The sequence below is a fragment of the Pristiophorus japonicus genome, unplaced genomic scaffold (genome assembly GCF_044704955.1).
Source record: "Pristiophorus japonicus isolate sPriJap1 unplaced genomic scaffold, sPriJap1.hap1 HAP1_SCAFFOLD_1203, whole genome shotgun sequence".
Taxonomy (NCBI): Eukaryota; Metazoa; Chordata; class Chondrichthyes; family Pristiophoridae; genus Pristiophorus; species Pristiophorus japonicus.
In genome coordinates, this window is record NW_027250867.1 from 220 (window position 1) to 70758 (window position 70539).

At 55.1% G+C, this 70539-nt stretch overlaps 2 protein-coding genes across 2 annotated transcripts; one reads left to right on the forward strand and one right to left on the reverse strand.

The window, feature by feature from the left end:
• Nucleotides 1-468: 468 nt before the first annotated feature.
• LOC139242078 (histone-lysine N-methyltransferase SETDB1-like) lies at nucleotides 469-17394 on the forward strand (the record flags this gene model as incomplete). The annotated part of the gene is made up of 5 exons (XM_070870226.1): nucleotides 469-604; nucleotides 2593-2785; nucleotides 7449-7654; nucleotides 13481-13569; nucleotides 15095-17394. Coding segments are annotated over 5 exons (742 nt in total), but the record flags the coding sequence as incomplete, so codon positions are not given.
• Nucleotides 17395-27770: 10376 nt separating this feature from the next.
• Nucleotides 27771-60020, reverse strand: LOC139242076 (ceramide synthase 2-like). The gene is made up of 10 exons (XM_070870225.1): nucleotides 59848-60020; nucleotides 55048-55165; nucleotides 52858-52976; nucleotides 46164-46221; nucleotides 42181-42231; nucleotides 40623-40715; nucleotides 36556-36684; nucleotides 35111-35217; nucleotides 32664-32817; nucleotides 27771-28124 (listed from the first exon to the last, which is right to left on the reverse strand). Exons 1-10 carry the CDS (start codon nucleotides 60018-60020, stop codon nucleotides 27996-27998), a joined length of 1131 nt encoding a protein of 376 aa, XP_070726326.1. The 3' UTR covers nucleotides 27771-27995.
• Between the last annotated feature and the right edge of the window lie 10519 nt (nucleotides 60021-70539).

A 70539-nucleotide genomic window follows, 5' to 3' on the forward strand; every position in this document is an offset into this window, starting at 1 on the left:
AGAGAGCGCGGAGGGGGGGAAGAGAGAGAGAGAGAGCGCGGAGGGGGGGAGGAGAGAGAGAGAGCGGAGGGGGGAGGAGAGAGAGAGAGAGAGAGAGCGCGGGGGATGGGGGAGAGAGAGAGAGAGAGAGAGTGGTGGTGGGGGTGGGTGAAGAGAGAGCAAGGCTTCGTCCCTCCTGGTGCGAGCTGGATAGGAACTCTGAACCCACCGGTGGAACCTCTTCCCGCCTCCCCCCTGCCCCCCACTCCTAAGCCTCAGACAGAGCGGGGAAACCCCAGCCGTTTCCGGGACCGCTGTCCAGCTCTCCTCTGCGCGTGCGCACGCGCCGGGCGGGGTACCTGGCTCGGGAGTGGCGCTGCGCCGTTTTACCCCGGGGTGCGTGGGAGGAGCGCGTACACGGGCTGACAGCGGGCGGGCGCGCTGGGCTCGGGCGCGTCCTCTGATCCCTCGACCCTTTGTGTTCCTCAGGCCCTTCGACAACTCTTCCCGCAACTTTGGCTACAACCCACGGCCGGCGAGGAGCGAGGGGATTCGAAGGCCTGTCAGCAAAACCACGCTCCTTCAGGCGAGACGGAATTCTGCACCGGCGCCCGTGTCTAAAGACGTAAGTGCGCCCCGTAACGGGGGTGTCTTGTGAGGAAAGGTTGAGCAGGTTGGGCCTCTACTCATTGCAGTTTCGAAGAATGAGAGGTGATCGTATTGAAGCCTATAAGATTCTGAGGGGGGCTGGACAGGGTAGATGCAGAGAGGATGTTTCCCCCCCGCGGGGGAATCTAGAACTAGGGGGCACATAGTTTCAGAATAAGGGGCCGCCCATTTAAGATGTGCCTGCGTTGCGATTTTCCCCCTCCAGACTACAAAGTATAAGCATCATGTATCGGGGCACGGTAGTGTAGAGGTTATGTTACTGGACAAGTAATCGTGAGAACGTACATTTAAATCTAATGCCGGTTGGTTGGGCATTTGAATTTTTAAAAACCTGCAAACAAAAGGCTGGTATCAGCTTTTTAAAGCCACCAGGGAGCTGTGGTTATGTTGTAACGGGTTCACTAATGTCTGTTAAGCAACAAAATCGCCGTCCTTACCCGGACTGGACCAGGACTGGAGAATTTTAGCGATGAGGAAAGATTGGATAGGCTGGGGTTGTTTTCTTTGGAACAGAGGAGGCTGAGGGGAGACCTGATTGAGGTGTATAAAATGATGAGGGGCCTGGATTGAGTGGATAGGACGGACCTGTTTCCCTTAGCAGAGGGGTCAACAACCAGGGGACAGAGATTGAAAGTAATTGGGGGGAGGTTTAGAGAGGATTTGAGGGGAAATGTCTTCACCCAGAGGGTGGTGGGGGTCTGGGGTGGAACTCGCGGCCTGAAAGGGTGGTAGAGGCAGAAACCCTCACCCCATTTAAAAAGTACCTGGATGTAACGCTTGAAGTGCCGTAACCCACAGGGCTACGGACCGAGAGCGGGAAAGTGGGATTAGGCCGGGTGGCTCTTTGTCGGCCGGCGCAGGACACGATGGGCCGAATGGCCTCCTTCCGCGCTGTAAATTTCTACGACTCGACATGTGACTCCAGCCCCACGCCAAGGTGCTTGGCAAGCAACTCAGTCCTGTCAAACCATGCGGCGGTTTAGGAAGGGTGGCCAGCGCCTTCTCGGGAGGGGGCTGCTCAATAAACGCCGGCCTTGCCAGCGATGCCCACATCTCGACGATGAATAAGAATGAAAAGAACCCTCTCTCGTCTCTGCTCATCCCCTTCATACTTCGCAAGGAGAAAGAATGCAACGTGCTGCAGTACAGCGGGACCTGGGGGTACTTGTGCATGAAACACAAAAGGATAGTATGCAGGTACAGCAAGTGATCAGGAAGGCAAATGGAATCTTGGCCTTTATTGCAAAGGGGATGGAGTATAAAAGCAGGGAAGTCTTGCTACAGCTATACAGGGTATTGGTGAGGCCACACCTGGAGTACTGCGTGCAGTTTTGGTTGCCATATTTACGAAAGGATATACTTGCTTTGGAGGCAGTTCAGAGAAGGTTCACTCGGTCGATTCCGGGGATGAGGGGGTTGACTTATGAGGAAAGGTTGAGCAGGTTGGGCCTCTACTCATTGGAATTCAGAAGAATGAGAGGTGATCTTATTGAAACGTATAAGATTATGAGGGTGTTCGACAAGGTGGATGCAGAGAGGATGTTTCCACTGATGGGGGAGACTAGAACTAGGGGGCATGGTCTTAGAATAAGGGGCCGCCCATTTGAGACGAAGATGAGGAGAAATTTCTTCTCTCAGAGGGTTGTAAATCTGTGGAATTCGCTGCCTCAGAGAGCTGTGGAAGCCGGGACATTGAATAAATTTAAGACAGAGATAGACAGTTTGTTAACCGATAAGGGGATAAGGGGACGGGCAGGGAAGTGGAGCCGAGTCCATGATCGGATCAGCCATGATCGTATTAAATGGCGGAGCAGGCTCGAGGGGCCGAATGGCCGACTCCTGCTCCTATTTCTTATGTTGCTGGACAGGGTGGGGGGGTGGGGGTTGCGACGGACTGGTCCAGCCGAGCTCCTACTCTCCTGTCCTAATGTCCCGTTTACACAGGACGTCATGACCCTCTCGAGCAGCTCCGACAGCGAGATGGACACCGGCACCCAGACCAGCGGGAGTCGCAAACCGGCCCAGGGCCAGGCCCCCGCAGCGGGCAACGACAGCGACGACGTTCAGACCATCTCCTCCGGCTCCGACGAGGCGTACAGCGGGGGCAAGAAAGACGAGACCGATCCAAAGAATGCAGGTAGGTCACCTCGCCCCTCAGCTCCCCACCCCCGCCCCAAAGGCGACTCAGTGCCAACTTGCATTTGTATAGCGCCTTTAACATAGTAAAAGGTCCCCAGGCGTTTCACAGGAGCGCAAATCAGACACCGTTTCCCCCCCCCCATAAGGAAATATTAGGACAGGTGACCAAAAGCTTGGCGAAAACATAAGAGGTGAGTTTTAAGGAGCGTCTTAAAGGGGAAAGAGATGGAGAGGTTTAGGGAGGGAATTCCAGAGCTTAAGAGCCCCAGGCAGCACAAGGCACGGCCACGAATCAGAGAAATTTACAGCACAGAAGGAGGCCATTCGGCCCATCGTGTCCATGCCGGCCGACCAAGAGCCACCCAGCTTAATCCCAGTTTCCCGCTCTCGGTCCGTAGCCCTGTAGGTTACGGCACTTCAAGTGTACATCCAGGTACTTTTTAAATGTGGTGAGGGTTTCTGTCTCTACCACCCTTTCAGGCAGTGAGTTCCACCCCAGACCCCCACCACCCTCTGGGTGAAGATATTTGCCCTCAACTCCCCTCTAAACCTCCCCCCAATTACTTTAAATCTATGCCCCCTGGTTGTTGACCCCTCTGCCAAGGGAAATGGGTCCTTCCTTTCCACTCTATCTAGACCCCTCATAATGTTATGCACCTCAATAAGGTCTCCCCTCAGCCTCCTGTTCTAAAGAAAACCACCCCAATCTATCCAGTCCTTCCTCATCGCTAAAATTCTCCAGTCCTGGCAACATCCTGGTCAATCTTCTCTGCACCCTGTCCAGTGCAATCACATCTCTCCTGTAATGCGGTGACCAGAACTGCACGCAGTACTCCAGCTGTGGCCTAACCAGTGTTTTATACAGTTCAAGCATAACCCTCCCTGCTCTTGTATTGCATGCCTTCTTAACCACCTTATCCACCTGCCCTGCTACCTTCAGGGATCTGTGGACCTGCACTCCCAGGTCCTGTTGTGGAGTGGAACCATCGGGTGGGGTGGGGCCGGCGGGGTGCGGTTGGGGCGGCGGTGCTAGAGAGACCTCGGAGGGTTGGAGGAGGTTACAGACATAGGGGAGGGGTGTAGGGGCTGGAGGAGGTTAGTGATAGGGAAGGGTGCAGGGGCTGGAGGAGGTTAGTGATAGGGAAGGGTGTAGGGGCTGGAGGAGGTTAGTGATAGGGAAGGGTGTCGGGACTGGAGGAGGTTACAGAGATCGGGAGGGGTGTCGGGACTGGAGGGGGTTACAGAGATAGGGAGGGTGTCGGGGCTGGAGTGGGTTACAGAGATGGGGAGGGTGTAGGGACTGGAGGAGGTTACAGAGATGGGAGGGTGTCGGGGCTGGAGGGGGTTACAGAGATGGGGAGGGTGTCGGGGCTGGAGGGGTTACAGAGATGGGGAGGGTGTAGGGACTGGAGGAGGTTACAGAGATGGGAGGGTGTCGGGGCTGGAGGGGGTTACAGAGATGGGGAGGGTGTCGGGACTGGAGTGGGTTACAGAGATGGGGAGGGTGTCGGGGCTGGAGGGGGTTACAGAGATAGGGAGGGTGTAGGGACTGGAGGAGGTTACAGAGATGGGAGGGTGTCGGGGCTGGAGGGGGTTACAGAGATGGGGAGGGTGTAGGGACTGGAGGAGGTTACAGAGATGGGAGGGTGTCGGGGCTGGAGGGGGTTACAGAGATGGGAGGGTGTCGGGGCTGGAGGGGGTTACAGAGATGGGGAGGGTGTCGGGGCTGGAGGGGGTTACAGAGATAGGGAGGGTGTCGGGGCTGGAGGGGGTTACAGAGATAGGGAGGGGTGTCGGGGCTGGAGGAGGTTACAGAGATGGGGAGGGTTGCAGGGGCTGGAGGAAGTTACAGAGATAGGGAGGGTGTCGGGGCTGGAGGGGGTTACAGAGATAGGGAGGGGTGTCGGGGCTGGAGGGGGTTACAGAGATAGGGAGGGGTGTAGGGGCTGGAGGAGGTTACAGAGATAGGGAGGGGTGTAGGGGCTGGAGGTGGTTACAGAGATAGGGAGGGTGTAGGGGCTGGAGGGGGTTACAGAGATAGGGAGGGTGTAGGGGCTGGAGGAGGTTACAGAGATAGGGAGGGTGTCGGGACTGGAGTGGGTTACAGAGATAGGGAGGGTGTCGGGACTGGAGGAGGTTACAGAGATCGGGATGGGTGTCGGGACTGGAGTGGGTTACAGAGATAGGGAGGGTGTCGGGGCTGGAGGGGGTTACAGAGATAGGGAGGGTGTAGGGTCTGGAGGAGGTTACAGAGATAGGGAGGGGTGTAGGGGCTGGAGGAGGTTACAGAGATAGGGAGGGTGTCGGGGCTGGAGGGGGTTACAGAGATATAGAGGGGTGTCGGGGCTGTCGGGGGTTACAGAGATGGGGAGGGTGTCGGGGCTGGAGGGGGTTACAGAGATGGGGAGGGGTGTAGGGACTAGAGGGGGTTACAGAGATGGGGAGGGTGTCAGGTCTGGAGGGGGTTACAGAGATGGGGAGGGTGTCGGGGTTACAGAGATGGGGAGGGTGTCGGGGCTGGAGTGGGTTACAGAGATAGGGAGGGTGTAGGGACTGGAGGGGGTTACAGAGATAGGGAGGGTGTCGGGGCTGGAGGGGGTTACAGAGATGGGGAGGGGGTTTGGGGCTGGAGGGGGTTACAGAGATAGGGAGGGGTGTCGGGGCTGGAGGGGGTTACAGAGATGGGGAGGGTGTAGGGACTGGAGGGGGTTACAGAGATGGGGAGGGTGTCGGGGTTACAGAGATGGGGAGGGTGTCGGGGCTGGAGGGGGTTACAGAGATGGGGAGGGTGTCGGGACTGGAGTGGGTTACAGAGATGGGGAGGGTGTAGGGACTGGAGGAGGTTACAGAGATGGGGAGGGTGTCGGGGCTGGAAGGGGTTACAGAGATAGGGAGGGTGTCGGGGCTGGAGGGGGTTACAGAGATGGGGAGGGGTGTCGGGACTGGAGGGGGTTACAGAGATGGGGAGGGTGTAGGGACTGGAGGGGGTTACAGAGATGGGGAGGGTGTCGGGGTTACAGAGATGGGGAGGGGGTTTGGGGCTGGAGGAGGTTACAGAGATGGGGAGGGTGTCGGGGTTACAGAGATGGGGAGGGGGTTTGGGGCTGGAGGAGGTTACAGAGATGGGGAGGGTGTAGGGACTGGAGGGGGTTACAGAGATGGGGAGGGTGTCGGGGTTACAGAGATGGGGAGGGGGTTTGGGGCTGGAGGAGGTTACAGAGATGGGGAGGGTGTAGGGACTGGAGTGGGTTACAGAGATGGGGAGGGTGTCGGGGCTGGAGGGGGTTACAGAGATAGGGAGGGTGTCGGGACTGGAGGAGGCTACAGAGATAGGGAGGGTGTCGGGGCTGGAGGGGGTTACAGAGATGGGGAGGGTGTAGGGACTGGAGGGGGTTACAGAGATGGGGAGGGGTGTAGGGGCTGGAGGGGGTTACAGAGATGGGGAGGGGTGTAGGGACTGGAGGGTGTTACAGAGATAGGGAGGGTGTCGGGGCTGGAGGGGGTTACAGAGATAGGGAGGGGTGTAGGGGCTGGAGGATGTTACAGAGATGGGGAGGGTGTAGGGACTGGAGGGGGTTACAGAGATGGGGAGGGTGTAGGACTGGAGGGGGTTACAGAGATAGGGAGGGGTGTAGGGGCTGGAGTGGGTTACAGAGATAGGGAGGGGTGTCGGGGCTGGAGGGGGTTACAGAGATAGGGAGGGGTGTCGGGGCTGGAGGGGGTTACAGAGATAGGGAGGGGTGTCGGGGCTGGAGGGGGTTACAGAGATAGGGAGGGTGTCGGGGCTGGAGGGGGTTACAGAGATAGGGAGGGGTGTCGGGGCTGGAGGGGGTTACAGAGATAGGGAGGGGTGTCGGGGCTGGAGGGGGTTACAGAGATAGGGAGGGTGTCGGGGCTGGAGCGGGTTACAGAGATAGGGAGGGTGTCGGGGCTGGAGGGGGTTACAGAGATAGGGAGGGTGTAGAGGCTGGAGGGGGTTACAGAGATGGGAGGGTGTCGGGACTGGAGGGGGTTATAGAGATAGGGAGGGTGTCGGGGCTGGAGGGGGTTACAGAGATAGGGAGGGGTGTAGGGGCTGGAGGGGGTTACAGAGATAGGGAGGGTGTCGGGGCTGGAGGGGGTTACAGAGATGGGGAGGGTGTCGGGACTGGAGGGGGTTATAGAGATAGGGAGGGTGTCGGGGCTGGAGGGGGTTACAGAGATAGGGAGGGGTGTAGGGGCTGGAGGGGGTTACAGAGATAGGGAGGGTGTCGGGGCTGGAGGGGGTTACAGAGATGGGGAGGGTGTCGGGACTGGAGGGGGTTATAGAGATAGGGAGGGTGTCGGGGCTGGAGGGGGTTACAGAGATGGGGAGGGTGTCGGGGCTGGAGGGGGTTACAGAGATGGGGAGGGCGTGAGATCGTGCAAGGCCTGGGGCTCGATGCAGATTTTAAATTGGAGGTGTTGCTGGACCAGGAGATGATGTTGGTCGGCGATGGGGCGAGTTAGGATATGGCGCAGCAGAGTGAAAGAGCAAGGTGACTTTACTTCTGCCACCTGTAGTTCCCGGCAGTCTCGAAGCAGTCGCTCGCACCGCCCCGGACGGCTAAACGCCCAGAGCAGGCAGGCGCGCTCGACCTTTTGCCGGCGCCCCCGAGTAACTGTCGTTTCGGTGCTTGCAGATTGCCCCAACAAAAGGCAGGTGGCAGTGAAATCGACCCGGGGCTTTGCGGTGAAGTCGACCCACGGGATTGCGGTGAAGGCCAGCAACATGGAGAAAGGCGAAGGCGCCAGCAGCCGCAAGAGCACCCGGCAATTTTACGACGGCGAGGAGTCGTGCTACATCATTGACGCAAAGCTAGAGGGGAACCTGGGGCGCTACCTCAACGTAAGTGTACCCGGCGGCGAAGGGGCGGGGCGCAGGGGGAGATAGGGCCAGGCCTCTGGCCTTTTTGATATGTTCCTGGAATGTGTGCATCGCTGGCAAGGCCGGCATTTATTGCCCATCCCCTAATTGCCCCTTGAGGAGGTGGTGGTGAGCCGCCTTCTTGAACCGCTGCAGTCCGTGTGGTGAAGGTGCTCCCACAGTGCTGTTAGGGAGGGAGTTCCAGGATTGTGACCCAGCCACGATGAAGGAACGGCCGATATATTTCCAAGTCGGGATGGTGTGTGACTGGGAGGGGAACGTGGAGGTGGTGGTGTTCCCATGCACCTGCTGCCCTCGTCCTTCTAGGCGGTAGAGGTCGCGGGTCTGGGAGGTGCTGCCGAAGAAGCCTTGGCGAGTTGCCGCAGTGCATCTTGTAGACGGTGCTCATTGCAGCCACGGTGCGCCGGTGGTGGAGGGAGTGAGTGTTGAAGGTGGTGGGTAGCGTGCTGATCGAGCGGGACTGCTTTGTCCTGGATGGTGTCGAGCTTCTCGAGTGTTGTTGGAGCTGCAACTCATCCAGGCAAGTGGAGAGTGTTCCATCACACTCCTGACTTGTGCCGTGTAGATGGTGGGAGAGGCTTTGGGGAGTCAGGAGGTGAGACACTCGTCGCAGAATACCCAGCCTCTGACCCGCTCTTGTGGCCGCAGTATTTATGTGGCTGGTCCAGTTACGTTTCTGGTCGATGGTGACCCCCGGGATGTTGATGGTGGGGGATTCGGCGACCTGTGAGAGCTTGGCTATGGCAGTGGGGTGCGGGGGTGGAGGTAATACTGGACCAGGTGTAAATGTATTTGCTTCATGGGTTCTTTGCTTAAGAATTCCTAGCAACACATTGCTATTAAGAACTAGTTTGTTTATTAACAAAGGTTTAACAATCACACGACACATTACCAGTTCATCCACCAGGCTCACAACTGCATACCTCATCGTGGATAAGAACATAAGAAATAGGAGCAGGAGTCGGCCATTCGGCCCCTTGAGCCTGCTCCGCCACTTAATAAGATCCTGGCTGATCCGATCATGGACTCAGCTCCACTTCCCTGCCCGCCCCCTTATTCCCTTATCTTTTCAGAAACTCTCTATTTCTGTCTTAAATTTGTTCAATGTCCCGGCTTCCACAGCTCTCTGAGGCAGCGAATTGCACAGATTTACAACCCTCTGAGAGAAGAAATTCCTCCTCATCTCAGTTTTAAATGGGCGGCTCTTTATTCTAAGATCATGCCCCCTAGTTCTAGTCTCCCCCATCAGTGGAAACATCCTCTCTGCATCCACCTTGTCAAGCCCCCTCATAATCTTACACGTTTCGAGAAGATCACCTCTCATTCTTCTGAATTCCAATGAGTAGAGGCCCAACCTACTCAACCTTTCCTCATAAGACAACCCCCTCATCCCCGGAATCAACCGAGTGAACCTTCTCTGAACTGCCTCCAAAGCAAGTATATCCTTTTGTAAATATGGAAACCAAAACTGCACGCAGTACTCCAGGTGTGGCCTCACCAATACCCTGTACAGCTGTAGCAGGACTTCCCTGCTTTTATACTCCATCCCCTTTGCAATAAAGGCCAAGATACCATTGGCCTTCCTGATCACTTGCTGTACCTGCATACTATCCTTTTGTGTTTCATGCACAAGTACCCCCAGGTCCCGCTGTACTGTGGCACTTTGCAATCTTTCTCCATTTAAATAATAACTTGCTCTTTGATTTTTTTTCTGCCAAAGTGCATGACCTTTGACCTAGACCCAACTGGCTGGTGGTTTTATTGAGTCTTGTGAACTGCATGTGACTGGCTAAGCCATTCACAACGCCACAGCTCCACAACCCTGTGGGCATGCTCACAGCTGCATACCTTACGCCAGGGGTCATGAGGTCCAATGCCACCCACGCCAACTGCGAAGTTGAATTCGGCACGTTTGGTCATTTGTGGGCCGGTGCTGGAATATATGGTGTGAAGGTCACGGAGAGGGTGCAGCAGAGATTCACCGAGATAACAGGGTAGATGCAGAGAGAGTGTTTCCCCTCGTGGGGGAATCTAGAACTAGAGGTCATAGTTTCAGAATAAGGGGTGACCCATTTAAAACCGAGATGAGGAAGAATTTCTTCTCTGAGGGTTGTAAATCTGTGGAATTCTCTGCCCCAGAGAGCTGTGGAAGCTGGGACATTGAATAAATTTAAGGCGGAGATAGACAGATTTTTGAACGATAAGGGAGTGAAGGGTTATGGGGAGTGGGCGGGGAAGTGGAGCTGAGTCCATGATCGGATCAGCCATGATCTTATTGAATGGCGGAGCAGGCTCGAGGGGTCGAATGGCCGACTCCTGCTCCTCTTATATTCTTATGATCTCAGGGTTGAGAAGCTTTAGAACAAGGAGAGATTACTTGAGAAAAGTGGGATGGTTAAGAGGAGATCTAATGGTAGCTGAGGGTGGTCATAAACCGGGACAATTGATTTCCACTGGTTGGTGTCTCTGTAACGAGAGTGAATACATTTAAGATCGCGCGCAACTGAATGGAGAGGACAGGTGGCCATTTTTAATACACAAGGGGTTGTTGGGGTGTGGAATGTCCGATCAGAAACATTGAGGGAAGCAGTATGTATAATCGCTCCTAAAAGGGAGGTGGGTAAGTATTTGAAATAGAACCATATTCATTGGACTGATTCCTGGGATGAGAGGGTTGTCCTGTGTGGAGAGATTGAGTAGATCGGGCCTTTACTCTCTGGAATTTTGAAGAATGAGAGGCGATCTCATTGAAATGTATAAGATTCTGAGGGGGCTCGACAGGGTAGATGCAGGGAGGATGTTTCCCCCGGGCTGGGGAGTCTAGAACCAGGGGGTCACACAGTCTTAGGATAAGGGGTCGGCCATTTAGGACTGAGATGAGGAGGAATTTCTTCTCTGAGGGTGGTGAATCTTTGGGATTCTCTGCCCCAGAGGGCTGTGGAGGCTCAGTCGTTGAGTATATTCAAGGCTGAGATCGGTAGATTTTTGGACTCTCGGGGAATCGAGGGATCGGGCGGGAAAGTGGAGTTGAGGTCGAAGATCAGCCGCGATCTTATTGAATGGCGGAGCAGGCTTGAGGGGCCGAATGGCCAACTCCTGCTCCTAATTCTTATGTTCTTATGTACAAGGCCCATGGGGAATGGGACTGAGAGATAGTACGGGGGGTGATGGGCCCATGGGGAATGGAGACCGAGAGAGAGCACGGGGGGTGATGGGCCCATGGGGAATGGGGTCCGAGAGAGAGAGCACACGGGGGGTGATGGGCCAATTGGGGAACGGGGACTGAAAAAGAGAGCACGGGGGGGTGATGGGCCCATGGGGAATGGGACTGAGAGAGAGAGCACGGGGGGGAGATGGGCCCATGGGGATTGGGACTGAGAGAGAGCACGGGGGGGAGATGGGCCGATTGGGGAACGGGGACTGAGAGAGAGAGAGAGCACGGGGCGTGATGGGCCCATGGGGAACGGGGACTGAGAGAGAGAGCACGGGGGTGATGGGCCCATGGGGACTGAGAGAGAGAGCACGGGGGGTGATGGGCCCATGGGGAATGGGACAGAGAGAGAGAGCATGGGGCGTGATGGGCCGATTGGGGAACGGGGACTGAGAGAGAGCACGGGGGGAGATGGGCCCATGGGGAATGGGACTGAGAGAGAGAGAGCACGATGGGAGATGGGCCCATGGGGAATGGGACTGAGAGAGAGAGAGCACGGGGGGTGATGGGCCCATGGGAATGGGACTGAGAGAGATAGCACGGGGGGAGATGGGCCCGTGGGGAATGGGACTGAGAGAGATAGCACGGGGGGAGATGGGCCCGTGGGGAATGGGACTGAGAGAGAGAGCACGGGGGGTGATGGGCCCGTGGGGAAAGGGACTGAGAGAGAGAGCACGGGGGGTGATGGGCCCATGGGGAATGGGGACTGAGAGAGAGAGAGAGAGAGAGCACGGGGGATGATGGACCGATTGGGGAATGGGACTGAGAGAGAGCACGGGGGGAGATGGGCCCGTGGGGAATGGGACTGAGAGAGAGAGCACCGGGGGTGATGGGCCCATGGGGAATGGGACTGAGAGAGATAGCACGGGGGGTGATGGGCCCATGGGGAATGGGACTGAGAGAGAGAGCACGGGGGGTGATGGGCCCATGGGGAATGGGGACTGAGAGAGAGAGCACGGGGAGTGATGGGCCCATGGGGAATGGGGACTGAGAGAGATAGCATGGGGGTGATGGGCCCATGGGGAATGGGGACTGAGAGAGAGCACGGGGAGTGATGGGCCCATGGGGAATGGGGACTGAGAGAGAGCACGGGGAGTGATGGGCCCATGGGGAATGGGGACTGAGAGATAGCACGGGGGGAGATGGGCCCATGGGGAATGGGACTGAGAGAGATAGCACGGGGGTGATGGGCCCATGGGGAATGGGGACTGAGAGATAGCACGGGGGGTGATGGACCGATTGGGGAATGGGACTGAGAGAGAGCACGGGGGGAGATGGGCCCGTGGGGAATGGGACTGAGAGAGAGAGCACCGGGGGTGATGGGCCCATGGGGAATGGGACTGAGAGAGATAGCACGGGGGGGTGATGGGCCCATGGGGAATGGGACTGAGAGAGATAGCACGGGGGGAGATGGGCCCGTGGGGAATGGGGACTGAGAGAGAGAGCACGGGGGGTGATGGGCCCGTGGGGAATGGGACTGAGAGAGAGAGCACGGGGGGTGATGGACCGATTGGGGAATGGGACTGAGAGAGAGCACGGGGGGAGATGGGCCCGTGGGGAATGGGACTGAGAGAGAGCGCACCGGGGGTGATGGGCCCATGGGGAATGGGACTGAGAGAGAGAGCACGGGGGGTGATGGGCCCATGGGGAATGGGGACTGAGAGAGAGAGCACGGGGAGTGATGGGCCCATGGGGAATGGGGACTGAGAGAGATAGCACCGGGGGGTGATGGGCCCATGGAGAATGGGGATTGAGAGAGAGAGAGCACGGGGGGTGATGGGCCCATGGGGAATGGGGACTGAGAGAGAGCACGGGGAGTGATGGGCCCATGGGGAATGGGGACTGAGAGATAGCACGGGGGGAGATGGGCCCATGGGGAATGGGACTGAGAGAGAGAGAGAGAGAGCACGGGGGATGATGGACCGATTGGGGAATGGGACTGAGAGAGAGCACGGGGGGAGATGGGCCCGTGGGGAATGGGACTGAGAGAGATAGCACGGGGGTGATGGGCCCATGGGGAATGGGGACTGAGAGATAGCACGGGGGTGATGGGCCCATGGGGAATGGGGACTGAGAGAGAGCACGGGGGGGAGATGGGCCCAAGGGGAATGGGGACTGAGAGAGAGAGCACGGGGGTGATGGGCCCATGGGGAATGGGACTGAGAGATAGCACGGGGGGAGATGGGCCCATGGGGAATGGGGACTGAGAGAGAGCACGGGGGAGATGGGCCCATGGGGAATGGGGACTGAGAGAGAGCACGGGGGAGATGGGCCCATGGGGAATGGGGACTGAGAGAGAGCACGGGGGTGATGGGCCCATGGGGAATGGGGACTGAGAGAGAGCACGGGGGTGATGGGCCCATGGGGAATGGGGACTGAGAGAGAGCACGGGGGTGATGGGCCCATGGGGAATGGGGACTGAGAGAGAGCACGGGGGTGATGGGCCCATGGGGAATGGGGACTGAGAGAGAGCACGGGGTGGTGATGGGCCAAACGGCTGCCTCCTGCGTGGTAACGTCCTGCTTGTATTGCGTGTGAAGCTGATGTAACCGCCAAGTGCTTCTTTCTCCTTACAGCACAGCTGCAGCCCCAACCTCTTTGTGCAGAATGTTTTCGTGGATACACACGACCTCCGCTTCCCATGGGTAGCATTCTTCGCAAGCAAGTAAGTACCCGTGTGCCGAGATCTCTTCTCTCGCCCGCCCGTGCTCCCGGTCCCAGGGCAGGTCACCCCAGGCGGTGCGCGTCGCCCAAAAAACTAGGGTTTGTCGAGGAGCAAAGAGCTTTGGTGTCCCACGCACGCAAATCATTAAACGTCAGCAGACACGTACTAAAAAGCAAGGCTGATGGAGCGAGGGGGCTGGAATCCAGAGGAGGAAGGGATGTCTCAGTTGTACAGAGCTCTGGTCAGATCCCGTGGGGAGTAACTGCGACCAGTTCTGGGGCCCCACCCCTCAGGGAGGATATATTGGCCTCGGAGGGGGGAGCGGGGCAGATTCCCCAGAATGATCCCCGGGGGGCTGAAAGGGTTAAATCCCGAGGGCAGGCTGCACAGACCGGGCTTGTGTTCCCTCGAGTGTCGAAGATTGAGGGGCGATCTGAGCGAGGTGTTTTACGATTAGAAATGGATTTTGAAAGGGTAGGTACAGAGAAACTACTTCCTCTGGTGGGGGTAGCTGATCTTAAAATTAGAGGCAGAGGGTGATGGCAGGAAGCATTTCTTCACACAAAGGGCCGTGGGAGTCTGGAACTCCCTCCCCCACAGAGGCTGCACATGCTGGAGGCCAGTTGGCGCTTTCGTGACGGGGCTGGATAGATTGTTGTTGGGTAAGGGGATCAAGGGGGGTCGATGGAGTTAAGATACAGATCAGACGTAATGTGATTGAATGGCGGGTCAAGCTCGAGGGGCTGAATGGTCCAATGTTACTGTGTTGGCAAGTAAGTTTGTCTCAGCACGTTGTTTTTCCCGTTAGTATGTACCTCTCGGCTGGGTAAATCTAGGGAAGTGTGGGGGTGTGTGTGGGGGGGTGTGTGTGTGGGAGTGGAGGAAGTGTGTGTGGGGGGTGTGTGTGTGTGGGGGGGTGTGTGTGTGGGAGTGGAGGAAGTGTGTGTGGGGGGTGTGCGTGTGGGAGTGGGGGGGTGTAGGAGTGGGGGGTGTGTGTGTATGGGGGAGTGGGGGAAGTGTGTGTGGGGGGTGTGTGCGAGTGGGGGGTGTGTGGGAGTGGGGGGGTGTGGGAATGGGGGAAGTGTGTGTGTGGGAATGGGGGAAGTGTGTGTGTGGGGGAGTGGGGGAAGTGCGTGTGGGGGGGTGTGTGGGAGTGGGGGGGTGTGTGGGAGTGGGGGGGTGTGGGAATGGGGGAAGTGTGTGTGTGGGAGTGGGGTGTGTGGGAGTGGGGTGTGTGGGAGTGGGGTGGGGTGTGTGCGAGTGGGGGGTGTGCGTGTGCGAGTGGGGGGTGTGCGTGTGGGGGGCGGGAGTGGGGGTGTGTGTGGGGTGGGAGTGGGGGTGTGTGTGGGATGGGGTGGGGGGGTGGGAGTGGGGGGTATGCGTGTGTGGGAGTGGGGGGTGCGTGTGTGGAGTGGGGGGGTGTGGGATGGGGTGTGTGTTTGTGAGTGTGTGCGTACCCACAAGACCCGAGGAGCGGTGTGAACGTACGTGTGTCTCACTTGCTTCCCCCTTTGTACTTCGCCAGGAGAATCCGTGCTGGGACCGAGCTGACCTGGGACTACAACTATGAAGTAGGGAGCGTGGAGGGCAAACAGTTACTGTGCTGCTGCGGTTCCACGGAATGTAGGGGGCGACTGCTCTAGACTCCCCCCCCTCCCCCCCCCACCGCCATGGACCTCCGATCTCTCCCAGCAATCGTGAAGCCCCCCACCCACCTGCCATCGCCCACTGCTCGACTCACAAACGAACCGCTCCCCACCCTCGTCCGCCATTTCAAGCTCGGGTGGGGGTGAACGGGAGGCTGGTGTGAGTGTGAGTGTGTGAGTGTGTGAGTGTGTGAGTGTGTGAGAGTGTGAGAGTGTGAGAGTGTGAGAGTGTGAGAGTGTGAGAGTGTGAGAGTGTGAGAGTGTGAGAGTGTGAGAGTGTGAGAGTGTGAGAGTGTGAGAGTGTGAGAGTGTGAGAGTGTGAGAGTGGAAGGCCCGGGGAGCAGTCGTGTGGACTCTTGGCACGCACATCCACGTGAGCCGGGAGCGAGGGCTGGAACTCATCGGCTGGTGGGCTCTGGAGCGGAATTCCCCCGCCGCAACAACGCGAGTCGGATTTGAAGACTGAACACACACACACACACACGACGCCGCCTCAAAATGATCTCGAAGCTGCCGCCAATCGATCGTCCAGCTCGTGCCGCGGGTCCTGGAGGGAGCGAGCGAGGCGTTGAGCGCGCGGGGCGGTGTACGAGTGTACAGAAGCACCCGATCTGCACGCGTGGAATATTACCTCCGTTCTGTTTCTCCACCCTTCCCTCAGGCTCCCCACTCGCCCCCACCCCCCCCCCCCCCCCCAATGAAAAACACTACACTATAATGAATAGCCAGCGAGAGTCGGCCGAGCGCTAAGTGTTTGCCTTGCCGTGAGGTTTGGTTGGCTTCAGCACCCTGTTGCGCTCGGGCTTCTCTGGGCTATAAGTCTCTTTGGGGGCGGTGGGGGGGAAGGAGGGAGGGGTGGCGGAGAGAGAGAGCAGGCGAATCTGACCCTCGCCAGCCCACCCAGACCGAGCTGGTTGATTGTGGGTTTGCCGGCATTGTTGTCCGTACGCCCCAGTGTCGGAGCAGCTATAAGCAGTCACCCCATTCCCGTTTTTTTCCCCTCCACCGCGATCGCCGGGACGGTAAATGCACCCGCGAGCTGCATTCATCACCCTAAAATTGAGGGCGGTGTGGAACTGATCCGTTTGAGCAGGGCCATCGCAGTCTCCTCCTCCTCCTCTCCCGCCCGCCCCCCAGCACAGCCTTCCGCCACAAGTTTAGGAAATCAGAATTTGGTTCTGTCTTTTTGCTCACCTGCCCGCCATTTTATCTCGCCCCTCTCGCATGTCGACCCCCCCCCCCGCCGGGCTGGTGTGTGGCGGCGGCTGCTCTTGCTCTCCCGCTCCCCGTCTTCCCCCCCCCCCACCTCGTGAGCCTGGACGACCGCGTCGGCTGTTTGGCTACAGGGGGCATCGCAGCCCGACCCAACCCTCTCCCAGTTTTGTCCTCTCCCGGGGTTTAGGCGGGGGAGGGGGCGCACATCCACTGGGCAGTAATCAAGACAGACAACCGTGACCCTTCTTTTTTGTAACCCGCTCCCTTAACCCAGGAGGCACTGAGGCCAATTGTGTAGCACTGCCCCCCCCCCCCCCCCCCCAATCCCCTGTCCCATTGGCACAGTCCAGGGCTTGGGGCCCCTGCACCAGCCACAGCTCGCAGACCGGGCCTTTTATTGGTGATCTAGTCATCACGATGCTTACAGTCGAAGCTGTGCTCCACTGGGCTCAGGAACCGATCCCTTGACGTGTTTTACAAAAAGCCCACCCAGTGTTGCTGCCAATGCTTCCTGTATAGTGAAGTGGTAGGTGCGTGTGTGTGTGCGTGCGTGTGTACGTGTGTGTGTGTACGTGTGTGTGTGTACGTGTGTGTGTGTGTGTACGTGTGTGTGTGTACGTGTGTGTGTGTGTGTGTGCATGTGTGAGTGTGAAGATTGCATTGAGCTGTACTGTGTCAGACTGTGTCTTAACAGCCCAAGTCCTTCCAAATCCCGGGCTGTGTTTGGATAACGTCAGTGCGATGCTGCGGGGCGGGGGCCAGCACCGCTCGAGTCGGTGCGCGCAGGGCTGCAGTGAAACGCTGGCGACCTGCACGCCAAGCGGCGGAGTTTCTGCACAGCCACGCCTCACCACGGGACGCCATCCCTTGCACAGCTCGCTCACCCCCCCCCCCCCCCCCCCAGCCCGTTTGTGTTTCGTTCCTCCTCTTAAATAAAACGGTATCATCATTTTTTTTTTTTAAATTCAAAGTGTACGCGTCTTCATTCCTGGGCTGAGCGCGCAAGGCCTCGTGTGCAACTGTACCGCAAGTTCGTTCTCCGTCGGTAACGCTCTCGCCGCTGCGCGTTTGAGGCTCAGTCGTTGAATACATTGAAGGTTGAGATCGACAGCGGTTTGGATCGTCACAGGCGGTCCTGCGAAGCGAGGATGACGTGCTTCCATGCCAAAAAGGGATGAGTTCACAGGTGTTCGGGATCTGGAACACCAACTAATATTCCAGGTCCTGAAGGGTGGAAGGTGCCTGTGTGTGGATTTTTTTAACGTGGGGTGACCGTTGCACACCAGCCACCACACGGGGCTTGACAGAGCGAGGTCTCGGTCCAGGGGCAAGGGTTAACCAGGACGACTGGAGACCAGCTCTGCTGCACGGACCTAGTGCGCGCACATATCGCACAGTGTGGGCTGGGCCCGTGCTGCCCCTGGGCCCTTGGCCCTGAACAAAGATGTTTGGATATACCTGCATTGGAGGCAGTTCAGAGAAGGTTCACTCGGTTGATTCCTGAAATGAGGGGGTTGTCTTGTGAGGAAAGGTTTAGCAGGTTGGGCCTCTACTCAGTGGAGTTTAGAAGAATGAGAGGTGATCTTATTGAAACGTATAAGATTCTGAGGGGGCTGGACAGGGTGGATGCAGAGAGGATGTTTCCCCTCGCGGGGGAATCTAGAACTACGGGGCACATAGTTTCAGAATAAGGGGTCGCCCATTTAAAACTGAGATGGGGAATTTCTTCTCTGAGGGTTGTAAATCTGTGGAATTCTCTGCCCCAGAGAGCTGCGGAGGCTGGGTCATTGAATATATTTAAGGCGGAGATAGACAGATTTTTGAACAACAGGGGAGTCGAGGGTTATGGGGAGCGGGCGGGGAAGTGGAGCTGAGTCCATGATCAGATCAGCCATGATCGTATTAAATGGCGGAGCAGGCTCGAGGGGCCGAATGGCCGACTCCTGCTCTTATGTTCTTACGTAGAAGGTCGTGAGCTCGTTGAGTAGAATGGGCCTATGTTCTCTGGAGTTTAGAAGAATGAGAGGTGATCTCATTGAATCATGCAAACTTCTGAGGGGGATTGACAGGGTAGATGTTGAGAGGTTAACCCCGGGCTGGGGAGTCGAGAACCAGGGGTCACACAGTCTCAGGATAAGGGCTCGGCCATTTCGGACTGAGATGAGGAGGAATTTCTTCACTCAGAGGGGGATGAATCTTTGGGATTCTCTGCCCCAGAGGGCTGTGGAGGCTCAGTCGTTGAGTATATTCAAGGCAGGGAGCGATAGATTTTTGGACTCTTGGGGGAATCGAGGTATATGGGGATCGGGCGGGAAAGTGGAGTTGTGGTCAAAGATCAGCCATCACCCATTAAAGGCAGCCCCTCGGAATCGAGGAAGACTTGCTTCCACTCTTAACATGAGTCCTTAGGTGGCTGAACAGTCCAATACGAGAGCCACAGTCCCTGTCACAGGTGGGACAGACAGTGGTTGAGGGAAGGGGAGGGTAGGACAGGTTTGCCGCTCGCTCCTTCCGCTGCCTGCGTTTGGTTTCTGCACGCTCTCGGCGACGAGACTCGAGGTGCTCAGCGCCCTCCCGGATGCACTTCCTCCACGTAGGGCGGACTGGTCTTTGACCAGGGACTCATCGAATAGCAGAGCAGGCTCGAATGGCTGAATAGTGCTCCTAATTTTTATGTTTAAGCCCCACTCCAAAATAGAGGCCCTCTATCAGTCACTGATAAACCCAATGGGGAATTCAGGAGAAACGTCTTTACCCAGAGAGCGGTGAGAATGTGGAACTTGCTGCCACAGGGAGGGGGTTGAGGCAAATAGTATCGATGCATTTAAGGGGAGGCTGGATGAACACATGAGGGAGTGAAAGAAAGAACTTGCATTTCTATAGCACCTTTCTCAACCTCGGCACCTCCCAACGTGCCAGTGTCGGGAGAAAGATATAGACGGTCATGTATGCAGATACGGTGAGGAGGCTGGCCTGGAGCATAAACCCCGGCACGGAGCAGTGGGGCCCCATGGCCTGTTTGTTGATGTTGCTTGAGGGATGCCCTGGACGAGGGGAGGAACCAATCTTAAATGGTGCAGTGAGAGAAGAAGCTCAATTGGATTCACTGCTGATCAAAATTGCAGTTCTTTCTTCTGCCAACAGGTGGTAATGTTGCACTTGGTCAGATCCCACCGGCAAGGTTACACCATTGGGCAAGCTCTCAATTCTTCAAAGCACCCCTGCGCTTGCTGCCTGACATGCTCCCAGTCCACGGACTCCTTCATTTTATCATTCCCATCCTCGCGTTCAAATCCCCTCCTTTCTCTGTAATCTCCTCCAGCCCCTACACCCCTCCCTATCTCTGTAACCTTCTCCAGCCCCAACACCCCTCCCTATCTCTGTAACCTCCTCCAGCCCCTACACCCCTCCCTATCTCTGTAACCTTCTCCAGCCCCAACACCTCTCCCTATCTCTGTAACCTCCTGCAGCCCCAACACCCCTCCCTATCTCTAACCGCCTGCAGCCCCTACACCCCTCCCGATCTCTGTAACCTCCTCCAGCCCCAACACCTCTCCCTATCTCTGTAACCTCCTGCAGCCCCTACACCCCTCCCTATCTCTGTAACCTTCTCCAGCCCCCACAAACCTCCGAGATCTCTGCGCTCCTTCAATTCTGCCCTTACGCATCTCCCTGATTCCCATTGCTCCACCATTGGCAGCCGTGCCTTCAGCCACCTCGGACCCAAGCTCTGGCATTCCCTCCCTAAACCTCTCCTCCTTAAAGAAGCTCCTCCAAACAGATCTCTTTGACCAAGCCTTTCCTCATTAATGTGGCTTGGAGTCAAATTGTGTGTGATAATTGCTTGCGCAGGCAAAAGTCGCAGGCCGACATTGGTCCTAGGACGAGGTCCAATACTTGCCCCTGCCCTGTAATAATCAAAGTGTCTCAGCCATAGACACTCGCCACGTCACAGGCCAGGAGGCTGTAATTCACAATTCTGCTCGACCCTCAATGAGCTGGTGGGTTGTGACAATGGGCCCTCACCCTCCCTGGGCACAGGAAGTAAAGCTGCACTCCCAGTGCAGTACTGAAGGAGCGCCGCACTGTCGGAGGGGCAGTACTGAGGGAGCGCCGCACTGTCGGAGGGGCGATACTGAGGGAGCGCCGCACTGTCGGAGGGGCAGTACTGAGGGAGCGCCGCACTGTCGGAGGGGCAGTACTGAGGGAGCGCCGCACTGTCAGAGGGGCAGTACTGAGGGAGCGCCGCACTGTCGGAGGGGCGATACTGAGGGAGCGCCGCACTGTCGGAGGGGCAGTACTGAGGGAGTGCCGCACTGTCGGAGGGGCAGTACTGAGATAGCGCCGCACTGTCGGAGGGGCGGTACTGAGGGAGCGCCGCACTGTTGGAGGGGCAGTACTGAGGGAATGCCGCACTGTCGGAGGGGCGATACTGAGGGAGCGCCGCACTGTCGGACGTGTTGTGTTTTGGATGAACATTTAAAGCGAGGCCCTGTCTGCCCTCTGGGATCGTCAGCCTGGATTACAGGCACTTGTCTCTGGAGCAGGGACTGGAAGCCATGACCCGACCCCGAGGAGAGAGAATGCTACCTACCCCGTGACACCTTGGCCTCCGCCCTGGATTGTTTCCTAATCCACTGTTAGCGGCAGGGCGGTCTGATCGGAACCAAATGGGCCCGATTCAATCGCTCTGGATTTGACTGATCAAGCCAGGGTAGCTCCTGGAACATCTTGCTGCTAATCGCTGCTAAAAGACATTCAAGATCTACTGCATTCAGATAGCACCTTTAACATAGAAAATAGGAGCAGGAGTAGGCCGTTCGGCCCTTCAATCCCACAATCCCTTGGACGCACCTGTACTTAAGGAGGCCTCACAGGCTGGAGAGGCACTCTGAAGACCTGCAATAAAGGACAACGGTCACACATTACTTTGAGCTGATAGTATCTGCTCAGACTCTATTGAATACATAACACCTTTTGTGTCTGGAAATCTATCTCCCTCTTCAATATATTCAGTGACTTGGCCTTCTGTGGTCGAGAGTTCCACAGGTTCACCTCCCTCTGAGTGAGAACATTTCTCCTCATCTCGCTCCTAAGATTTCCTACCCCGTATCCTGAGACTATGACCCCTTGGTTCTAGACTTCCCAGCCCCGGGGAAACATCCTCCCCGCATCCAGTCTGTCCAACCCCGTCAGAACAGAGTTAATAAACGACCCAGCAGTGGTTAAATAGTCAGCAAACCGCCTCCTACTGTTTACATGGCCAACCCAAAAGGTTGGAAGCAGGTTGTGTTTGAGATTCGTTCCAAACCAGATGCTATTCTGAGAGGCATCCAATGAGATCCAAGCTTTAACCGGCTGTCCCTCACTCTCACTGCAACACCTCAGGGGATCAACCTAGCTTTTTTTTTTTGGAGGGTGGGTGTGAAAATCCCCCCTTACTCTGTCTTAATCTCCGAACAAGGTCAATTGTGCCCGCTCCCAGGCCAGCAGAGGGATATTACTCACTCACATTACTCACTCGATTACTCAGCCGCTTATCAGAGCTTATATAGCTTGTCTGTTCAAGTATTGACACAGCAAATGAAAATACCACAGTAATACAATCCAGGCTGGTGCCTCCTTTTAAAAAATGTATTTACAGTTTCTAAACCTGCATTATGTACACAACATAATCGCACTGCGTGCAGTTCGGGTCACCCCATTACAGGAAAGATATGATTGCACTAGAGAGGGTACAGAGGAGATTTACCAGGATGTTGCACTAGAGAGGGTACAGAGGAGATTTACCAGGATGTTGCACTGGAGAGGGTACAGAGGAGATTTACCAGGATGTTGCACTAGAGAGGGTACAGAGGAGATTTACCAGGATGTTGCACTGGAGAGGGTGCAGAGGAGATTTACCAGGATGTTGCACTGGAGAGGGTACAGAGGAGATTTACCAGGATGTTGCACTGGAGAGGGTACAGAGGAGATTTACCAGGATGTTGCACTGGAGAGGGTACAGAGGAGATTTACCAGGATGTTGCACTAGAGAGGGTACAGAGGAGATTTACCAGGATGTTGCACTGGAGAGGGTACAGAGGAGATTTACCAGGATGTTGCACTGGAGAGGGTACAGAGGAGATTTACCAGGATGTTGCACTAGAGAGGGTACAGAGGAGATTTACCAGGATGTTGCACTGGAGAGGGTACAGAGGAGATTTACCAGGATGTTGCACTAGAGAGGGTACAGAGGAGATTTACCAGGATGTTGCACTGGAGAGGGTACAGAGGAGATTTACCAGGATGTTGCCTGGACTGGAGAATTTTAGCGATGAGGAAAGATTGGATAGGCTGGGGTTGTTTTCTTTGGAACAGAGGAGGCTGAGGGGAGACCTGATTGAGGTGTATAAAATGATGAGGGGCCTGGATAGAGTGGATAGGACGGACATTTCCCTTGGCAGAGGGGCCAACAACCAGGGGGCATAGATTTAAAGTAATTGGGGGGAGGTTTAGAGGGGATTTGAGGGGAAATGTCTTCACCCAGAGGGTGGTGGGGGTCTGGGGTGGAACTCACTGCCTGAAAGGGTGGTAGAGGCAGAAACCCTCACCACATTTAAAAAGTACCTGGATGTAACACTTGAAGTGCTGTAACCTACAGGGCTACGGACCGAGAGCGGGAAAGTGGGATTAGGCCGGGTGGCTCTTTGTCAGCCGGGGCGGGACACGATGGGCCGAATGGCCTCCTCTGTGCTGTAAATTTCTCTGATTCGATAAAACGGCTTCAACCACAGGAATGCACGGAGCCTCTGACACGGCCCCGGGCTCCAGTAGCCCAGGGAGTGGGTCGCCACCGGGCCGAGCTGGAGGACAGAGTGCAGAGACCGCCAGACGAGGGGTCTCGAGGGACAGCCCTCCACATCGTCATCAGTGACTTAAAAACTCTTTCCATTCACATTAACGCAGTAATTCTGCACTTGCAAAAAGGTGCCCCCTCAGTACTGCCCCTCCGACAGTGCGACGCTCCCTCAGTACTGCCCCTCCGACAGTGCGACGCTCCCTCAGTACTGCCCCTCCGACAGTGCGACGCTCCCTCAGTACAGCCCCTCCGACAGTGCGGCGCTCCCTCAGTACCGCCCCTCCGACAGTGCGGCGCTCCCTCAGTACCGCCCCTCCGACAGTGCGGCGTTCCCTCAGTACCGCCCCTCCGACAGTGCGGCGCTCCCTCAGTTCCGCCCCTCCGACAGTGCGGCGCTCCCTCAGTACCGCCCCTCCGACAGTGCGGCGCTCCCTCAGTACCGCCCCTCCGACAGTGCGGCGCTCCCTCAGTACCGCCCCTCCGACAGTGCGGCGCTCCCTCAGTACCGCCCCTCCAACAGTGCGGCGCTCCCTCAGTTCCGCCCCTCCAACAGTGCGGCGCTCCCTCAGTACCGCCCCTCCGACAGTGCGGCGCTCCCTCAGTACCGCCCCTCCGACAGTGCGGCGCTCCCTCAGTACTGCCCCTCCAACAGTGCGGCGCTCCCTCAGTTCCGCCCCTCCAACAGTGCGGCGCTCCCTCAGTACTGCCCCTCCGACAGTGCGGCGCTCCCTCAGTCATCACCATCATAGGGAGTCCTGCGGAATCGAGGAAAACTTGCTTCCACTCTCAAACTGAGTTCTCAGGTGGCTGAACAATCCAATACGAGAGCCACAGTCCCTGTCACAGGTGGGACAGACAGTGGTTGAGGGAAGGGGAGGGCGGGACTGGTTTGCCGCACGCTCCTTCCGCTGCCTGCGCTTGGTTTCTGCACGCTCTCGGCGACGAGACTCGAGGTGCTCAGCGCCCTCCCGGATGCACTTCCTCCACTTAGGGCGGACTGGTCTTTGGCCCAGGGACTCCCAGGTGTCAGTGGGGATGTTGCACTTTATCAGAGAGGCTTTGAGGGTGTCCCTGTAACGTTTCCTCTGCCCACCTTTGGCTCGTTTGCCGTGAAGGAGTTCCGAGTAGAGCGCTTGCTTTGGGAGTCTTGTGTCTGGGGGACATGCGGACAATGTGGCCCTGCCCAGCGGAGCTGGTCGAGTGTGTGGTCAGTGCTTCGATGCTGGGGATGTTGGCCCGGTCGAGGACGCTAACGTTGGTGCGTCTGTCCTCCCGAGGGATTTGCAGGATCTTGCGGAGACATCGTTGGTGGTATTTCTCCAGCGACTTGAGGCGTCTACTGTCCACGGTCCACGTCTCTGAGCCATACAGGAGGGCGGGTATCACTACAGCCCTGTAGACCATGAGCTTGGTGGTAGGTTTGAGGGCCCGGTCTTCGAACACTCTTTTCCTCAGGCGACCGAAGGCTGCACTGGCGCACTGGAGGCGGTGTTGGACCTCGTCGTTGATAGTCTGCCCTTGCTGATAGCAGGCTCCCGAGGTATGGGAAATGGTCCACGTTGTCCAGGGCCGCGCCGTGGATCTTGATGACTGGGGGGGGGGGGGGGGGGCGGGTGGAGGGCGGGGGCAGGTTGCTGGAGGACCTTTGTCTTACGGATGTTTAGTGTAAGGCTTATGCTTTCGCACGCCCCGGTGAAGGTGGTGACGATGGTGGCCTCTGTACGTGCACAGACGCGTCGACTGCGTACTGAAGCTCGGCCGCGAGGATGGACGCACTTGGACCTGGCCTGGAGCCGACGAAGGTGGAACAGGTTCCCACTGGTTCTGGCGTTTCGTTCCACTCCAGCGGGGAGCTTGTTGCGAGTGAGATGGGGCATGGCAGCGAGGAAGATCCGAGAAGAGCGTTGGTCAAAGAGCGGCTGTGATCTTACCGAATGGCGGAGCAGGCTCGAGGGGCCGAATGGCCGACTCCTGCTCCTATTTCTTATGTCCTTTAAAAGAGCTGCACTGGCTTGAAGGCCCAAAAGTACTGAATACGAATACAGGCAGCACACACACACACACACACACACACACACACACACATTCAGTCTTTTTAAAACTTATTTTTAATCAAAAAAATTAATCTTGAAATGAAGTAGGCATCCCAACATCTCATTTAATTCTCATATTTACAACAATTTTCTTGAATTATAATTCTCATAATTGTAACATTATTGTTAACCCCCCCCCCCTCCACCCCCGGCCCATCCCACTTTTCCCACTCAATTTACAGATGCTTTAAGTTATTTCCCCAACCCGACCCATTCTCTTCCCTTGGGAGGTCGGCCTAAATTAAGCGATCGTCATTATGAGCCCTACTCCAAGGCGAGGACTGAACCAAGGCAACCCGCACTCTCTTCCCCCCCCCCTCCCCGACCCCCCCTTCGATAAAGCCTTTCAGTGACCCAACCTTTCGCAAAACCACTTCCCCCGGAGTTAAAAATGGACTGAAGGGGGCGTGTGCAGTGGGTCTGAAAGGAGAAGCGGAATGGAACATTTGACCACCGATCCAAAACTCTACATCAATGGCTTCACTTTCGATTCTGCTCCTCGCAAGTCAAGGCGTCGGTCGACCCCATATAGAAGGGGAAATGAGAGAGGATTGCTTGGTTAACGGAGCCACTATATAATCCCTCCCCCCCTGCCAGGCCCACGATCGCTCCGTCGGCTAAGTGCATTTGTTTGCTGCGGACTTCAAAAAGGTGGTGGGAATGTCACCCCCGTTTGTACCCCAATCTCGAGGCGAGTTACTGGGTTGCAGCCCAGGGAGGGCATTGGACGGACAGCGTGGGGCTACCCCCGCTGGCCCATCCGAGCCCCATCACCACCCCTCCCGGGTCACTGCCCACTCAACCTCCACCCCTCTCCTCCGCTAATCACTGCCCGCTAACTCCACACCCTCCTCCCCACACTGGTCACTGCCCTCTGACCCCACCCTTCGTTAGTCATTGCCTGCCCTCTGACCCCAGGCTGGTCACTGCCCTCTAACCCCACCCCCCCTCTTCGTTAGTCATTGCCTGCCCTCTGACCCCAGGCTGGTCACTGCCCTCTAAACCCCTCCCCCACCCCCACCCCCCCTTCTTTAGTCATTGCCTGCCCTCTGACCCCAGGCTGGTCACTGCCCTCTGACCCCCAGGCTGCCCTCTGACCCCATCCTTCGTTAGTCATTGCCTGCCCTCTGACCCCAGGCTAGTCACTGCCCTCTAACCCCAACCCCCCCTTCGTTAGTCATTGCCTGCCCTCTGACCCCAGGCTGGTCACTGCCCTCTAAACCCCTCCCCCACCCCCCCCCTTCGTTAGTCATTGCCTGCCCTCTGACCCCAGGCTGCTCACTGCCCTCTGACCCCTCCCCAGCCCCACTTCGTTAGTCACACAGCCTGACAACTCCCCACCCATCCCCCCCAGGCTCGTCTCTGCCCGCCTTACCCGCCCCCCCCCCCCACTACCCTCGCTAGTCACTGCCCGCCAACTCTTCCCTCCCCCCACCCCAGGCTGATCCCTGCCCTCTGACCCCAGGCTGATCCCTGCCCTCTGACCCCTCACTAATCACCGCCCTGCCAACTCCCAATCTCCCCCCCTCCCCCCCCCACCCCACAGGCTGCTCACTGACTGCCTACGCTCGCCCCTCAATGCCCACCAACCCACCCACCCATCCATGGGTAGATGGCGATTGGCTGCAGTGCCCTTCCTCCGACACTCCTCCTCTCCCTCCTTCCTTCCTTCCCCCGCCCCCCCCACTTGGTTGAACAGCCGACGGACTGACACGTGAAGAAACAGTTGAGCGAGGGACAGAATTCGTGGCGGCAGAGCGGAGGGCGGGGTTAGAACATTGCCACTAACAGACGACCCAATCCAATATATTTAACCCCTCATGTTGCACTGCTCCAGAATCATGGTGGTGTGGGGTGTGGGAGGGGCAGTGGTGGCAGGGGGGTGGGGAAGGGAGATGAGAGAAACGAGCATGGTGGAAACATTTTAATATATTAAATTATGACATATTTTGCTGCCTTTCTTAGTGAGAGAGTCAGGGCCACCATCTTTAATTAATGAAAAAAAACACCCCTTTTGCTGGTGGAGTTTTTAGGGTGGGAGAAGCATCTGGGGGGGGGTTTGTTCAGGAACTCGAAGCAAAGCTTAAATGAAAAAGCAAGTCGCAGGTTACAAGGTGCAATCCCACCGGGGCGTCTGCAGGGGGCTAATGGTTAGTTCCTGGCTGGTGGCAGGGGTGGAAAAAAAAAATACTGATTCGAAGAAAAGCACGCGGGAACAGCAACTCAAAGCTCCAGAGGGTACCCCTAAGGCCCCCCCCCCCAAAGAAAAAAAACAGAAGGGAAATTGGCCATCTTTATTTTGTTCCCCGCCCTACCCGCTCTCCATTTTCTATCTTGATGGCGACCGCACCAGGTCAGGTTGTTGGTTTTTTTTTTCTTCGAAAGCCGTAATGATTTCCTTCCCCCCCCCCCCAACCCCCCCCAAAAAAAGAAGAAGACACACACAAAAAAAAACAGACGCCTCTAACTGCTGGCTAATTTTGCTGTGCGGTGGGACAAGGTGCTTTCCGTAGGGTTAAGGGGGGGGTTGCTGGGCGAGAGGCAGGGTTGGCCAAGACACCAATATGCCCCCTCTCTGCCCCCACCCCCCCCCCCCCCCCCCGCCTTCCCAGAGGTGGGGGTACGAGGGCATTAGTCGGTCTTGCTGTGGTTGTTGTTGAGCACGGGGTGGCCGTTGGAGACGGGGCCGTTCTTGACGGGTTCCTCCTCGTCGTTGGAATTGTCGGTCTCGTCGCGATCGCTGCGCTCGTCCTCCACGGTCTGCGTTGCGGGAAAGAAGGAGGCCGAATTAACCGCCGGCAATCGGCCACGTGTCTTTCCCCCACCGCCCCCACCCCCCCACACAAGCAGTCAGCTCCTCCGTTCGTACGCCTCCGCCTCCCTACTTTCTCACAGGAGGGCGAGCCTTGGCACTCGAGTGCCGCACTGCGCTGTCGGAGGGGCGGTGCTGAGGGAGCGCCGTACTGCGCTGTCGGAGGGGCGGTGCTGAGGGAGCGCCGTACTGCGCTGTCGGAGGGGCGGTGCTGAGGGAGCGCCGCACTGCGCTGTCGGAGGGGCGGTGCTGAGGGAGCGCCGTACTGCGCTGTCGGAGGGGCGGTGCTGAGGGAGCGCCGTACTGCGCTGTCGGAGGGGCGGTGCTGAGGGAGCGCCGTACTGCGCTGTCGGAGGGGCGGTGCTGAGGGAGCGCCGCACTGCGCTGTCGGAGGGGCAGTACTGAGGGAGCGCCGTACTGCGCTGTCGGAGGGGCGGTGCTGAGGGAGCGCCGCACTGTCGGAGGGGCAGTACTGAGGGAGCGCCGCACTGTCGGAGGGGCGGTGCTGAGGGAGCGCCGCACTGTCGGAGGGGCGGTGCTGAGGGAGTGCCGCACTGTCGGAGGGGCGGTACTGAGGGAGTGCCGCACTGTCGGAGGGGCGGTACTGAGGGAGCACCGCACTGTCGGAGGGGCGGTACTGAGGGAGCGCCGCACTGTCGGAGGGGCGGTACTGAGGGAGCGCCGCACTGTCGGAGGGGCGGTACTGAGGGATCACCGCACTGTCGGAGGGGCGGTACTGAGGGAGCGCCGCACTGTCGGAGGGGGCAGTACTGAGGGAGCGCCGCACTGTCGGAGGGGCAGTACTGAGGGAGCGCCGCACTGTCGGAGGGGCAGTACTGAGGGAGCGCCGCACTGTCGGAGGTGCCGTCTTTCGGATGAGACGTTAAACCGAGGCCCCGTCTGCCCCCTCGGGTGGATGTAAAAGATCCCGGGGCCACTATTGGAAGAAGAGCAGGGGGAGTTCTTCCCGGTGTCCTGGGGCCAATATTTATCCCTCACTAAAAATAAAATTATCTGGCCGTTATCATCTTGCTGATTTGTGGGAGCTTGCTGTGCGCAAATTGAGCTGCCGCGTTTCCCATGTTACAACAGCGACTACCCTTCAAAAAAGTGCTTCATTGGCTGTAAAGCGCTTTGGGATGCCCAGATGTGAAAGGTGCTATAGAAATGCAATTCTCCTTTTTAACCCATTCTTTCCCAGGATCTCAACACTGCAATCAATCAATGACCTCCCAATGATACGCTGATAGCTTTTTAAGAGGGTTAGAGTCAGAGCTGCATTCAATTTCAAATATTTGACTCATTGCTCAGGGTCCATAAGATATCTCGGATCAGTATCTCCGTCAATCATTTCTGCTTAGCAACACATCCAAAAGCCTCTTTGACTCAATGACACCATGCTGAGGAAGGATATACTTGCCATTGAGAGAGTGCAGCGAAGGTTCACCAGACTGATTCCTGGGATGGGGGGATTGTATAATGAGGAGAGATTGAGGAGACTGGGCTGATATTCTCTCGCCTTTAGAAGAACGAGAGGTGATCTCATTGAAAATTCTAGAGGGCTCGACAGGGTAGATGCAGGGAGGATGTTTCCCCCCGGGCTGGGGAGTCTAGAACCAGGGGGTCACACAGTCTCAGGATAAGGGCTCGGCCATTGAGGACTGAGATGAGGAGGAATTTCTTCACTCAGAGGGGGGTGAATCTTTGGAATTCTCTGCCCCAGAGGGCTGTGGAGGCTCAGTCGTTGAGTATATTCAAGGCCGGGATCGGTAGATTTTTGGATATTAAGGGAATCGAGGGATCGGGCGGGAAAGTGTAGCTGAGGTCGAAGATCAGCCGTGATCTTATTGAATGGCCGACTCCTGCTCCTATTTCGTTTGGTCAGTTTCAGGGCCTTCCCGTTAAGCTCTGGACAAACAAGCTCCATCACGCTTCTTCTCTCATTCCTAATTTTTAACTGCATGACCCCATGGGTTTCATCACAGTGGATAATCTCCTGGGGAGCAGCTACTTCAAGCTTGTGACATTGTTCTAACGCACTCCTACCCCCCCTCCGTAAACTTCAGCTCTTGTAAACACTTGTCCCCCACGTGTCCTAACTCGCACAGAGTCCCGCTCACCCATCGCCCCCTGCCCCCGTGTCCTAACTCGCACCGAGTCCCGCTCACCCATCGCCCCCTGCCCTAACTCGCACCCAGTCCCGCTCACCCATCGCCCCCTGTGCTCGCTGCCCCCCGTGTCCTAACTCGCACCGAGTCCCGCTCACCCATCGCTCACTGCCCCCGTGTCCTAACTCGCACCGAGTCCCGCTCACCCATCACCCCGTGCTCGCTGCCCCAGTGTCCTAACTCGCACCGAGTCCCGCTCACCCATCGCCCACTGTGCTCACTGACCCCGTGTCCTAACTCGCACCGAGTCCCGCTCACCCATCACCCCCTGTGCTCACTGCCCCAGTGTCCGAACTTGCACCGAGTCCCACTCACCCATCACCCCCTGTGCTCACTGTCCCGTGTCCTAACTCGCACCCAGTCCCGCTCACCCATCACCCCCTGTGCTCACTGACCCAGTGTCCTAACTCGCACCGAGTCCCGCTCACCCATCACCCCCTGTGCTCACTGCCCCAGTGTCCGAACTCGCACCGAGTCCCACTCACCCATCACCCCCTGTGCTCACTGTCCCGTGTCCTAACTCGCACCCAGTCCCGCTCACCCATCACCCCCTGTGCTCACTGACCCCGTGTCCTAACTCGCACCGAGTCCCGCTCACCCATCACCCCCTGTGCTCACTGCCCCGTGTCCTAACTCGCACCGAGTCCCGCTCACCCATCATCCCCTGTGCTCACTGCCCCGTGTCCTAACCCGCACCGAGTCCCACTCACCCATCACCCCCTGTGCTCACTGCCCCAGTGTCCGAACTCACACCGAGTCCCACTCACCCATCACCCCCTGTGCTCACTGTCCCATGTCCTAACTCGCACCCAGTCCCGCTCACCCATCACCCCCTGTGCTCACTGACCCCGTGTCCTAACTCGCACCGAGTCCCGCTCACCCATCACCCCCTGTGCTCACTGCCCCGTGTCCTAATTCGCACCGAGTCCCGCTCACCCATCACCCCCTGTGCTCACTGCCCCGTGTCCTAATTCGCACCGAGTCCCGCTCACCCATCATCCCCTGTGCTCACTGCCCCGTGTCCTAACCCGCACCGAGTCCCACTCACCCATCGCCCACTGTGCTCGCTGCCGTGTCCTAACTCACACCCAGTCCTGCTCACCCATCAACCCCTGTGCTCGCTGCCCCCGTGTCCTAACTCGCACCGAGTCCCGCTCACCCATCACCCCCTGTGCTCGCTGCCCCGTGTCCCGCTCACCCATCACCCCCTGTGCTCGCTGCCCCCGTTTCCTAACTCGCACCGAGTCCCGCTCACCCATCAACCCCTGTGCTCACTGCCCCAGTGTCCGAACTCGCACCGAGTCCCACTCACCCATCACCCCCTGTGCTCACTGTCCCGTGTCCTAACTCGCACCCAGTCCCGCTCACCCATCACCCCCTGTGCTCGCTGCCCCGTGTCCTAACTCGCACCGAGTCCCGCTCACCCATCATCCCCTGTGCTCGCTGTCCCCGTGTCCTAACTCGCACCGAGTCCCGCTCACCCATCACCCCGTGCTCACTGCCCCGTGTCCTAACTCGCACCGAGTCCCGCTCACCCATCATCCCCTGTGCTCATTGCCCCGTGTCCTAACCCGCACCGAGTCCCACTCACCCATCACCCCCTGTGCTCGCTGCCCCGTGTCCTAACTCGCACCGAGTCCCGCTCACCCATCACCCCCTGTGCTCACTGACCAAATTGGACCCCCCCCCCCGCCGGGTCTGACAACGCCTCCATTTTTACCAATTTTCAAATACCCTCCGTGACCTCGCTCCCCCTCACCATCTCTGTAACCTCCGCCATTCCCCTTGGCAGAGGGGTCAACAACCAGGGGGCATAGATTGAAAGTAATTGGGGGGAGGTTTAGAGGGGATTTGAGGGGAAATGTCTTCACCCAGAGGGTGGTGGGGGTCTGGGCTGGAACTCACTGCCTGAAAGGGTGGTAGAGGCAGAAACCCTCACCACATTTAAAAAGTACCTGGATGTGCAGCTTGAAGTGCCGTAACCTACAGGGCTACGGACCGAGAGCGGGAAAGTGGGATTAGGCTGGGTGGCTCTTTGTCGGCCGGCGCGGGACACGATGGGCCAAATGGCCTCCTTCCGCGCTGTAAATTGATGTAGTTGTTCATGCTTTGTGGAAAGCCTCAACGAGGACAACCTCCTAAACAAGCCCAACTTCCTGACCGTTTTCCCAAGGGCTTCAAACTTCAATGCCCAGTGTCACGTTAACTAGCCCGCCCTCCCGCGCTGCGCCCAGGCAAGGTTGAATAAGCACCTCCCGATTACAATGACCAAATATTCACGCAGGCATATCGCCAACAGTGGGAACTGCTCCGACTTACATTTCCAGTCATGAACTTCAGTGCCATTCGAAGGATAAGTGCTGCCCAGAAGATATGCAGCAGCTGTAACACCACCAGTATTGCATTGAAGAAGTAATAGCCAAAGAAGGCAGGGTATAACTCCAAGGGGTAGATCACTGTGCAATGGATGATCCTGTGGAAGACACAAGACAAGACAATTCAGCAATACCTCTCCAGCCTCTGTCCCCATCACACACTCCCAGGGCAGGTACAGCACGAGGTTAGATACAGAGTAAAGCTCCCTCTACACTGTCCATCAAACACTCCCAGGGCAGGTACAGGGGGTTAGATACAGAATAAAGCTCCCTCTACACTGTCCCATCAAACACTCCCAGGTCAGGTACAGCACGGGGTTAAATACAGAGTAAAGCTCCCTCTACACTGTCCATCAAACACTCCCAGGGCAGGTACAGCACGGGGTTAGATACAGAGTAAAGCTCCCTCTACACTGTCCATCAAACACTCCCAGGGCAGGTACAGCACGGGGTTAGATACAGAGTAAAGCTCCCTCCACACTGTCCCATCAAACACTCCCAGGGCAGGTACAGCACGGGGTTAGATACAGAGTAAAGCTCCCTCTACACTGTCCCCATCAAACACTCCCAGGACAGGTACAGCACGGGGTTAGATACAGAGTAAAGCTCCCTCTACACTGTCCCCATCAAACACTCCCAGGGCAGGTACAGCACGGGGTTAGATACAGAGTAAAGCTCCCTCCTACACTGTCCCATCAAACAATCCCAGGGCAGGTACACGGGGTTAGATACAGAGTAAAGCTCCCTCTACACTGTCCCATCACACACTCCCGGGACAGGTACACGGGGTTAGATACAGAGTAAAGCTCCCTCTACACTGTCCCCATCAAACACTCCCAGGGCAGGTATAGCACGGGGTTAGATACAGAGTAAAGCTCCCTCTACACTGTCCCATCAAACACTCCCACGGCAGGTACAGGGGGTTAGATACAGAGTAAAGCTCCCTCTACACTGTCCCATCAAACACTCCCAGGGCAGGTATAGCACGGGGTTAGACACAGAGTAAAGCTCCCTCTACACTGTCCCATCAAACACTCCCAGGGCAGGTACAGCACGGGGTTAGATACAGAGTAAAGCTCCCTCCACACTGTCCCATCACACACTCCCAGGACAGGTACAGCACGGGGTTAGATACAGAGTAAAGCTCCCTCTACAGTGTCCCATCACACACTCCCAGGACAGGTACAGCACGGGGTTAGATACAGAGTAAAGCTCCCTCTACACTGTCCCATCACACACTCCCAGGACAGGTACACGGGGTTAGATACAGAGTAAAGCTCCCTCTACACTGTCCCATCACACACTCCCAGGACAGGTACACGGGCTTAGATACAGAGTAAAGCTCCCTCTACACTGTCCATCACACACTCCCAGGGCAGGTACACGGGGTTAGATACAGAGTAAAGCTCCCTCGACACTGTCCCATCACACATTCCCAGGACAGGTACACGGGGTTAGATACAGAGTAAAGCTCCCTCTACACTGTCCCATCACACACTCCCAGGACAGGTACAACACGGGGTTAGATACAGAGTAAAGCTCCCTCTACACTGTCCCATCACACACTCCCAGGGCAGGTACAGGGGGTTAGATACAGAGTAAAGCTCCCTCTACACTGTCCCATCACACACTCCCAGGACAGGTACAGCACGGGGTGAGATACAGAGTAAAGCTCCCTCTACACTGTCCCATCAAACACTCCCAGGGCAGGTACAGCACGGGGTTAGATACAGAGTAAAGCTCCCTCTACACTGTCCCATCACACACTCCCAGGGCAGGTACACGGGGTTAGATACAGAGTAAAGCTCCCTCTACACTGTCCCATCACACACTCCCAGGACAGGTACAGCACGGGGTTAGATACAGAGTAAAGCTCCCTCTACACTGTCCCATCACACACTCCCAGGACAGGTACAGCACGGGGTGAGATACAGAGTAAAGCTCCCTCTACACTGTCCCATCACACACTCCCGGGACAGGTACACGGGGTTAGATACAGAGTAAAGCTCCCTCTACACTGTCCCATCACACACTCCCAGGGCAGGTACACGGGGTTAGATACAGAGTAAAGCTCCCTCTGCACTGTCCCATCACACACTCCCAGGGCAGGTACAGCACAGGGTTAGATACAGAGTAAAGCTCCCTCTACACTGTCCCATCACACACTCCCAGGGCAGGTACATGGTGTTAGATACAGAGTAAAGCTCCCTCTACACTGTCCCAAACACTCCCAGGGCAGGTACAGGGGGTTAGATACAGAGTAAAGCTCCCTCTACACTGTCCCATCACACACTCCCAGGACAGGTACACGGGGTTAGACTGCTGTGGGACTGGCCCAGGGAAACAAGTTGAAAATGGTGATTGAGAGTGATTGTAGAGTCGGATACGTACCAGAATGGGAAGATGATTAGCCTGGTTATGATGAAGGCTATAGCGAAGAGGATGAAGAGAGAGTTGCAGGTCGTTTTCCAGCCAGCGTAATTAAACATCTTGGCCGACTGTGGGGTCAGCAAATAGTCGGTGTTAAAATCCATTATTCAGGCGGCCTACATCCAACTGCACATGACACTTTAATTGAAGCGTTCCACAGATCTCGCCCATCCCCCGATTTCCATCGCTCCACCATCGGTGGCCGTGCCTTCAGCTGCCTGGGCCCCAAGCTCTGGAACTCCCTCCCGAAAACCAGTACAGTTTTGGTCTCCATATTTAAGGAGGGATATACTTGCATTGGAGGCTGTTTAGAGAAGGTTCACTCGGTTGATTCCTGCGATGAAGGGGTTTTGTCTTATGAGGAAAGGTTGAGGAGGTTGGGCCTCTACTCATTGGAGTTTAGAAGAATGAGAGGTGATCTTATCGAAACGTATAAGGGGGCTGGACAAGGTGGATGCAGAGGATGTTTCCCCTCGCGGGGGAATCTAGAACTAGGGGGCACATAGTTTCAGAATAAGGGTCCGTCCATTTAAAACTGAGATGAGGAGGAATTTCTTCTCTCAGAGGGTTGTAAATCTGTGGAATTCTCTGCCCCAGAGAGCTGTGGGAGCCGGGACATTGAATATATTTAAGGTGGAGATAGACCGATTTTTGAACGATAAGGGAGTGAAGGGTTATGGGGAGCGGGCGGGGAAGGGGAGCTGAGTCCATGATCGGATCAGCCATGATCGTATTAAATGGCGGAGCAGGCTCGAGGGGCCGAATGGCCGACTCCTGCTCCTATTTCTTATGATCTTAGATCAGCTCGTCCCTCCCTGGAGATTTGCGTCTGTCCCTCCAGATTCCGGAACCGCCATTTTAAATAGGAATTACTCGGCAAGACCGCCTCGCGAGTGGCGGACGGGGCGGCGGGAGACAACAACAACTTATATTTATATAGCGCTTTTAACATAGTGAAACGTACCAAGGCGCTTCACAGGAGTGTTATGCGATTAAAACATTTGACCCCGAGCCACATAAAGAGAAATTAGGGACAGGTGACCAAAAGCTGGGTCAAAGAGGTCGGTTTTAAGGAGCATCTTAAAAGGAAGAGAGAGGGGCGGAGAGGTTTAGGGAGGGAGTTCCAGAGCTTGGGGCCCAGGCAGCTGAAGGCACGGCCACCGATGGTGGAGCGATTATAATCAGGGATGCTCAGGAGGGCAGAATTAGAGGAGCGCAGAGATCTCGAGGGGGTTGTGGGGCTGGAGGAGGTTACAGAGATAGGGAGGGGAGTAGGGGCTGGAGGAGGTTACAGAGATAGGGAGGGGAGTAGGGAGGGGAGGAGGTTACAGAGATAGGGAGGGGAGTAGGGGCATGAAAGAGCCACAGGAGGGGCAGGGTGGGAGCGGGGCTGTCACGTGCATTACCTCCAAAAAGTAGTCGGACGCGTCGTGAACGGCCATGACCAGCGTTCCGGCCCGGATATAGTTTGTGCACCAGGAGAAACTGATGAGGATAATGGTCGCAACATGGTGAATGATCTGTTCCTTAAAGTCCTGCAATACAAAATGGTGGCCACGTCATTGGTGTTGCAAATAAAGACAGACTTACAATTATGTAGCGCCTTTTACGAACAACGGGCATCCCAAAGCGCTTTGCAGCCAATTAAGTACTTTTGGAGTGCGGTCACTGTTGTATTGTGCGCACAGCAAGCTCCCACACACAGCAATGTGATAATGACCCGGATCATCTGTTTTAGTGATGTTGGTTGAGGGATAAATATTGGGCCCAGGACACCGGGGAGAACTCTCCCTGCTCTTCTTCCAATAGTGGCCCCGGGATCTTTTACATCCACCCGAGAGGGCAGACGGGGCCTCGGTTTAACGTCTCATCCGAAAGACGGCACCTCAGACAGTGCGGCGCTCCCTCAGCACTGCCTCTCCGACAGTGCGGCGCTCCCAGTGCGGCGCTCCCTCAGCACCGCCCCTCCGACAGTGCGGCGCTCCCTCAGCACCGCCCCTCCGACAGTGCGGCGCTCCCTCAGCACTGCCCCTCCGACAGTGCGGCCCTCCCTCAGCACTGCACTGGGAGTGTCAGCCTAGATTTTTGTGCTCAAGTCCCTGGAGTGGGACTCGAACCCACAACCTTTTGACCCAGAGGCGCGAGTGCTATCCATTGACTCACAGCTGACACTGCGACGATGAGAAGGAGAGAGTCAAGTCGAGCATGTCTTTTTACCAAAAAATTCATTCACAGGATGTGGTCATCGCTGCCAGGCCCAGCATTTATTGCCCATCCCTAAATCGCCCCATGAGAAGGTGATGAGCCGCCTTCTTGAACCGTTGCAGTCCGTTGTGACAACGAGTGTCTCACTGGGCCATTTCAGAGGGCAGTTAAGAGCCAACCACATTGTTGTGGGTCTGGAGTCACATATTGACCAGACCGGGTAAGGGCGGCAGATTTCCTTCCCTGAAGGACGTTAGTGAACCAGATGGATTTTTACAACAATCCAGTAGTCAATGGTCACCATTACGGACACCAGCTTTTTCATTCCAGATTTATTTTATTAACTGAATTTATATTCCCCAGCTGCCATGGTGGGATTTGAGCTTGGGGTCTCCGGGTCATTAGTCCAGGGTCTGGATTACTGGTCCAGTGACATAACCACTATACTACCGCATTGTTATTTGATCACACTCGACCAGCTCCGCTGGTCGGGGCCACATTGTCCGCATGCCCCCGACATGAGACTCCCAAAGCAAGCGCTCTACTCGGAACTCCTTCACAGCAAACGAGCCCCAGGTGGGCAGAGGAAACGTTACAAGGGACCACCCTCAAAGCCTCCCTGATAAAGTGCAACATCCCCACCGACACCTGGGAGTCCCTGGCCAAAGACCAGTTCGCCCTAAGTGGAGGAAGTGCATCCGGGAGGGCGCTGAGCACCTCGAGTCTCGTCGCCGAGAGCGTGCAGAAACCAAGCGCAGGCAGCGGAAGGAGCGTGCGGCAAACCAGTCCCACCCTCCCCTTCCCTCATCGGCAGTCCCTCGGAATCGAGGAAGACTTGCTTCCACTCTTAACGCGAGCTCTCAGGTGGCTGAACAGCCCAATACGAGAGCCACAGTCCCTGTCACAGGTGGGACAGACAGTGGTTGAGGGAAGGGGAGGGTGGGACTGGTTTGCCGCACGCTCCTTCCGCTGCCTGCGCTTGGTTTCTGCACGCTCTCGGCGACGAGGCTCGAGGTGCTCAGCGCCCTCCCGGATGCACTTCCTCCACTTAGGGCGGACTGGTCTTTGGCCCAGGGACTCCCAGGTGTCGGTGGGGATGTTGCACTTGATCAGGGAGGCTTTGAGGGTGGTCCCTTGTAACGTTTCCTCTGCCCACCTTTGGCTCGTTTGCCGTGAAGGAGTTCGGGTAGAGCGCTCGCTTTGGGAGTCTCGTGTCGGGCATGCGGACAATGTGGCCCTGCCTAGCGGAGCTAGTCGAGTGTGGTCAGTACTTCGATGCTGGGGATGTTGGCCTGGTCGAGGACGCTAACGTTGGTGCGTCTGTCCTCCCAGGGGATTTGCAGGATCTTGCGGAGACATCGTTGGTGGTATTTCTCCAGCGACTTGAGGTGTCTACTGTACATGGTCCATGTCTCTGAGCCATACAGGAGGGCGGGTATCACTACAGCCCTGTCGACCATGAGCTTGGTGACAGGAAGCTCTTCTTCACACAAAGGGCAGTGGGAATCTGGAACTCTCTCCCCCAAGACGCCAGGGGTCAACCGAGAATGGCAAAACTGCGATGGACAAATTTTTGTTGGGTTAAGGTGGAATGTAAGCACCTGTGAGGATGGCCACGGGTTTGGAGAGCTGTTGAGAGGAGGCGAGGGTCCCCGATGGAGTGCACTCTACGCGGGAGTCCTCCCACTTTTTATTGGGGACTTGGCCTGGAGGGTGGTGCACGGAGCAGTCCCGTGCAATCGCTTTTTGAGTCGGTTCACGGGCTCCCGGGCCGCCTGCAATTTCTGCGGTCTGGAGGAATCCGTGTTCCATGTTTTTATGGAATGCGAGAGGTTGCAGCCCCTGTTCCATTATTTGAAGGGGCTGCAACCTCGCACATCCTGATCTTTGGGCACCCTGTGCGGAGGGGAGCGGGCAGGTCCGAGGGCCTCCTCGTGGGCCTGGCCAAGGGGGCCATCAGCCGGTCCAGGCAGCGGGCGGTCGAGGGGGTCGTTCAGCCCGACTGCCGGCCTCTCTTCCGCGGTTACATCCGAGCCAGGGTGTCCCTGGAGATGGAGCACGCGGTGTCCACCGGTACGCTCGCGGCCTTCCGCGAGAGGTGGGCGCCGGAGGGACTGGGGTGCATCATCACCCCCGGCAACCAAATTTTAATTTGATTTAAGTCTACAGTAAAAAGTTAATTTATTTAATAGTCGGTTTTAGTGCCCCCAGTTAATAAAGGGGCACTTGTTTTATGGTTTTCAACTAAAAAATAGTTGTAGAGCTGTTGAGTGGGAAGTGGCTTAGCGAGTCACATGATGTTCACAAGACTCAATAAAACCCCAGCCAGTTGGGTTCGGGGGATCCACGATGGGGCAGGTGGTAGAGAGCCCAGATTGGAGCTTTCAAGACCGAGGCGGCTACATTTTTTGTAGGGCTGGATAGAGTTACGGAACCAAGGCGGGTTGATGAAGTTAAGCCGCGATCAGATTGAATGGCGGGACAGGCCCGAGGGACTGAACGGCCTCCCCCTGTTCCAATGAAGGACGGGCAGAGAGTAGAGGTGATGAACACAAAACCGGAGAAATATGATCCACAACATAGACTCGCATCCCCTTTAGGAGCACCCCATAATTCACTTTGAAGGCCAATGGAATCTTGGCCTTTATTGCAAAGGGGATGGAGTATAAAAGCAGGGAAGTCTTGCTCCAGTTATACAGGGTATTGGTGAGGCCACACCTGGAGTACTGCGTGCAGTTTTGGTTTCCATATTTACGAAAGGATATACTTGCTTTGGAGGCAGTTCAGAGAGGGTTCACTCGGTTGATTCCGGAGATGAGGGGGTTGACTTATGAGGAAAGGTTGAGTAGGTTGGGCCTCTACTCATTGGAGTTCAGAAGAATGAGAGGTGATCTTATCGAAACGTATAAGATTATGAGGGGGGCTTGACAAGGTGGATGCAGAGAGGATGTTTCCACTGATGGGGGAGACTAGAACTAGGGGGCATGATCTTAGAATAAGGGGCCGCCCATTTAAAACTGAGATGAGGAGGAATTTCTTCATTCAGAGGGTTGTAAATCTGTGGAATTCGCTGCTCAGAGAGCTGTGGAAGCCGGGACATTGAATAAATTTAAGACAGAGATAGACAGTTTCTTAACCGATAAGGGGATAAGGGGACGGGCAGTGAAGTGGAGCTGAGTCCATGATCGGATCAGCCATGATCGTATTAAATGGCGGAGCAGGCTCGAGGGGCCGAATGGCCGACTCCTGCTCCTATTTATGTTCTTACCTTTCTTTTGACGTCAGAAGCAACACTGAAGAGCAGAGACCAGTAGAATCCCAATTCGATCATGTAGTACCAATACTGGGACGGCAACATCGTCTGCACAGGGGATAAGCAGAGAGTTTCAGCACACGCAACAAGTGTCATTGGGTTACAGTGCATTTATATAGCACCTTTCACCCCCTCAGGACGTCCCAAAGCGCTTTACAGCCAATGAAATACTTTTGAAGTGTGCTCACTGTTGTATTGTGGGAAACGCGGCAGCCAATTTGCGCACAGCAAGCTCCCACACACAGCGATGTGATAATGACCCGGATCATTTGTTTTAGTGATGTTGGTTGAGGGATAAATATTGGCCCCAGGGCACCGGGGAGAACTCCCCCTGCTCTTCTTCCAATAGTGGCCCCGGGATCTTTTACATCCACCCGAGAGGGCAGACGGGGCCTGGGTTTAACGTCTCATCCGAAAGATGGCACCTCCAACAGTACTGCGCTGTCGGAGGAGCGGTACTGAGGGAGCGCCGTACTGCGCTGTCGGAGGGGCGGTGCTGAGGGAGCGCCGTACTGTCGGAGGGGCAGTACTGAGGGAGCGCCGTACTGCGCTGTCGGAGGGGCAGTACTGAGGGAGCGCCGTACTGTCGGAGGGGCAGTACTGAGGGAGCGCCGCACTGTCGGAGGGGCCGTCTTTCAGATGAGACGTTAAACCGAGGCCCCGTCTGCCCCCTCGGGTGGATGTAAAAGATTCCGGGGCCACTATTGGAAGAAGAGCAGGGGGAGTTCTCCCCGGTGTCCTGGGGCCAATATTTATCCCTCAACCAACATCACTAAAGCAGGCCATTTAACATATTGCTGTTTATGGGAGCTTGCTGTGCACAGATTGGCTGATGCGTTTCCCACATTATCACAGTGACTACATTTGAAAATGCACGATTGGCTGTAAAGGGATTTGGAACACTCCAAGGTTGTGAAGGGCTCTATAGAAACACGAGCTCTTAACGTCTTTCGAACCGTAGAACGATACCGCACAGGAGGATCCCATTGGGCCCACGGAGCCCGTGCTGTGCCGGCTCTGTGACAGAGCGATCCAATCAGTCCCACTCCCCCCTGCTCTTTCCCCACAGCCCGGCACATTTCCCCCCTTCCAGTATTTACCCAATTCCCCCGTTTGAAAGTCCCGATTGAATCTGCTCCCACCGCCCTTTCAGGCAGCGCGTTCCCGATCACAACAACTCGCTGCGTCAAAAACACATTCTCCCCATCTCCCCCTCTGGTTCCATCGCCGATTATCGTCAATGTGTGTCCCCCTGGTTACCCACCCTCCTGCCCCCGGGAACAGTCTCTCCTGATTTACTCCTCAAAACCCCTCATGGTTGTGAACAACGCTATTAAATCTGTACCGTAACCTTCTTTGCTCCGAGGAGAACAATTCTTAAATTATTAAAACATTAGAACAGAACAGAATGGTAGGGGGGAGGGAGGGTGGTGGGGGTCAGGAAATCACTCTCAGATTGAGCCGACTTGGAACGGATTCAAATATAAAGCCGGCAATAGAATTATCGACCAACCTGTATCGGGAATCCTTTCCATGTTTTTCGTAAGTCATAAAACCAGGGTTTCTGAAAACATACAAGAAAGAGCAACTCGCATTAAACGGAAGAGTTTGTAAACAATCAGGGGAGTGGGGAAGGGCGCGGAAACGAAAGAAAGAAATGCTCGAGTTGGGTCGAGGGGGTGGACTAGGCCCCGTTACCGCGGTAACCAGGGCCTGCACGGAAACCCTCGCCCTGAAGCCCTGTTGTAGTGGAGCAGGTAAACAGAGAGGGCCACTGTTCCACTTGGAGCTCAATCTTGGCCCAGTTTTAAACAGATAACAAACGCTCTTGGCGGGCTTTCAGGCACCACTGGTACTCGGAGTGCTCATTAAAACCAGCCAAGCTGTGAAAATGGTCACAGGGTGAAAGGGCGGCCATCTTAAAGGCCTTGTTCTCGGCCTCCCCGCCCCCGCTCAGTCTTTTGGCTCGCAAACAACAGAACAGCGAAACATTGGGACGTACGACACTCTGTATCATCCCCCTCCCCGGCCCCATCTACCCACCCCCATCCATCCTCCCTGGGAGCCCTTTAGATGCCAAGGTACAGAGCTCGTTCCACATTTATAGCTTCATTTACGATTAAAAAAAAAAGGAGGTTGTCTTATGAGGAACGGTTGAGCAGGTTGGGCCTCTACTCATTGGAGTTTAGAAGAATGAGAGGCGATCTTATTGAAACGTATAGGATTCTGAGGGGGGGGCTGGACAGGGTAGATGCAGAGAGGATGTTTCCCCTTGTGGGGGAATCTAGAACTAGGGGGCACATAGTCTCAGAATAAGGGGCCGTCCATTTAAAACTGAGATGAGGAGGAATTTCTTCTCTCAGAGGGTTGTAAATCTGTGGAATTCTCTGCCCCAGAGAGCTGTGGAGGCTGAGTCACTGAATATATTTAAGGCGGAGATAGACAGATTTTTGAGCGATAAGGGAGTGAAGGGTTACGGGGAACGGGCGGGGAAGTGGAGCTGAGTCCATGATCGGATCAGCCACGATCGTATTAAATGGCGGAGCAGGCTCGAGGGGCCGAATGGCCGACTCCCGCTCCCGTTTCTGATGTTCTGGTGTCAAAGACCATTTCGGAATATGTTCATTCACAGATAAAATATTGCAAGCTCTCTCGCTCCCCCTCCGCCCAATTAGTGGGGCCTCGTGAGGGCTAAGGAAGCACCTCACACCAGGTAGGCCTCAGGCTTGACGTCTTACCTGTGCCGAGTGGGTAGCCCCTGGCCGACATATATTCTTTAAACCTCCCCCACTATCCTCCCAATGTTGGATCCACCCCCAGGGTTTGGGAGGACGGGGGCGGGGGGGTTAAAAAAAAAAATCAAGACAGGGAGGCTACCTATGTTGTCGATTGCCGTCCAACCACTGGGAAGCGGGCTGTATGTCAGGACCCAGGGCACGGACAGGCCCCAGGCTGTGAGGCCTACCCCTGCTAGGCCTGCGAGCCCAGCCTGACTAAGAGTTTGAAGTAGACGGGGGAAGCTTTGTGGTCCGCGTGGAACAGGCCCCAATGTCAGCTGTACCCGCGTGCGCGCACGTACACACACACACATGTACACCGTACACATACACGTAAACGGACGTTACTGTGTCGATCCAGGGCAGAAGGGGGGGGGGGAAACGCCAATGACATCCGCCGATAAAATGGTTACTACGCACACAGCAGGGGTTAGCAAGACTCCGCCCCGAAATCAGGAGGAACCTTCTTCCCAGGACTGGGACTACCGGACTTTGCACTTCCCGCGCTCATTCCCACCCCCACCTCGCCTCCCTTCTAAACCCTGCCCCGCCTACTCTTCCTCGGGACGGTAAGGGCACTATATAAACGCAAGTAGTTGTGGCTCACCCCTGTCCCCACGGGTTCTCCAGTCGGGAGTTCCGTATCCCAAAAGCACTCACTGGATAAATCCCTCTGTTCTTTGTTTGCTGGTTATCTCCCAACTCATTTCCTCTAGTTACTGACCCAACCAACCAGTAGGTATAGCTCCCCCACCCACCTCAACTTACCCCCTCATGATTCTGAACCCCTCAATCAGATCTCCTCCGAGTCTTTTCTGTCACACCAATTTCCCTCCGTACATCCCGGCATTCGAATCCTCCGCATCGGGAATTAGCAGCAGGAGCAGGCCATTCGGCCCCTCGAGCCTGCTCCGCGCCATTCAATACGGTCATGGCTGATCCGATCATGGGCTCAGCTCCACTTCCCCTGCCCGCTCCCCATAACCCTTCACTCCCTTATCGCTCAAAAATCTGTCCATCTCCGCCTTGAATATACTCAACGACTGAGCCTCCACAGCCCTCTGGGGCAGAGAATCCCGAAGATTCACCACCCTCCGAGTGAAGAAATCCCTCCTCCTCTCAGTCCTCAATGGCCGAGCCCTTATCCTGAGACTGTGTGACCCCTGGTTCTAGACTCCCCAGCCCGGGGGAAAACATCCTCCCTGCATCTACCCTGTCGAGCCCCCTCAGAATGTTGTATGTTTCAATGAGATCACCTCACATTTTTCTAAACTCGAGAGTATAGGCCCAAACTACTCAATCTCTCCTCGTAGGCCAGCCCTCTCATCCCAGGGATCAGTCTGGTGAATCTTTGTTGCATCGCCTTGAAGGCAAGTGTATCCTTCCTTTAGGTACAGGCCAAAGTACTCATACAGCTTGCTGATTAACATCCGTTGCATCCCAATGAGCCCAATGGTTCCTTAACTGGGTCGTGTTGAGCCCCGAAGTTCAAAACAGAGGATGCCCCGGTCACCTTTCAACAATCTATAGACTTCCTCACCCCCAACACAAACTCGGTAGGGGCTGAGGAGAGGTGCGGGTTCGGGGCCCAGGAGAGGCGGGAGTTCAGGGCCCAGGGTCAGCACGGGCCCAGCCCACACTGTGCGATATGTGGGCGCACTGGGTCCGTGCAGCAGAGCTGGTCTCCAGTCGTCCTGGTTAACCCTTGCCCCTGGACCAAGACCTCGCTCTGTCAAGCCCCGTGTGGTGGCTGGTGTGCAACGGTCACCCCACGTTAAAACAATCCACCCACAGGCACCTTCCATCCTTCAGGATGTAGTTCGGGATCCGGAATATTAGGTCCTTCATTGAAACACCTGGGAACTCATCCCTTTTTGGCCTGGAAGCAAGTCATCCTCGCTTCGAGGGACCGCCTATGATGATGATGATGATGATGAGGGGAGAGTCCAGAACAAGGGGGCATGTCCTTAAAATTCGAGCCAGGCCGTTCAGGAGTGATGTCAGGAAACACTTCTTCACACAAAGGGCCGTGGGAATCTGGAACTCTCTCCCCACCCACCCCCACCCCCCCCACAAAAAGTTTAGCGGTGGTGAGGAGGGGGGCCAATTAAAAAGTTCAGAGCGGAGATTGATACATATTTTGTTGGGCAAGGGGATTAAGTTTCACAGAACCAAGACAGGTAATTGAAGTTAAGATACAGATTGGCCCTGATCGAATTGAATGGTGGGACAGGCTCGAGGGGCTAAATGGCTTCCTCCTGCTCCTGTGTAACAGGCTCGAGGGGCTGAATGGGCCTCCTCCTGTTCCTGTGTAACAGGCTCGAGGGGCTGAATGGGCCTCCTCCTGTTCCTGTGTAACAGGCCCGAGGGGCTGAATGGCCTCCTCCTGTTCCTGTGTAACAGGCTCGAGGGGCTGAATGGGCCTCCTCCTGTTCCTGTGTAACAGGCTCGAGGGGCTGAATGGGCCTCCTCCTGTTCCTGTGTAACAGGCTCGAGGGGCTGAATGGCCTTCTCCTGTTCCTGTGCAACAGGCCCGAGGGGCTGAATGGCCTCTTCCCGTCCCTGCGCCAACCTCGCCCACCTTTTCTCCCAGTCTGGCTGGCATCCTTTACCAAGGGGTCTTGGTTGAGCTCGGCTGTGAGGTCCCATCCTCCTGTGTGCGCAGTAAACCCCCCCTCCCCCTCCCCCAACACGAACAGTAGAATAAGGGGGTACTTACATCCACTATAACCACCATGCCAGCAGAGAAAGCAAGAAGGTAAAAGGTGAATCGCCAACTGCAAAGAAAGTACAGAGCCCCTCAACACGTGCGACATCCAAGAGTCAACATCCATAACTTACTTACTATCCCCTGCTTTTAAACAGCGCCCCCTACACAAGAGGCCAGCAATCGCGTGTACCGAGTTCCCTATCTCGGTTATCCCCAATTGCCCTCCAGAAGGTGGTGGGGCGTTGGGAGGCACCTTGGTGGGTCGTACTCTCTCTCTCGCCTCAGAGTCAGGAGGTCGTGGGTTTGAGCCCCTGCTCCAGACCGACTTCAGCCCATAATCCAGGCCGACGCTCCCAGTGCTGAGGGAGTGCCGCACCGCACCGTCGGAGGGGCGGTGCTGAGGGAGCGCCGCACTGCGCTGTCGGAGGGGCGGTAGTGAGGGAGCGCCGCACTGCACTGTCGGAGGGGCGGTACTGAGGGAGCGCCGCACTGCGCTGTCGGAGGGGCGGTACTGAGGGAGCGCCGCACTGCGCTGTCGGAGGGGCGGTACTGAGGGAGCGCGTACTGCGCTGTCGGAGGGGCGGTACTGAGGGAGCGCGTACTGCGCTGTCGGAGGGGCGGTACTGAGGGAGCGCCGCACTGCGCTGTCGGAGGGGCAGTACTGAGGGAGCGCCGTACTGCGCTGTCGGAGGGGCGGTACTGAGGGAGCGCCGCACTGCGCTGTCGGAGGGGCGGTACTGAGGGAGCGCCGCACTGCGCTGTCGGAGGGGCGGTACGGAGGGAGCGCCGCACTGCGCTGTCGGAGGGGCGGTACGGAGGGAGCGCCGCACTGCGCTGTCGGAGGGGCGGTACGGAGGGAGCGCCGCACTGCGCTGTCGGAGGGGCGGTCATCACATTGCTGTTTGCGGGAGCGTGCTGTGCGTAAATTGAGCTGCCACGTTTCCCACAACATAACAGTGACTGCACTCCAAAAAAAAAGTACTTCATTGTCTGTAAAGTGCTTTGGGACGTCCGGCGGTCGTGAAGGGCGCTATAGAAAGGCAGCACTTTTCGATCGATCCCCGATTAAACCCGGACGTTCCCGGTCACACTTGTCCCAGGCTGGGGTCCAGAAACCACAGGGTGACCCCCCCCTATTGCCCCCAGCATTTGCCAACACCCCAGAGCTGCCCCGCAGATTAAAACCTGTCGAGCACAGCCTCCCACAAAGGGGGGGGAAAAAAATCACAGTGGCATAAAAGAAGATTGTGTTTAATTCTAATTCGCTTGGGGCCTACTGGTTATAAAAATATGGGAGAAGTTTTGGCAAATTGGAGAGAAAAAAAAAAACTGTTACAGACTTGCATTTGTATAGCGCCTTTCACGACCACCGGACGACTCAAAAAGCTCTTTACAGCCAATGAAGTACTTTTGGAGTGCGCTCACTGTTGTATTGTGGGAAACGCGGCAGCCAATTTGCGCACAGCAAGCTCCCACACACAGCGATGTGATAATGACCGAGTTACATTGAATCTACAGGCAGAAATAGACCCCACCGCTCCGTGCCGGGGTTTATGCTCCACACCAGCCCCCTCCCACCCCGTCCCCATATCCTTCTGTTCCTTTCTCCCCCGTGTGTTTATCCAGCCTCCCCCTTAAATGCATCGATAGTATTCGCCTCAACACCTCCCTGTGGCAGCAAGTTCTCCATTCTCATCCCATCAGCAGTTGGACTGGGCGGAGCGGATAGAGATGGGGAGCAGGGTCATGTGATGCAAACGCCTGGGGAGGTCTCCAAAATATCGCGGCGCTCAAAAAGATCAGGGAGAGGCAACTAAGGCAGGTAACGCGGGAATTCTACAATTTGTTTCTGGGATGAGAGGCCGGCGTTTATTGCCCATCCCAAATTGCCCCTCGAGAAGGTGGTGGTGAGCCGCCTTCCTGAACCGCTGCAGTCCCGTTTGGTCTGAGGAAGGACGTTCTTGCTATTGAGGGAGTGCAGCGAAGGTTCACCAGACTGATTCCCGGGATGGCAGGACTGACATATGAAGAAAGACTGGATCGACTAGGCTGATATTCACTGGAGTTTAGAAGAATGAGAGGGGCACTCACAGAAACATATAATTCCTTCTGACAATACTGGACAGGTTAGATGCAGGAAGAATGTTCCCGATGTTGGGGAAGTCCAGAACCAGGGGTCACAGTCTAAGGATAAGGGGTAAGCCATTTAGGACCGAGATGAGGAGAAACTTCTTCACTCAGAGAATTGTGAACCTGTGGAATTCTCTACCACAGAAAGTTGTTGAGTCCCGTTCGTTAGATATATTCAAAAGGGAGTTAGATATGGCCCTTACGGCTAAAGGGATCAAGGGGTATGGAGAGAAAGCAGGAATGGGGTACTGAAGTTGCATGATCAGCCATGATCTTATTGAATGGTGGTGCAGACTCGAAGGGCCGAATGGCCTACTCCTGCACCTACTTTCTATGTTTCTATGCTGAAGGTGCTCCCACAGTGCTGTTGGGGAGGGAGTGCCAGGATTTTGACCCAGCGGCGATGAAGGAACGGCCGATATATTTCCAAGTCGGGATGGTGTGTGTGACTCGGAGCGTAACTTGCAGGCAGAGTCAACATGGTTTTATGAAAGGGAAATCATGTTTGATAAAATTATTCCGAGTCTTTTGAGGATGCAACTGGCCGGGTAGATTAAAGGGGAACCATATTTGGACTTCCAAAAGCAGTCGTTAAGGTTGGGATGGTGTGTGTGTGTGTGTGTGTGTGTGTGTGTGTGTGTGTGTGTGTGTGAGTGAGTATCGGAGGGGAACGTGGAGATGGTGGTGTTCCCATGTGCCTGCTGACCTTGTCCTTCTAGGCGGGTAGAGGTCGCGGGTTTGGGAGGTGCTGCCGAAGAAGCCTTGGCGAGTTGCCGCGGTGCATCTTGTAGACGGCGCACACTGCAGCCAGGGGGCGCCGGTGGTGGAGGGAGTGAGTGTTGAAGGTGGTGGGTAGCGTGCCCATCAAGGGGGCCGCTTTGTCCTGGGTCTGGGAGGGTCATCAATGGACCACCGGCCTCAAACACCTGTGTGCGAGGGAGGCAGGGGAGTCGAGATGCTTTATCGCAGACAAGGAACGAAAAACTGATCCTCAGGCTTTTGAACACATTCCAGCAACCAGCTAGAATCCTATTGGGGGAAGACGCCAAGGCTTCTTCAGCAGCACCTCGCAAACCCGCCACCTCTACCCGCCTAGAAGGACAAGGGCAGCAGGCGCATGGGAACACCACCCCCTCCACGTTCCCCTCCCAGTCACACACACACACCATCCCGACCTTATCGAATGCTTTTTGGAAAGGCAAATATACTACATCCACTGGTTCCCCTTTAATCTACCCTGCCAGTTACAACCTCAAAAGACTCAAATAAATTTGTCAAACACGATTTCCCTTTCATAAAACCGTGTTGACTCTGCCTGCAAGTTACGCTCCGAGTCTCACACACACACACACACACACACACACACACACCATCCCGACTTGGAAATATATCGGCCGTTCCTTCATCGCCGCTGGGTCACAATCCTGGAACTCCCTCCCCAACAGCACTGTGGGAGCACCTTCACCACACGGGACTGCAGCGGTTCAAGAAGGCGGCTCACCACCACCTTCTCAAAGGGTTGGACAGTTCTGGGCAGAACACCTTGGGGAGGGATAGACTGGCTTTGGAGCGTAGGCTTACCGGAAAGGTACCCAGACTCCAAGGGTTAAATATAACAAGGAAGAGATTACACACAAACTAGGGGGAGTGTAACCTTAGAATAAGGGGCCGCCCGGAGAGGGTTGTAAATCTGTGGAATTCGCTGCCTCAGAGAGCTGTGGAAGCCTGGACATTGAATACATTTATGACTGAGATAGTTTCTTAACCGATAAGGGGATAAGAGGGTGGGCAGGGAAGTGGAGCTGAGCCCATGATCGGATCAGCCATGATCGTATTAAATGGCGGAGCAGGCTCGAGGGGCCGTATGGCCGACTCCTATTTCTTCTGCCCTTATTGTGTCTGTGAGCAGTCGAGTAATGACTCCATGAGGTAAGGTATTGTACTTGAACTGTGGTGACAGTCCATTTATTGCAGCTCCTGAGTGAGAGTACAGCATGGTGAACTCCCTTCTATACCTGGTTACCTGCAGTGTGCAGGCAACCCCTAGGTCTGCACCAGTTGCGCCCTCTGGTGGTACAGGCATAGTGTATACAGTGTGAAGGTACATTCAGTGGTCTTATGTAACTGTACACGGAGTACACTTATTTTATACATACACACAACACTTATGTTCTTATTCCCTGGAAGTTAGAAGCTTAAGGGGTGACTTGATCGGACATTAAGGGGAACGGATAGGGTAGATAGCTGTTCCCGCTGGTTGCGGAGTCGAGGACCAGGGGGGCATAGTCTAAAAATTAGAGTGAAGTTCGGAAACATCTGTACACACAAATTGTGGTAGAGGTTTGGAACTCCCTTCCGCAAACTGCAATTGATGCTGGGGGTCAATCGTTAATGTTAAATCCGAGATCGCTAAGATTTTTTGTGAATCAAAAAGGTATTAAGGGATATGGGCCAAAGGCGGGTAGATGGAGTTAGGTCACAGATCAGCCGTGATCTCACTGAATGGGGGAACAGGCTCGAGGGGCTGAATGGCCTCCTCCTGTTCCTGTGTAAGAGGTTCGAGGGGCTCAATGGGCCTCCTCCTGTTCCTGTGTAACAGGCTTGAGGGGCTGAATGGGCCTCCTCCTGTTCCTGTGTAACAGGCCCAAGGGGCTGAATGGGCCTCCTCCTGTTCCTGTGTAACAGGCTTGAGGGGCTGAATGGGCCTCCTCCTGTTCCTGTGCAACAGGCCCGAGGGGCTGAATGGGCCTCCTCCTGTTCCTGTGTAACAGGCCCGAGGGGCTGAATGGGCCTCCTCCTGTTCCTGTGTAACAGGCCCGAGGGGCTGAATGGGCCTCCTCCTGTTCCTGTGTAACAGGCCCGAGGGGCTGAATGGGCCTCCTCCTGTTCCTGTGTAACAGGCCCGAGGGGCTGAATGGGCCTCCTCCTGTTCCTAATGTAACAGGCTCGAGGGGCTGAATGGGCCTCCTCCTGTTCCTGTGTAACAGGCCCGAGGGGCTGAATGGGCCTCCTCCTGTTCCTGTGTAACAGGCTCGAGGGGCTGAATGGGCCTCCTTTTTATATATAAACATATAAATAAATATATATAAAAATAAATATATATAAATATATAAAAAAATATATATGGTTACCATCCCACAAATGACCAGTTTTCTGGGGTTCAATTTCAGAACTTCCCGTGGCGAGATTCGAACAGCCGACCTGCGGGGATGTTCGGCCAGGATTGGAACCACCCCAGCAGCGTTCCCAAGGGTAGGGGAAGCTAGGGGTTATGTTCCACAGGCGGGGGGAGGATGTAGGGGAGGACAGAACGGGAATAAAATACCAGACATTGACAGAAGCCCATCCCAACATTGGGTGGGGGGAGGGAGGTTCATTGATTGCAATTAATTCAACAACCCCCACCCCCCCCCCTCTCCCTCTTTGAGAAAGAAAAGTGTCGACAAGACCACAAATATCGCCGCGTCGGAGCCGTTAGAGACAGGGGAGACTCCGGTCGAGCTAGTGGTCATAAGAACATACGAAATAGGAGGAGTTGGCCATACGGCCCCTCGAGCCTGCTCCGCCATTTAATAAGATCATGGCTGATCTGAAAACATGGACCGTGTACAGTAGACGCCTTAAGTCGCTGGAGAAATACCACCAACGATGTCTCCGCAAGATCCTGCAAATCCTCTGGGAGGACAGACGCACCAACGTTAGCGTCCTCGACCAGGCCAACATCCCCAGCATCGAAGCACTGACCACACTCGACCAGCTCCGCTGGGCAGGGCCACATTGTCCGCATGCCCCCGGACACGAGATTCCCAAAGCGAGCGCTCTACTCGGAACTCCTTCACGGCAAACGAGCCAAAGGTGGGCAGAGGAAACGTTACAAGGGACCACCCTCAAAGCCTCCCTGATAAAGTGCAACATCCCCACCGACACCTGGGAGTCCCTGGGCCCAAAGACCAGTCCGCCCTAAGTGGAGGAAGTGCATCCGGGAGGGCGCTGAGCACCTCGAGTCTCGTCGCCGAGAGCGTGCAGAAACCAAGCGCAGGCAGCGGAAGGAGCGTGCGGCAAACCAGTCCCACCCTCCCCTTCCCTCAACCACTGTCTGTCCCACCTGTGACAGGGACTGTGGCTCTCGTATTGGGCTGTTCAGCCACCTGAGGACTCACTTTTAGAGTGGAAGCAAGTCTTGCTCGATTCCGAGGGACTGCCGATGACGGCTGATCCGATCATGGACTCAACTCCACTTCCCTGCCCGGTCCCCTTATCGGTTAAGAAACTGTCTATCTCCCGTCTTAAATGTGTTCAATGTCCCGGCTTCCACAGCTCTCCGAGGCAGCGAATTCCACAGATTTACCAACCCTCGAAACACCTTGAACAGACAGCAACACAAGTCGGTCGGAAAATGCTGCCACTCAGCACAGAACATCAACCACGTCAACCAAACCTCCCCAGCCGCGCTCCAAACGGGGGAAAAAAACGGGAGCACAGAGAAGACTAGCTAAAAAAAAAAAAAGGACCCGAACGTTAAAATACGTGGCGGAGATGTCTCGCGCCCGATCGCCCCGCGTCAATCCCTTACCAGGCTTCACGGAATTTCTTCAACACGCTAGGCCGATCTTGATTGCGCCGACGTCGGAACCACCGCTCCACTTGCCGTGGGGTGAGGCTGCACTTCTTGGCAAGGCCTTCGATATCGGTCTGTGAGAAAGCGCACTCAAGTGTCACAGCACAATACAGCGCCGCACAGGAGGATCCCACTGGGCCCCACGGAGCCCGTGCTGCACCGGCTCTGTGGCAGAGCGATCCAATCAGTCCCACTCCCGCCCCCCCCCCCCCCCTGCTCTTTCCCCACAGCCCGGCACATTTCCCCCCTTCCAGTATTTACCCAATTCCCCCGTTTGAAAGTCCCGATTGAATCTGCTCCCACCGCCCTTTCATAGAAACAGAGAAACAGGAGTAGGCCATTCGGCCCTTCGAGCCTACACCGCCATTCAATATGATCATGGCTGATCATGCAACTTCAGTACCCCATTCCTGCTTTCTCTCCATACCCCTTGATCCCTTTAGCCGTAAGGGCCACATCTAACTCCCTTTTGAATATATCTAACGAACTGGCCTCAACAACTTTCTGTGGTAGAGAATTCCACAGGTTCACAATTCTCTGAGTGAAGAAGTTTCTCCTCATCTCGGTCCTAAATGGCTTACCCCTTATCCTTAGACTGTGACCCCTGGTTCTGGACTTCCCCAACATCGGGAACATTCTTCCTGCATCTAACCTGTCCAGTCCCGTCAGAATTTTATATGTTTCTATGAGATCCCCTCTCATTCTTCTAAACTCCAGTGACTATAAGCCTAGTCGATCCAGTCTCTCTTCATATGTCAGTTCTGCCATCCCGGGAATCAGTCTGGTGAACCTTCGCTGCACTCCCTCAGGTGAGTTGGATCCAAAATTGGCTCAGAGGCAAGAAGCAGTTTCTCCTGATTTACTCTGTCAAAATCCCTCGATTAAATCTCCCCCTTCAGCTTCTCTGCTCCAAGGAGAACAACCCCAGCTTCTCCAGTCTCTCTCCGTCACTGAAGGCCCTCATCCCCCGGGACCATCCAGGTAAATCTCCTCCGCACCCTCTCCAGTGCAATCACATCTTTCCTGTAATGTGGTGACCAGAACTGCACGCAGTACTCCAGCTGTGGCCTAACCAGTGTTTTATACAGTTCAAGCATAACCTCCCTGCTCTTGTATTCTGTGCCTCGGCTAATAAAGGCAAGTATTCCGTATGCCTTCTTAACCACCTTATCCACCTGGCCTGCTACCTTCAGGGATCTGTGGACCTGCACTCCAGGGTCCCTCTGTTCCTCTACACTTCTCAGTGTCCTACCATTTATTGTGTATTCCCTTTGCCTGGTTAGCCCTCGCCAAATGCATTACCTCACACTTCTCCGAACTGAACTGTATATGCCACTGTTCTGCCCACCTGACCAGTACATTGATATCTTCCTGCAGTCCGCAGCTTTCTTCAATTATCAACCACACGGCCTATTTTAGTGTCATCTGCAAACTTCGTAATCATACTTTTTGGATGACCTCTTGTTGGCCGGCGCAGATATAACGGTTAAGTACTGCAAGGAATCGAATACGGCCAGGGTGATCTCCTGGACTAGTGTCGATCGCCTGGATGGGTCGGAGAGGAATTTTCTCGGATTTTTTTTTCCTCCCTAAAATCAGCCGGGGTTTTTAATCTGGTTTTTGCCTCTCCCAGGAGATCCCATGGCTCCGGGTGGGGTGGAGTGTAGAATGTTTCAGTGTAAGGGGTGTCGCAGTTGTGTGGTGAGGCGGACTGGTTGGGCCGGGTGCTCTTTTGCCCTTCCGTCATTGTTCATGGGTTTATATGTAACCTTCAGGGCTGCTGGCCGAGGGCCGTGCGGCTCTTTGTCGGCCGGCGCGGACACGATGGGCCGAGATGGCCTCCTTCAGCGCTGTAACTTTCTACGTTTCTATCCCTCCTACATTCAAGTCGAAATCATTGACGTACATCACAAAAAGCAAGGGATCTAGCACCGAGCCCTGCGGAAGCCCACTGGAAACAGCCTTACGGTCGCATAAACACCCATAAACACCCTTGGCTTCCTGCCTTTGCGAGGTGCCTTGGATGTAGAAAGATGCCCCGAGGTGCTTCGCAGGAGGCCGAATCAGAAGCGAGTCAGGGTCGGGCAGGAGGAGGGGACAGAAGCCACCGCAAGGGGTGTTGCCGGTCTTTGGGTCAGCACCTACCTGTTTGGGATGTTTCGAGGACGCAGCAAAGGACTTTTCTAAAACCGGGTTGGGCTTCACCTTTAACCGGGTCTTCTCCTTTATGCCGAGTGCACTTGCGAAATAAGTAGCGACAGACCTGGAGGAGAGAGATTGCGGGAGACATAGCTAGACAGTTAAGAACATAACATTAGAAATAGGAGCAGGAGTCGGCCATTCGGCCCCTCGAGCCTGCTCCGCCATTTAATACGACCGTGGCTGATCCGATCATGGACTCAGCTCCACTTCCCTGCCCGCCCCCTTGTCGGTTAAGAAACTGTCTATCTCTGTCTTAAATTTATTCAATGTCCCGACTCCCACAGCTCTCTGAGGCAGCAAATTCCACAGATTTACAACCCTCTGAGAGAAGAAATTCCTCCTCATCTCAGTTTTAAATGGGCGGCCCCTTATTCTAAGACCATGCCCCCTAGTTCTAGTCTCCCCCCATCAGTGGAAACATCCTCTCTGCATCCACCTTGTCGAGCCTCCCTCATAATCTGATACGTTTCGATAAGGTCACCCCTCATTCTTCTGAATTCCAATGAGTGGAGGCCCAACCGACTCAACCTTTCCTCATAAGTCAACCCCCTCATCCCCGGAATCAACCGAGTGAACCTTCTCTGAACTGCCTCCAAAGCAAGTATATCCTTTCGTAAATACGGAAACCAAAACTGCACGCAGTACTCCAGGTGTGGCCTCACCAATATCCAAACAACAACTCCCATTTATAAATCGCCCGAGAACTCATTTTTAGTGTGGAAGCAAGTCATCCTCGATTCCGAGGAACTGCGTAAGAGAGAGATCCTTTTTATGATTAAGGCGACCAGAAGTGTACGCAGTGCTTCCAGTGTGGTCTAACCAAGGTTCGATATAAGTTTAGCATAACTTCCCAACTTTTCAATTCTAGCCTTCTAGAAATAAACCCTAGTTCTTGGTTTGCCATTTTACGGCTTTGCTAACCAGTGTCGCAACTTGTAGTGATTTGTGTATTTGTATCCGAGATCCCCTGGTTCCTCTACCCCACCTAGACTTGCACCATCTAAGTAATAATTCTTCGGCGTAGTCCCGGCCTGCAAGACCATCAGCAGGCCGGGGCCATTAGAGGGAGGAGCGAGTGGCAGCATACCACTGCTACTGGGCCAAGACCGAGCTCTATCACAGAAACATAGAAAATAGGTGCAGGAGTAGGCCATTCGGCCCTTCGAGACTGCACCACCATTCAATATGATCATGGCTGATCATGCAACTTCAGTACCCCATTCCTGCTTTCTCTCCATACCCCTTGATCCCTTTAGCTGTAAGGGCCACATCTAAGTCCCTTTTGAATATATCTAACGAACTGGCCTCAACAACTCTCTGTGGTAGAGAATTCCACAGGTTCACAATTCTCTGAGTGAAGAAGTTTCTCCTCATTTCGGTCCTAAATGGCTTACCCCTTATCCTTAGACTGGTGACCCCTGGTTCTGGACTTTCCCAACATTGGGAACATTCTTCTTGCGTCTAACCTGTCCAGTCCCGTCAGAAATTTTATATGTTTCTATGAGATCCCCTCTCATTCTTCTAAATTCCAGTGAATATAAGCCTAGTCGATCCAGTCTTTCTTCATATGTCAGTCCAGCCATCCCGGGAATCAGTCTGGTGAACCTTCGTTGCACTCCCTCAATAGCAAGAACGTCCTTCCTCAGATTAGGAGACCAAAACTGAACACAATATTCAAAGTGTGGCCTCACCAAGGCCCTGTACAACTGCAGTAAGACCTCCCTGCTCCTATACTCAAATCCTCTCGCTATGAAGGCCAACATACCATTTGCCTTCTTCACCGCCTGCTGTACCTGCATGCCCACTTTCAATGACCGATGTACCATGACACCCAGGTCTCGTTGCACCTCCCCCTTTTCCTAATCTGTCAGCATTCAGATAATATTCTGCCTCCCTGTTTTTGCCACCAAAGTGGATAACCTCTCATTTATCCACATTATACTGCATCTGCCATGCATTTGCCCACTCACCTAACCTGTCCAAGTCACCCTGCAGCCTCTAAGCATCCTCCTCACAGCTCACACCGCCACCCAACTTAGTGTCATCTGCAAACTTGGAGATATTACACTCAATTCCTTCGTCTAAATCCCGTGTGGTGGCTGGTGTGCAACGGTCACCCCACGTAAAAAAAAATCCACCCACAGGCATCTTCCACCCTTCAGGATGTAGTTCGGGATCTGGAATATTAGGTCCTTCAGTGAAACACCCGTGAACTCATCCATTTTCGGCATGGGAGCAAGTCATCCTCGCTCCGAGGGACTGCCTATGACGACGACCTTCCTACCAAAATGCAATACCTCGGAGCTGAATTTCATTTGATAATTATATGCGCATTCAATCCCTCCTTTCTCCAGAAAGCCGTCCAATTGACCCGCGAGCCCATGTCACGCTGCCCCTGCTTCCCGGCCCTTCCATGGCAAGCCATTCTGCGACTCTGAACTTTTCCGATTACTCAGCACGACACCGGACAGAATCCATCGGCCTGGCAGTGGGAAGGTTGGGTGTTGGGACAGAGAAAGAGAACGGGGACCTCGGATAACTATTTTGTTTTTTTGGAAGCACAGTTAGAATCAGAGAAAGTTACAGCGCGGAAGGAGGCCATTTCGGCCCATCGTATCCCGCGCCGGCCGACAAAGAGCCACCCGGCCTAATCCCACTTTCCCGCTCTCGGTCCGTAGCCCTGTAGGTTACGGCACTTCAAGTGTTACATCCAGGTACTTTTTAAATGTGGTGAGGGTTTCTGCCTCTACCACCCTTTCAGGCAGTGAGTTCCACCCCAGACCCCCACCACCCTCTGGGTGAAGACATTTCCCCTCGAAACCTCCCCCTCAATTACATTAAAGCTCATCATTATCATCATCGGCAGTCTCTCGGAATCGAGGAAGACTTGCTTCCACTCGAAACAGGAGCCCTTAGGTGGCTGAACAGCCCAATACGAGAGCCACAGTCCCCGTCACAGGTGGGACAGACAGTGGCTGAGGGAAGGGGAGGGTGGGACTGGTTTGCCGCACGCTCCTTCCGCTTGGTTTCTGCACGCTCTCGGGCGACGAGACTCGAGGCGCTCAGCGCCCTCCCGGATGCACTCGCTCCACTTCGGGCGGACTGCTCTTTGGGCCCAGGGACCCCCAGGTGTCGGTGGGGGATGTTGCACTTTATCAGGGGAGGCTTTGAGGGTGGTCCCTTGTAACGTTTCCTCTGCCCACCTTTGGCTCGCTTGCCGTGAAGGAGTTCAGAGTAGAACGCGATGGCCCCTGACTATCTCGTAGGAACACAAGTCAAATAAAAGCACCACAGTCCTTCTAGCTCACCTTCTATAACCCTGGTAGTCACCGGATACAACAAGAATACAACGGTGTTGTTTACTAATCTTAGCAATCAATCGCTATCAATTATTTAATTATGTAGTGTCATTCTGGTAAAGCGAGGCTCCACTCCCTCGAAGGCCCATCTATTCTTCAGAGAGTATGGTGCCCAGATCTCCAGGTGTGGTCCAACCAGGGTTTTGTGCAGCTGAAGCATTAACTTCAACCCCCGTGTGTTCCAGTCCTCCAGGTATAGCAAGATCAGCATTCCATTAAACGCCTCGACTATTTTCGGTCACCGTTCATGAAAGCAGGATGGCCTCGAGGGGAGAGGAGGGGGGGGGGGGGGGAATGTCTTGACCCAGAGGGTGGTGGGGGTCTGGGGCGGAACTCACTGCCTGAAAGGGGGGGGGGTAGAGGCAGAAACCCTCACCCCGTTTAAAAAGTACCTGGATGGGCGCTTGGGGACACCGTCTTGGAATAAGGGGCCGCCCATTTAAAACTGAGATGGAGGAGGAATTTCTTCTCTCTGAGGGTTGTAAATCTGTGGAATTCACTGCCTCAGAGAGCTGTGGAGGCTGTGTCATTGAATATATTTAAGGTGGAGACAGACGGATTCTTGAGCGATAAAGGAGTGAAGGGTTATGGGGAGCGGGCGGGGAAGTGGAGCTGAGTCCATGATCGGATCAGCCGCGATCGTATTAAATGGCGGAGCAGGCTCGAGGGGCCGAATGGCCAACTCCTGCTCCTGTTTCTTATGTCTTTCATTGCAACGCCAGTGTACTCATCCCTTTTTGGCGTGGAAGTGGATAATCCTCGACATGAGGGACAGTCGATGATGATGACATAAGATCAGAGATAGGAGCAGGAGTCGGCCATTCGGCCCCTCGAGCCTGCTCCGCCATTTAATAAGATCATGGCCGATCCGATCATGGACTCAGCTCCACTTCCCTGCCCGCCCTCTTATGAGTTAAGAAACTGTCTATCTCTCTTAAATTTATTCAATGTCCCGGCTTCCACAGCTCTCTGAGGCAGCGAATTCCACAGATTTACAACCCTCAGAGAAGAAATTCCTCCTCATCTCAGTTTTAAATGGGCGGCCCCTTATTCCAAGACCATGCCCCCTAGTTCTAGTCTCCCCCATCAGTGGAAACATCCTCTCTGCATCCACCTTGTCGAGCCCCCCTCATAATCTGATACGTCCCGATAAGATCACCTCTCATTCTTCTGAGTTCCAATGAGTAGAGGCCCAAACTCCTCAACCTTTCCTCATAAGTCAACCCCCTCATCTCCGGAATCAACCGAGTGAACCTTCTCTGAAACTGCCTCCAAAGCAAGTATATCCTTTCGTAACTATGGAAACCAATGAGGATGATGACTACCCTGGGACAGTTCCGCACCCCCCCCCCCCCCCCCCGAGCACTCCGCAAGCGGGTCTTACCTTTCGAAGACATAGCGGACAATCATGAAGACGAAAGCGCAGGGTATCGTGACGTAAAGGTCGCTGGCCTTGGCGTAAATGCGCCCATCCCGGTCCTCCAGGTCCGACCAGGTCAGGTTGTACGGCAGCCAGAGTCGGTCCCACCAGAAACATTCGTATATTGTCTGCAACATCCTGCCAGGGGGAGAAACAAGGGGAGGGGGTGAAGGGGAGGGGGTGAAGGGGGGTGGAAAATCGGTTAATATCTCCAGGGGGCAGTCTCATAAGAAATAGGAGCAGGAGTCGGCCATTCGGCCCCTCGAACCTGCTCCGCCATTCAATACGATCCTGGCTGATCCGATCATGGACTCAGCTCCACTTCCCTGCCCGCCCCCTGATCGGTTAAGAAACTGTCTATCTCTGTCTTAAATTTAGTCAATGTCCCGGCTTCCACAGCTCTCTGAGGCAGCGAATTCCACAGATTTACAACCCTCCGAGAGAAGAAATTCCTCCTCATCTCAGTTTTAAATGGGCGGCCCCTTATTCTAAGATCGCGCCCCCTAGTTCTAGTCTCCCCCATCAGTGGAAACATCCTCTCTGCATCCACCTTGTCGAGCCCCCCTCATAATCTTATACGTTTCGATAAGATCACCTCTCATTCTGCTGAACTCCAATGAGTAGAGGCCCAACCTCCTCAACCTTTCCTCAGAAGACAACCCCCTCATTTCCGGAATTAATCGAGTGAACCTTCTCTGAACTGCCCCCAAAGCAAGTATATCCTTTCGTAAATATGGAGACCAAAATTGCACGCAGTACTCCAGGTGTGGCCTCACCAATACCCTGTATAACTGTAGCAAGACTTCCCTGCTTTTATACTCCATCCCCTTTGCAATAAAGGCCAAGATACCATTGGCCTTCCTGATCATTTGCTGTACCTGCATACTAACCTTTTGTGTTTCATGCACCAGGACCCCCAGGTCCCGCTGTACTGCGGCACTTTGCAATCTTTCTCCATTTAAATAATAGCTTGCTCTTTGATTTTTTTTCTGCCAAAGTGCATGACCTCACACTTTCCAACATTATACTCCATCTGCCAAATTTTTGCCCACTCACTTTAGCCTGTCTAGGTCTGTCTGTCTGACTGTCTCGCACCCCAATAACCAAGATTGGGGTGACCGCTTTGCGGTGCGCCTCCATTCAGTCCGCAGTCGTGACCCCGAGCTTCCGGGTGGCCTGTCACTTTAATTCCCCGCCCCTGTCCCACTCCGATCTCTCCGTCCTCGGCCTCCTACACTGTTCCAACAAAGCTCAACGAAAGCTCGAGGGACAGCACCTCAGCTCTCGTTTAGGCCCTTTACAGCCTTCTGGACTCAACATCGAGTCCAACAATTTCAGACCGTAACCTCTGCCTATTTTTCGCTCCCTCCTTCCCACCGATCTTATGTTTTTTTTCCTCTTCGTCTCCCATGGCAGCGGGTAATTATCCCGCCATTCACACCCTATCCAGACTAACCTTTTTCTAACTTTTGCCATTACCTTCTCAAGTCAGTCCATCCTCTCTTTCGTCTCTCTAATCTCTCCTGTCTTCCCCTGATCACCGACCTTCCCCTTTGTCTCTCTAATCTCTCCTGTCTTCCCCTGATCACCGACCTTCCCCTTTGTCTCTCTAATCTCTCCTGTCTTCTCCCGATCACCGACCTTCCCCTTTGTCTCTCTAATCTCTCCTGTCTTCCCCTGATCACTGACCTTCCCCTTTGTCTCTCTAATCTCTCCTGTCTTCCCCTGATCACTGACCTTCCCCTTTGTCTCTCTAATCTCTCCTGTCTTCCCCCGATCACCGACCTTCCCCTTTGTCTCTCTAATCTCTCCTGTCTTCCCCTGATCATCGACCTTCCCTTTTGTCTCTCTAATCTCTCCTGTCTTCCCCCGATCACCGAACTTCTCTCTTGTTCTTTCTTTCCCTCCCTCTTTCAGTGCTCCTTAAGAATCTGTTCTTTTCAAAGATTCACCAGTTCTGACGAAGGGTCGCCAACCAGAAACGTTAACCCTGCTTCTCTCTCCACAGATGCTGCCCGAATCACTGAGATTTCAAGCATTCTGTTTGTATTGTCCAAGGTATCTGGTTGTCCCAATTGTAATAGAGCTCCTCACAGTGGACTACTGTGGTACTGCAACTACTGAAGCAAATACAAGAAAGGGTCACGTGACAAAGCCACATCTGTGTCAGAGCCACCTTGTCGAGTGTGTTTATTAGCGTAAGAATAAATCACACTAAGAGAGGCCTGTGAAATTCTGACAGGTTTTGGAGAGAGGAGAGAGAGCGCGAGAGAGCGAGAGAGAGTGAGAGAGGAAAGAGCGAGAGAGAGAGAAAAAACGGGGAGAGAGAGGGGAAGAGACAGAGAGAGAGAGAGAGAGAGAGAGAGAGAGAGAGAGAGAGAAAGAGGGGTGGGGGGGGAGGAGAGAGACAGAGAGAGAGAGAGAGAGAGAGAGAGACACAGAGAGAGGAATCGGGGAGAGAGGGGAAACGGGGAGAGAGACAGAGAGAGAGAGAGACAGAGAGAGACAGAGAGAGAGAGAGAGAGAGAGAGAGAGAGAGAGAGAGAGAGAGAGGGGTGGGGGGGGAGGAGAGAGACAGAGAGAGAGTGAGAGAGAGACACAGACAGAGAGAGAGACACACACAGAGAGAGAGAGAGACAGAGACACAGAGAGAGAGAATGTTTCCCCTTGTGTGTGTGGGGGAGACCAGAACTCGGGACCATCAATATCAGACAGTCTCTGATAAATCCAACGGGGAATTCAGGAGAAACTTCTTCACCCAGAGAGTGGTGAGAATGTGGAACTTGCTGCCACAGGGAGGGGTTGAGGCGAATAGTATCGATGTGTTTAAGGGGAGGCTGGATAAACACATGGGGGAGAAGGGGAACAGCAGGTACAGTAGCACAGTACTTATGTTAGAAAGAAAGAAAAAGTAAAGACAAACTTGCATTTATATAGCGCCTTTCACGACCACCAGATGTCCCAAAACGCTTTACAGCCAATGAAGTACTTTTGGAGTGCGGTCACTGTTGTATTGTGGGAAACGCGGCAGCTCAATTTGCGCACAGCAAGCTCCCACACACAGCAATGTGATAATGACCCAGATCATCTGTTTTAGTGATGTTGGTTGAGGGATAAATATTGGGCCCCAGGACACCGGGGAGAACTCCCCCTGCTCTTCTTCCAATAGTGGCCCCGGGATCTTTTACATCCACCCGAGAGGGCAGACGGGGCCTCGGTTTAACGCCTCATCCAAAAGTCGGCACCTCCAACAGTGCGGCACTCCCTCAGTACTGCCCCTCCGACAGTGCGGCGCTCCCTCAGTACAGCCCCTCCCTGCGGCGCTCCCTCAGTACTGCCCCTCCGACAGTGCGGCGCTCACTCAGTACTGCCCCTCCGACAGTGCGGCGCTCCCTCAGTACTGCCCCTCCGACAGTGCGGCGCTCCCTCAGTACTGCCCCTCCGACAGTGCAGCGCTCCCTCAGTACTGCCCCTCCGACAGTGCGGCGCTCCCTCAGTACTGCCCCTCCGACAGTGCGGCGCTCCCTCAGTACTGCCCCTCCGACAGTGCGGCGCTCCCTCAGTACTGCCCCCCCGACAGTGCGGCGCTCCCTCAGTACTGCCCCTCCGACAGTGCGGCGCTCCCTCAGTACTGCCCCTCCGACAGTGCGGTGCTCCCTCAGTACTGCCCCTCCGACAGTGCGGCGCTCCCTCAGTACTGCCCCTCAGACAGTGCAGTGCTCCCTCAGTACAGTCATTGGGAATGTTGGCCTGGTTTATATGCTGGGGTGGGACTTGAACCCATGTCCTTCTGACTCGGCGGCGAGAGAGAGTGCGTGCTACCCCACTGATCCACGGCCGACACTAGCCTTAGCACACCTCACCCAGGGTATCGTCTCTTCCCTCATCACAATTAGTCGATAATACCGTGGTTATCATAAAGATTGTCCTCTCCCGCCGAGAAGGACAAGGGCACCAGGCACATGGGAACACCACCCCCTCCACGTTCCCCTCCCAGTCACACACCATCCCGACTTGGGAATATATCGGCCGTTCCTTCATCGTCGCTGGGTCACAATCCTGGAACTCCCTCCCTAACAGCACTGTGGGAGCACCTTCACCACACGGACTGCAGCGGTTCAAGGCGGCGGCTCACCACCACCTTCTCAAGGGGCGAGCAGGGACGGGCAATAAATGCCGGCCTTGGCCGCAATATCCAGCAAAAAATGAATGTAAAAAAAAAAATTAGCACCATGAGCAATGCCACGGGTGGTTTGCCACTGTAAATATTTCCTCGATGTAGTCACTAATGAAAGTTTAACAGTTCGGGAAAGTAACGATTGCTGAAATAAGTCAGTGCCTTGAAGAGAGTCGGAGAGAAATTATGGGATGAGGGTATTGTTTGCTGCTGGTCAAGATCCAGGCCGTATGTGACACAATTGTGTATACTGCACGTTCATTCAAACTACGAGACTGGACCCAGTGACTCATACACTGATACCAGAGCTTCAAAGGAGTTCCCAGCGGCCCCACCCATCCCTTGTGCTCGCTGACCGACATTGGCAGCTGTTTAAGCAACACCTCGATTTTAAAATCCTCATCCTGGTGTTCAAATCTCTCCCGCCCCGACATCCCTTCATATCTCTGTAACCTCCTCCAGCCCCTACACCCCTCCCTATCTCTGTAACCTCCTCCAGCCCCTACCCCCCTCCCTATCTCTGTAACCTCCTCCAGCCCCTACCACCCCTCCCTATCTCTGTAACTCCCTCCAGCCCCTACCACCCCTCCCTATCTCTGTAACCTCCTCCAGCCCCTACCACCCCTCCCTATCTCTGTAACCTCCTCCAGCCCCTACCACCCCTCCCTATCTCTGTAACCTCCTCCAGCCCCTACCACCCCTCCCTATCTCTGTAACCTCCTCCAGCCCCTACCACCCCTCCCTATCTCTGTAACCTCCTCCAGCCCCTACACCCCTCCCCATCTCTGTAACCTCCTCCAGCCCCTACCACCCCTCCCTATCTCTGTAACCTCCTCCAGCCCCTACCACCCCTCCCTATCTCTGTAACCTCCTCCAGCCCCTACCACCCCTCCCTATCTCTGTAACCTCCTCCAGCCCCTACCACCCCTCCCTATCTCTGTAACCTCCAGCCCCCCCCCCCCCCCCCCCCCGAGATCTCTGCGTTCCTCCAATTCTAGCCTCTTGAGCATCCCCTGATTATAATCGCTCCACCATCGGCGGCCATGCCTTCAGCTGCCTGGGACCCCAAGCTCTGGAACTCCCTCCCTAAACCTCTACGCCTCGCTCTCCTCCTTCAAGACGCTCCTTAAAACCCACCTCTTTGACCCAGCTTTTGGTCACCTGTCCCCAATATCTCATGTGGCTCGGGGTCAGATTCGGTTTGATAGTCGCTCCTGTGAAGCACCTTGGGACATTTCGCTACGTTAAAAGGCGTCTATGTTGCGATGAGATACTGAGCTGAACTCTTGTATACCAACTTACTGGTTCAATCTCAGGCAGGAGAGGGATGGAGTTGGTCACTTTTACCTATTCCAGCCTTTCGTTTCTAGATTCGGTTTCTATATAAACTGAATTCAAAGTCTGAGCCTGCCACAGTGTGATTCGAACACAATCTCTGGATTATTAGCCCAGGCCTGCGGATTATTCCTCCAATAATTTAACCACAACACCACCGTACCCATGATAGTGGAAGGAACAAGAGTAGGCCATTCAGCCCCTCGAGCCTGCTCCGCCATTCAATGAGAACACGTCACGGCTGACCTGCGACCTAGCTCCATCTACTCGCCTTTGCCCCAAAGCCCTCAGTACCTTTGGTTAACAAAACATGTATTAATCTCAGATTTAAAGTTAATTGACACCGCAGTGATTGCCGTTACTGGAACAGAGTTCCAAACATCTACCAACTGTTGTGTCAAAAAAGTGTTTCCTGATTTCACTTCTGAATAGGCCTGGCTCTAATTTTTAGACTCTGCACCCTCGTTCCAGACTCCCCAACCAGCGGGAATAGTTTACATAAGAACATAAGAAATAGGAGCAGGAGTCGGCCATTCGGCCCCTCGAGCCTGCTCCGCCATTTAATACGATCATGGCTGATCCGATCATGGACTCAGCTCCACTTCCCTGCCCGCCCCCTTATCGGTTAAGAAACTGTCTATCTCTGTCTTAAATATATTCAATGTTCCAGCTTCCACAGCTCTCTGAGGCAGCGAATTCCACAGATTTACAACCCTCTGAGAGAAGAAAATTCTCCTCATCTCAGTTTTAAATGGGCGGCCCCTTATTCTAAGATCATGCCCCCTAGTTCTAGTCTCCCCCATCAGTGGAAACATCCTCTCTGCATCCACCTTGTCAAGCCCCCTCATAATCTTATACCTTTCGATAAGATCACCTCTCATTCTTCTGAATTCCAATGAGTAGAGGCCCAAACTGCTCAACCCTTCCTCATAAGACAACCCCCTCATCCCCGGAATCAACCGAGTGAACCTTCTCTGAACTGCCTCCGAAGCGAGTATCTCCTTTCGTAAATACAGAGACCAAAACTGCGCACGGTATCTCTGTCTTAAATGTATTCAATGTCCCAGCTTCCACAGCTCTCTGAGGCAGCGAATTCCACCGTATCCACTCTACCTATTCCCCTTAATAATTTGAAACTTCGATCAAATCGCCCCATAACCATCTTAAATTCCAGGGACTTCAATACTAGTTTGTCTAATCTCCCCTTTGTAACTTAATCCTTGAAGTCCGGGTATCGTGCTGGTAAACCTACGCTACACTCCCTTCAAGGCCAATATATTCTCCCTAAAGACGTTTCCATTGATGGAAAAAACTAGAACTAAGGAGCATAATCTTAGAATAAGGGGTCGCCCATTTAAAACTGAGATGAGGAGGAATTTCTTCTCTCAGAGGGTTGTAAATCTGTGGAATTCGCTGCCTCAGAGAGCTGTGGAAGCCGGGACATTGAATAAATTTAAGACAGAGATAGACAGTTTCTTAACCGATAAGGGGGCGGGCAGGGAAGTGGAGCTGAGTCCATGATCGGATCAGCCATGATCTTATTAAATGGCGGAGCAGGCTCGAGGGGCCGTATGGCCTATTTCTTATGTTCTTATGGTGCCCACAACTGCCCTCAGTGCTCCAAGTGTGGTCTAAAGGGCTTTGTACAGCTGCAGTTTAACATCTATCCGCCTTGTGTTCCAGTCCTCCAAATATAAAGGCCAGAATTCCATTGGCTGTTTTGATTATTTTCTGTACCTGTACATGATATTTTAATGATTGATCTACATGGGCCCCTCCCAGGTCTCGTTGGGCCTCCAATGTTTATAGCTTTTTACCATTTAGAAAGTTCCCTGTTCTCTCCTTTTTAGGTCCAAAGTGTCTGACCTCACATTGGCCCGTAGTGGCCAAAGTTTTGCCCATTCACTTAATCACTTTCATCAAGATCCACGGCGTGACCCTGGACTCCATGGACCACTTCCCTTATCTCGGGAGCCTCCTATCAACAAGAGCAGACATTGGCGACGAGGTCCAACACCGCCTCCAATGCACCAGTGCAGCCTTCGGCCGCCTGAGGAAAAGAGTGTTTGAAGACCAGGCCCTCAAATCTACCACCAAGTTCATGGTCTACAGGGCTGTAGTGATACCCGCCCTCCTGTATGGCTCAGAGACATGGACCGTGTACAGTAGACACCTCAAGTCGCTGGTGAAATACCACCAACGATGTCTCCGCAAGATCCTGCAAATCCCCTGGGAGGACAGACGCACCAACGTTAGCGTCCTCGACCAGGCCAACATCCCCAGCATCGAAGCACTGACCACACTCGACCAGCTCCGCTGGGCAGGGCCACATTGTCCGCATGCCCCAGACACGAGACTCCCAAAGCAAGCGCTCTACTCGGAACTCCTTCACGGGCAAACGAGCCAAAGGTGGGCAGAGGAAACGTTACAAGGGACCACCCTCAAAGCCTCCCTGATAAAGTGCAACATCCCCACCGACACCTGAGAGTCCCTGGGCCAAAGACCAGTCCGCCCTAAGTGGAGGAAGCGCATCCGGGAGGGCGCTGAGCACCTCGAGTCTCGTCGCCGAGAGCGTGCAGAAACCAAGCGCAGGCAGCGGAAGGAGCGTGCGGCAAACCAGTCCCACCCTCCCCTTCCCTCAACCACTGTCTGTCCCACCTGTGACAGGGACTGTGACTCTCGTATTGGGCTGTTCAGCCACCTAAGGACTCGTGTTAAGAGTGGAAGAAAGTCTTCCTCGATTCCGAGGGGCTGCCTATGATGAGGACGATATCCCTTTGTGAGGTGGGAGGAATATGGGAGGGGAGGATGGGGGGGAAACAGGTGCAAGGTCTTGCTGGGCTTTGATGGGTTCAACCTTGGACTTTGTGAGTTGGAGCATGAGAAGGTCACATCACTATCTAATAAGAACACAAGTCAAATAAAACTACCCCGGTTCATCTAGTTCATCTTCTGCCATGCTGGTAGTCACCGGATACAACTGAAATGGTGCTGTTTACTAATCTTAGCAATCAATCGCGATCAATTATTTAATTGTGTAGTGTCAGCTGTGGCTCAGTGGGCAGCACATTCACCTCGGAGTAAAGGTCGTGGGTTCAAGTCCCACTCCAGGAACTTGAGCACATAATCCAGGTCGACATTCCCAGTGTAGTAGTGAGGGAGCGCCGTACTGCGCTGTCGGAGGGGCAGTACTGAGGGAGCGCCGTACTGCGCTGTCGGGGGGGCAGTACTGAGGGAGCGCCGTACTGCGCTGTCGGAGGGACGGTACTGAGGGAGCGCCGCACTGCGCTGTCGGAGGGACAGTACTGAGGGAGCGCCGCACTGCGCTGTCGGAGGGGTGGTACTGAGGGAGCGCCGCACTGCGCTGTCGGAGGGACAGTACTGAGGGAGCGCCGTACTGCGCTGTCGGAGGGGTGGTACTGAGGGAGCACCGTACTGTCGGAGGGGCAGTACTGAGGGAGCGCCGTACTGCGCTGTCGGAGGGGCAGTACTGAGGGAGCACCATACTGTCGGAGGGGCAGTACTGAGGGAGCGTTGTACTGCGCTGTCGGAGGGGCAGTACTGAGGGAGTGCCGTACTGTCGGAGGGGCAGTACTGAGGGAGTGCCGTACTGTCGGAGGGGCACCTGACACTAACGAAAAATGCGACCAAACGTGACTAGATTTTTTGTCGGCACAACACCGAGGTCAGTGCTGCAAAGTCTCTACGATTGCCCCTGGAAATACATCTCCAGGCCACTGCTGTGAGCAACACTCGGGAGTAAAACCATCGGGGCTTTAAGTAACATTGGGGTTTAAAAAAAAACACAGTCCTTGAATACTTTAGTTATTGGTAATACAAATGTCGAGTTGGGGAAATTAGGCTGTTCGGCCGAGACCAAGAACCGTCCAATCGGGTTAGGGAGAGTCTGTGCGATTTCCGATTGGTTGGGGGCGCACGACAAGGGTCGACCAATGGCGGAAGTGTGTGGGGGCGTGGCCTGGTGGCGGTCACATGACATCACCATCATCAACTTCTCAGCCAGCCCCTCGGAGTCGAGGATGACTTGCTCCCACACTAACACCAGTTCTCGGGTGGCTGATGAGAGCAATATGAGAGCCACAGTCCCTGTCACAGGTGGGACAGACAGTGGTTGAGGGAAGGGGAGGGTGGGACTGGTTTGCCGCACGCTCCTTCCGCTGCCTGCGCTTGGTTTCTGCACGCCCTCGGCGACGAGACTCGAGGTGCTCAGCGCCCTCCCGGATGCACTTCCTCCACTTAGGGCGGACTGGTCTTTGGCCTAGGGACTCCAGGTGTCGGTGGGGATGTTGCACTTTATCAGGGGAGGCTTTGAGGGGTGTCCCTTGTAACGTTTCCTCTGCTCACCTTTGGCTCGCTTGCCGTGAAGGAGTTCCGAGTAGAGCGCTTGCCTTGGGAGTCTCGTGTCGGGGGCATGTGAACAATGTGGCCCGCCCAGCAGAGCTGGTCAAATGTGGTCAGATCTGGCATTGTCCGCATGCCCGACACGAGACTCCCCAAAGCAAGCGCTCTACTCGGAACTCCTTCACGGCAAACGAGCCAAAGGTGGGCAGAGGAAACGTTACAGGGACCACCCTCAAAGCCTCCCTGATAAAGTGCAACATCCCCACCAACACCTGGGAGTCCCTGGGCCCAAAGACCAGTCCGCCCTAAGTGGAGGAAGTGCATCCGGGAGGGCGCTGAGCACCTCGAGTCTCGTCGCCGAGAGCGTGCAGAAACCAAGCGCAGGCAGCGGAAGGAGCGTGCGGCAAACCAGTCCCACCCTCCCCTTCCCTCAACCACTGTCTGTCCCACCTGTGACAGGGACTGTGGCTCTCGTATTGGCCTGTTCAGTCAACTAAGAACTCACTTTAAGAGTGGAAGCAAGTCTTCCTCGATTCCGAGGGACTGCCGATGATGACGATGCTGGGGATGTTGGCCTGAGCGAGAATACTGACGTTGCTGCACCAATCCTGCCGACAAATTTGCAGGATCTTGCGGGGGCAGCGTTGGGGGTACTTCTCCAGTGCTTTGGAAGTGCCTGCTGTACATGGTCCACGTCTCGGACATCACCCCCAGAGGTGCCCACCCCTCCTTTGCCCGGAAGAGGTCACGCCTGGCAAAGCACGTTGTTCTAGCTCGACAGG

Excerpts from the sequence above, each read along its gene's own strand:
- LOC139242076 (XM_070870225.1), bottom strand. The coding sequence starts at position 60,020 with ATGTTGCAGACAATATACGAATGTTTCTGGTGGGACCGACTCTGGCTG. Across the intron at positions 55,166-59,847 it reads GTCCGCTATGTCTTCGAAAG|GTCTGTCGCTACTTATTTCG; the intron begins GTAAGACCCGCT and ends TCTCTCCTCCAG. Across the intron at positions 42,232-46,163 it reads GCATGGTGGTTATAGTGGAT|AAACCCTGGTTTTATGACTT; the intron begins GTAAGTACCCCC and ends GTATGTTTTCAG.